The sequence below is a fragment of the Prionailurus viverrinus genome, chromosome D1 (genome assembly GCF_022837055.1).
Source record: "Prionailurus viverrinus isolate Anna chromosome D1, UM_Priviv_1.0, whole genome shotgun sequence".
Classification (NCBI taxonomy): Eukaryota; Metazoa; Chordata; class Mammalia; order Carnivora; family Felidae; genus Prionailurus; species Prionailurus viverrinus.
Genome location: NC_062570.1, coordinates 102,346,412 through 102,418,500, shown reverse-complemented (window position 1 = coordinate 102,418,500; position 72,089 = coordinate 102,346,412). Strand labels below are relative to the sequence as shown.

General features: G+C 39.6%; 1 protein-coding gene across 1 annotated transcript; it reads right to left on the bottom strand.

Moving 5' to 3' along the window:
• Window positions 1–14,749: 14,749 nt before the first annotated feature.
• On the bottom strand, window positions 14,750–52,183 carry LOC125176858 (fatty acid desaturase 2-like protein FADS2B). The gene is made up of 12 exons (XM_047878762.1): window positions 51,857–52,183; window positions 43,125–43,235; window positions 39,995–40,192; window positions 38,417–38,518; window positions 33,350–33,475; window positions 30,696–30,756; window positions 25,781–25,857; window positions 25,488–25,585; window positions 24,401–24,497; window positions 17,760–17,839; window positions 16,455–16,575; window positions 14,750–14,794 (listed from the first exon to the last, which is right to left on the bottom strand). The coding sequence occupies exons 1-12, from the start codon at window positions 52,181–52,183 to the stop codon at window positions 14,750–14,752; spliced, it is 1,443 nt and encodes a 480-aa protein (XP_047734718.1).
• Window positions 52,184–72,089: the final 19,906 nt, after the last annotated feature.

The following is a 72,089-nucleotide window of genomic DNA, read 5'->3' as shown; positions in this document are numbered from 1 at the left end:
CAGGAAACACCGGTATGACAGTTGGATTCTGGGCAGTAATTACTAAGAATGTTTGCAATGCTGGCCTTGAGCAGAAAGATCATTTACTGTTTTTGTCACTAGGCAGCAACATTTTGTGGCTTTGGTTGTTCTTGATTGGGCGATTTTGTTGATCACATTGAAATGGTCAAGCTCATCACTGAAGCCTAGAGTTTACATTTTATTTTGGATAAGATATTTCTCTTTTGCAAATAAATTTTTCAGGACATTGGAGAGGGCTTAAAAGGTCTGGAAAATTACTACCCATCCACCCACTCACCCACCTCCATTTTGGGCCAAATGGGGGTATGTGTGTCCTGGGAGAAGGGGTGGGGCATCAAGGAGAGGGGTTGGTAGGATTTAGGTAGAGAGTAGTGGCTGTTTACCAACTGACATGGCAGTGTCCTCAATGTTTTAATAAATGATAAAGGGGCTGTTTCCCATTTCTGTCTGTAGGACTAGCAATGAAATCCAGAAATGCCGCTTGAGGTGGTGTAGACCATAACTTTCCAGCTCATGTGATGGGCACTCTGATTTGTTGAAATGTTGATCCCCTCATCTCTCAGTTCAGATGCATGGAGCCCAGGGTACAGCATTTCCAGGTGGGTTCTCTTGGGCAATGTGCATCCTATCCACTTACCTTTGTGCTTTAGATGAACATTTTAATTTTGTGTCTGTGCCATTACAGAAAAATCTTTGGGTTTAATGCAAATATAAAATCCTTATGTCTAATTTTTATAAATGTTGACAAACTTGAAACGGCAAAATCTTCCCTTTAGAATACCGTTGGACGTGTTCAGGGCACATTCGTCAGCTTGGATATTTGGTTTCTTGAGATGAGCTGAACTCAACTTTGCAAACAAAACAAAGTTCCATGAAATGAAATGGGCTTCCCCTCTGATGCCTTCTCTGGGTATTGGACTTGTTTTCTAGCTGCTCTCCTAACCTTTCTTCTTTCCCACCCTCTGCCTCTGACATTCCCTTGTATTTCCTGCAAGGACTCAGTGTACATCTTTTATTTATTTATTTATTTATTTATTTATTTATTTATTTATTTATTCATTCATTCATTTATTTATTTGAGGGCCCATTTTTCTTCCTCCAACTTAACTGAAAACACCAATAAGATTCTCTGTCAAATCAAGTCTACCCCTCTGCTCTTTTTCTTGATGATCTCTCTGAGACTATGTCCAAGCTGGTATCTTTTGCCCTTATGCCTCTTCCAAGGTCTAAAAGGGCATTTTCTACAATTACCTGCTAGCCATTCACACTTAGATTTTCCTCCAATATCATTAACTCAAGATATTTAAAATCAGCACTTCACTTTTGCTCCATCTTCTACTTTTCGCCCCTTGGCTAATGTCACCTACAATGCAAAATTTGGGTCATCTTTACATGACCTTAATGCTTAATTATAGGCTATGTTTCATGGACCCAGACTTTACAATGTATCTCATTTATTCCTTTCCATTTCATTTTTTACACCACCAGCTGAATTCAGGTTCTCAATATCTCCCACTGAGGCTGTTGAATTAGTCACCTTGCTGGTCTCCCCTCATCTGTGCCACTCATCTTCCAATCTTCCCTTTGTGTGGTTCCAGAAGGGTCCTTCCAGAGCTCAGTTCCAATTATACTACTCTCCAGCTCAAAGATTCCCTGTGGACCCACATAGTCTACTAAACCAAGCATCTATTTTCCAGCCTGACATTTTAGACTTTTTTTCAGTGAGAACTCAATTTAACTTCCCAGGCTTATCTACATTAGCTCTAACTAACTAATTACTCATTAAAATATTTACTGAGCACCCACTCAATGCCAAACAATGGGTGGGTTGGTAATAAAACGATGAGTGACAGCTCCCATGGAGTTTTCAGTGTAGTGGGTGAACAGGAAGGAATAAGTTGTATCAGTGAGGTGCATAGGCATAGGAGCTTATCAAGGGAGACTTAACCTGGTGAGTGAAGTCTGGGAAAATGTCCCAGAGAATACCATACTTGTACAAACAACAGGAAATTATTTTTGGATGTTGTAGAAAAGACAAGGCAAACTAGACTCATGAAGAAATGAAGTGTAAGTGAGGGAAAAAGCTGGGACACTAGTTTGCAGTTCACACACCTCTAACTCTATTCTTTGAATAGAATATTAACTTTGAGTTAATAATTTTGCAGAAAGCTAACTATGTTATATTCCCTTATAGCAAATTCCTCTAAAATACCTTTAAAGATGAAACTTCTCCACAATTTACACCAATTCTTTATTGAAGAAGAGAAATATGCTTTTATGGTTGCATAATTTGAGGCTTATTTTTAAATGCAGGCTTCTGCAGGGGCACCTGGGTAGCTCGGTTGACTGAATATCTGACTCTTGATTTTAGCCCAGATCATGATGTCAGCGTCCTGGGATTGAGCCTCATGTTAGGCTTTCTGCTGGGTGTGGAGCCTGCTTAAGATTCTATCTCTGTCCTTCTGCCTCTCTCCATGTTCTCTCTCTCTCTCTCATTCAAGAAATAAAATAAAAAAAGTAAAAGTAAGCCCTTGGAAATTTACTTTGAAGCAATACAAAAATCAGACAGATTAATGGACAGATAGGTAGATGGATAAGCATGAAATGAGACATGTTTTATAAAATACTAATGTTGAATTTAGGTGAAGCTTACTCAGATGTTCACTGTAAGATTCTCTCAACATGCTATCTGCAATTTCCATAAATGCTGCTGGGAAAGAAAAAGTACCTAAATATAGTCTTGCCATCAAGAGGGTTTAAGTTCAGGATGGGGCCAAGATGACGCAGCAGCATGGAAGTTCTCAGCTTCTCTACTCCCTGAAATGCAGTTAGATCAGCACCAAACCATTTTGCACACCTAGGAAATTGATCTGAGGATTAACACGACAATCTGCATAACTTGAACCACAGAACTCATCAGGTACACAGTGCAGAGAGGTGAAGTGGGGAGAAAGAAGCTGCAGAGGGTAGGAAGCTGTTTTGGGGGAGAGAGGATGGGGCGGGGGATAGTATGTCACATAGGAAGAGTGCAGGAGAAGCACTCCCCCTGAAAGTAGCTGAAGAGAAAGAGTGGAAACACAAGGAACTGAATAAGAAATCTGCTCCCCAAAACCATTGACAGGGATCAAGGAGAAGCTTTCAATACCATTTGGACTCTATAAACAGGAGAGCACAGAGTAGGAAATTCTGGAGATCAATACCTTGCAGTGCTCTGGTGGGGAGGAAGGGGGAATCCCTAGGAGCAGGCAGAGAGGTCTGAGGGGTCCTGGGCCACACGGGAGAAGCAGTTCCCCCACCTGGAAAGCATTTGGTATAGGCCAGATAGCCTCCCCATAGGTACAAGTCCCAGTGGACCCCAGAGAACAGCCATGTTCGCTGGTATTGGAACAGAGTCGCCAAAGTGTGGTGAAACCTGGCCCCAGATCTGTGTTGTGATTTGCCATAATCTCTGAACCTTTGCTGCAGTGTGATTGCAAACTTTTTCTGGGGTAAGCCAGCACCTGGCCATGATCTCTGAACCTCTACTACAGTGCAATCACATGAATGTTTGTTGGGGCAAGTGGGCACCCGGTTATTGCTCAGTGAGACCCTCCCCCAGAGAGTTGGCGTGGGTCCAAGCCACAGGGTTCTCAGAAGTGAGGGGTGTGGAAACATAGCCCCATCTGAGATAAAATTTGGGAGGAAGGTACTGCCTGGCAGGTTGATGGCTTGTACACAGACAATGTAGAAGCAGTGAATGGACAGAAGCCTGAGACAAAGGAGGGGTGCTTGATTGGGAGTTGGTGAGAGTGCAGAGTTCCTGTGCCAGAAACCAGGATGCTGTGTGAGCCATTTTCACCTCTCCTGTGCATGTGCAACACACTGATCCACCCCAGTAGGCTAGTCAGTACCACCTAGAGGAGAATGGAGCCATTACACCAAGCCCCACCCACTGGGCCCTCCAAGCACATGCCTTAGAGGAGGACCACAAATCTCTCCACCTGCTTAGTGTACGGACTATAGAACGCTTCATAGTTTGACTTCTAGGGGAAACTGGATGTAACTTCATTCCATTTTCATTCTGTTTGCTGGTTCATCTACTCATTTTTCTCTATTTCTTTTTCTTTTTTTTTTTACTTATTTAAGTTTTTTTCTCTTTTTCTCTTTTTTTTTTCTTGGATACAGAAAGAAAAAGAATTATTTTTATTTTCCTTTTTTAAAAAAATAGTTTAGGGGCGCCTGGGTGGCGCAGTCGGTTAAGCGTCCGACTTCAGCCAGGTCCGATCTCGCGGTCCGTGAGTTCGAGCCCCGCGTCAGGCTCTGGACTGATGGCTCAGAGCCTGGAGCCTGTTTCCGATTCTGTGTCTCCCTCTCTCTCTGCCCCTCCCCCGTTCATGCTCTGTCTCTCTCTGTCCCAAAAATAAATAAACGTTGAAAAAAAAATTTTAAAAAATAGTTTATAAAAATTCTTTTTACTATGTTTTTTATTCTTTTTGTAATTTTTTAAAAATTCTATTTCAGTTTCTTCATTTCATTTTATTCTATTTTATTGTATACATTTTTTAAATTTTTAAAACTTTTTCTTACTTTTTTCTTTTTTGTTTTGTTTTCCTTTTTCCTCTATTCTATCAAGCTTCTTTCAACAACCAAACCAAAATGCACTTAGGATATAGCTTCCTTTATTTGATTTTTTTGTGTAGTTTTTAATTTTTAAGTTTAGTTTTTAATTTTCTTTTGTTAATTCTTTTTCTTCCTCTAAAATGACAAAATGAAGGAATTCACCCCAAAAGATAGAACAGGAAGAAATGACTGCCAGAGGCTTAATCAACACAGATATAAGCAAGATGTTTGGACTAGACTTTAGAACCACAATTATGAGAATACTAGTTGGGGTTGAAAAAAGGTATAGAGTCCCTTTCTGTGGAGATAAAATAAGTAAAATCTAGTCAGGACAAAATTAAAAATGCTATACCTGAGATGCAATCTTGAATGGATGCCATGGTGGCAAGGATGGACAAAGCAGAGTGGGGGATCAGTGCTATAGAAGACAAAATAGTGGAGAATAATGAAGCAGAAAAAAAGAGGAAAACTAAGGCAAAAGAGCATGATACAAGAATTAGAGAACTCAGTGACTTATTAAAAAGGTAACATCTGAATCATAAGAGCCCCAGGAGATGAAAAGAGAGAAAAAAGGGAAGAAGGTTTATATGAGCAAATCATAGTGGAAAACTTTCCTCATCTGGAGAAAGACCCAGACATGAGAATCCAAGAAGTACAAAGAACTCCCATTAGATTCAACCAAAACTAACCATCACCAAGGCATATGATAGTCAAATTCACAGAAAACACAGACAAGGAAAGAATTGTGAAAGCATCAAGGGAAAAAAAATGTCCTTAACCTACAAGGGAAGACAGAACAGGTTTACAGCAGACCTATCCACAGAAACTTGACAGGCCAGAAAGGAGTGGCAGGATATATTCGACATGCTGAATCAGAAAAATATGCAGCCAAGAATTCTTTATCCAGCAAGGCTGTCATTCAAAATAGGAGAGATGAAGAGTTTCCCAGACAAACAAAAACTAAAGGAGTTCATGACCACTAAACCAGCCCTCAAGAAATTTTAAGGGCAGGGGGGACTCTCTGAAGGAAGAAAAGATGAAACAAAACAAAAAAGACCCAAAACAACAAAGACTAGAGAGGACAAGAGAACATCACCAGAAACTGCAACTCTACAGGCAACACAATGGCAATAAATTCATAGTCTTCAGTACTCACTATAAATGTCAATGGACTAAATACTCCAATAAAAAGATATAGGGTATGAAAATGGATAAGAAAATAAGATACACAAGAGACCCATTTTAGACCTAAAGACATCTTCAGGTTGAAAGTAAGGGGATGGAGAACCATTTATCATGCTAATGGTCGCCAAAAGAAAGAGTAGCCATACTTATAGTCAGACAAACTAGATTTTAAAATAAGGACTGTAACAAGAGATGAAGAAGGGCATTATATCATAATTAAGGGGTCTAGCCACCAACACCTAACAATTGTAAACATTTATGCCCCCGATTTGAGTGGAAACACCCAAATATATAAATAAGTTAATCACAAACATACAGAAACTCATTGATAATAATACCATAATAGTAGGGGACTTCAACACTCCACTTACAATAGTGGACAGATAATCTAAGCAGAAAATCAATAAGGAAAAAATGGTTTTGAATGACACCTGGACCAGATGGACTTAACAGATATATTCAGAACATTTCATCTTAAAGCAGAAGAATTCAAATTCTTTTCAAGTGCCCATGGAACATTCTCCAGAATAGATCACATACAGGACATAAATCAGCCTTTGACAGTACAAAAGTTTGAGATGCATATTTTCAGACCACAATGCTATGAAATTCGAAATCAACCACAAGAAAAAATTTGGAAAGGCCACAAATTTCTGGAGATTAAAGAACATCTTACTAAATAATGAACGTGTTAACCAAGAAATTAAAGGGGAAATTAAAAAGTATATGGAAGCCAATGAAAATGATAACAGTCTCAAATCTCTGTGATGCAGCAAAGGCAGTCACAAGAGGGAAATATGTAGCAATTCAGGCCTAAAGAAAGAAGAAAGGTCTCAGATACACAACATAAACTTACATCTAAAGAGCTGGAAAAAGAACAGCAAATAAAACCCAAAACCAGCAGAAGACAGGAAAAAATAAATATTGGAGTAGAAATCAATGATATCGAAAACAAACAAACAAATAAACGATAGAGCACATCAGTGAAACCGGGAGCTGGTTCTTTGAAAGAATTAACAAAATTGATAAACCACTAGCCAGTTTGATCAAAAAGAAAAAGGAAAGGACCCAAATAAATAAAATCACAAATAGAGAGACCACAACCAACACTGCAGAAATACAAACAATAAAAGAATATTATGAGCAATTGTATGCCAATAAATTGGGCAGTCTGGAAGAAATGGACAAATTTCTAGAAACACACAAACTACCAAAACTGAAATAGGAAGAAATAGAAAATTTAAACAGACCCATAACCAGTAAAGAAATTGAATTAGTAATCAAAAATCTCCCAAAACACAAGAGTCCAGGGCCAGATGGCTTTCCAGGGCAATTCTACCAAACATTTATAGAAGAGTTAACACCTATTGTCTTGAAGCTGTTCCAAAAAATCGAGATGGAAAGAAAACTTCCAAACTCATTCTATGAGGCCAGCATTACTTTGATTCCAAAGCCAGACAAAGACCCCACTAAAAAGGAGAACTACAGACCAATTTCCATGATGAAAATGTATGCAAAAATCCTCAACAAGATACTTGCCAACCAGACCCAACAATATATTAAAGAAACTACTCACCATGATCAAGTGGAATTTAAATCTGGATGCAAGGCTGGTTCAATATCTGCAAATCAATGTGATACAGCACATTAATACATGAAAGAATAAGAACATGATCCTCTCAATAGATGCAGAGGAAGCATTTGACAAAATACAGCATCCTTTTTTTAAATAAAAACCTTAAAGAAAGAAAGACCATACCTCAAGATCATAAAAGCCATATATGAAGACCCTCTGGTAATATCATCCTCAATGGGGAAAATCTGAGATCTTTCCCCCTAAGGTCAGGAACACAACAAGGATGTCTACTCTCACCACTGTTATTCAAAATAGTGTTTGGAAGTCCAAGCCTCAGCAATCAGACAACACAAAGAAATAAAAGGCATCCAAATCAGCAAGGAGGAAGGCAATCTTTAACTCCTTGCAGACAACATGATACTCTATGTGGAAAACCCAAAGTTCCACCAAAAAAACCAGCTAGAACTGATCCATGGATTCAGCAAAGTCACAGGATACAAAATCAATGCACAGAAATTGGTTGCTGTTCTATACACCAATAACGAAACAACAGAAAGAGAAATCAAGGAATCAATCCCACTTGCAGTTGCACCAAAACCCATAAAATACCTGGGAATAAATCTAACTAAAGAGGTGAAAAATCTATACACTGAAAACTATAGAAAGCTTATGAAAAAAATGAAATAAGACCCAAAAAATGGAAAAATATTCCATGCTCACGGATTGGAAGAAGAAATATTGTTAAAATATCGATACTATCCAAACCAATCTACTATCACCAGTGTTCCTCACAGAGCTTGAAGAAACAGTCCTAAAATTTTTATGGAACAAGAAAAGACCCTGAATCGCCAAAGCAATCCTAAAAAAGAAAACCAGAGCTGGAGGCATCACAATTCCAGACTTCAGGATGTATTACAAAGCTGTAATAAGACAGTATGGTACTGGCACAAAAACAGACAAGTAGGTCAATGGAAGAGAATAGAGAACCCCAAAATAGACCACAAATGTATGGCCCACTCATCTTTGACAAAGCAAGAAAGAATATCCAATGGAATAAAGACAGTCTCTTCAGCAAATGGTGTTTGAAAAACTGGACAGCAACATGCAGAAGAATTAACCTAGATGACTTTCTTATACCATACACACAAAAAAACCCCTCAAAATGGATGGAAGACCTAAATGTAAGACAGGAATCCATCAAAATCATTGAGGAGAAAGCAGAAAAAAAAAACTCTTTGACCTTGGCTGCAACAACATCTTAACACATCTCCAGAGGCAAGGGAATAAAAGCAAAAATGAACTACTGGGACCTCATTAACATAAAGAGCTTTTGCACAGTGAAGGAAATAATCAACAAAACCAAAAGGCAACTGACAGAATGGGAGAAGATATTTTCAAATGACATATCAGATAAAGGGTTAGTATCCAAAAACTATAAAGAACTTATCAAACTCAACACCCCCCCAGAACAAATAATCTAGTGAAGACATGGGCAAAAGACATGAATATACACTTTTCCAAAGAAGACATCCAGAAAACTAACAGACACATGAAAAAAATGTTCAACATCACTCATCATCAGAACCAGATCAAAACCACAATGAGATACCACCTCACACCTGTCAGAATGGCTAACGTTTACAACTCAGGGAACAACAGATGTTGGCAAGGATGCTGAGAAAGTGGAACACTTTTGCGCTGCTCATGGGAATGCAAGCTTGTGCAGCCACTCTGGAAAACAGTATGGAGCTTCCTCAAAAAATTGAAAATAGAGTGGCACCCATGTGGCTCAGTCGGTTAAGTGTCCAACTTCAGCTCAGGGCATCTCACAGTTCTTGAGTTTGAGCCCTGCGTCAGCTGTGTGCTGACAGATCAGAGAGCCTGGAGCCTACTTTGGATTTTGTGTTTCCCTCTCTTGCTGCCCCTCCCCTGCTTGCACTCTGTCTCTCTCTCTCTCTCAAAAATAAATAAACATTAAACAAAAGAAGACTTTTCCTACTTCAAGGTTATAAATTAATTCTCCTGTAACTACCTCACAACCCAGCAATTGCACTACCAAGTATTTATCCAAAGGATACAGTTGTGCTGTTTCTAAGGGGCACATGTACCCCAATGCCTATAGCAGCACTATCAACAATAGCCAAAGTATGGAAAGAGCCCAAATGTCTACTGACTGATGAATGGATAAAGAAGAGGTGATATACATATACAATGGAATATTACTTGGCAATCAAAAAGAATGAAATCTTGCCATTTGTAACAACATGAATGGAACTAGAGTGTATTATGCTAAGCGAAATTAGAAAAAGACAAATATCATATGAATTCACTCGTGTGGAATTTAAGATTCAAAGCAGGTCAACATAAGGGAAGGGAAGCAAGAATAACATAAAAACAGGGTGACAAAACATAAGAGACTCTTAAATCCAGAGAACAAACTGAGGCTCGCTGGAGGGGTTTAAGGTGGGGGGATGGGCTATATGGCAAGGGGGACTAAGGAGGACACTTGTTGGGATGAGCCCTAGGTGTTGTAAGTAGGGGAAGCATCACTGGATTGTTCTCTTGAAATCATTATTGCACTATATGCTAACTAAATTGGATGTTAATTTAAAAAAAAGTTTAAGTTCAATCTTTTATGCTTTCTGTATCTTTCAGGTTGATGATTAGCATGGAAGTAGTCAAGAGATTCCTAAATAACATACTGATTAAGCAACAAATAGTATACTTATATTTGGTATGATTTTCAACAGTGAGGATTGTGCTCTCACACGATTAACCATAAATTGGTATAAGTAGAACCTCTGGTTCTCTACTTGCCCTTCAGCCTGAGATCTGGAGATTTCTGCTGGTTCCAGGGGATTTAATACAGCCAGATGTGGAAGGTGCCTCAAGGGTGTTACTTGTTGCAACGGGAGAAATCATTTTCTGTCTTGTGACTCATAAGCTTCTCACTTGGTGAAAAGTGCCACTGTCATTATAAAAATGATTAAGTGTCTGTCCATCTTGTGTTTCTGTGTGACTGACTCTATGGCCCTCTTGCTTCTGGTGGGTCTGGGATTGGAGGAACCTCATTATAACATAATAGCAATAATAAGCATCAGAATGGGTGTTCTCAGCTTATGAAACTATTCCGTTTGCCTTACTCCTTTGTCCCAGTCATGCTATGATATGGACGGGCCAGCTAATACTAGGCACACCTGTTACACAGATTGAGGTAGGAGGGTATAAATGACCTGGCCAATTTCGCTGTAGGGTGTTAAGGAGCTGAAATTAGGGTCTGGGTTCTGACTTCTATTCCAGTCACCCTTACTTAATGCCCAACTGATAGTGCGTGCAAGTTCTCACTGCCTCATTTTACCAAGAAGAATGGTGCTTTTGAGGAAATAGGGTTTCAGGGAAGACCATATGAAGACAGCCACAGGGAAGACGAATTTTCCTTTGGCTGAATTCATGTTAAATCACCACAGAATCTCAAATCCGTTTCTTCATCCTGTTCCTCTACAGCTGATGCAGTGTCTATCATTTCTGAAAGCTTACATCTCAGCTTGCCCACTCCCAAGTGAAATTTTTTATGAGCAGGATACTCTTTTAGGACTGGTGAGTAGAAGTGAGTCAACAGGAATCCTTTCTGAGTTAGTGCTGTTCCTGTCATATGCTTCTCCAGCCTTCCCTTCCCCTAGGCACCTGTCCCTGCTGGTGAAAAGATAACTACATTGGGGAGCCTGGGTGGCTCCATTGGTTGAGTGTCTGACTTCGGCTCAGGTCATGATCTTGCATTTCCTGAGTTTGAGCCCCGCATCAGGCTGTGCTGACAGCTCAGAGCCTGGAGCCTGCTTTGGATTCTGTGTCTCCCTCCCTCCCTCTCTCTCTCTGCCCCTCCACCACTTGTACCCTCTCTCTCTATTTCAAAAATAAATAAACTTAAAAAAATAAATACTGGGTGTATTTATAAAAAAAAAGATAACTACCTTAATGCCTATTCCATCAGCTCCTGGCAAGTGATTGAAGTTATTCCAGAAATGCCAACTGCCCGTGTCTATTAATATCACTTAATTCCCTCTTACTTTGAATTCCTTGGCATGGAAATTAATGAGCGTTGACTATGGAGTCAGACATTGCTGGGTCTGAAACTACTCCAGCATTTCCTATCTGTGACATCAGGCAAGTTGTTTGGCCTGCCTAAGCCCCAAGTTTTTCATCTGTAAAGTGATATTAATTATAGGTCTTGCCCCAAGGGGTTATTATGAGGACTAAATAGACTAATGCCTATGAAGGGGGTAGCTCAGTACTTACTGCTTGGTAGATGTTCTTATGTTTTGAAAATAATTTTGATAATTCAGAGTTAAAATATAGAAATTATTTTCATATATATGACAAATTTTTCCTTTCTATCAAATTAGAAAGAATTACATTCATATACTTGTTTCCCTCCCCTCCCTCCCTCTCTTCTTCCCTCCCTCCCTTCCACACATCTTTGTTGCCTGCCTCCAACAGATCAGGCAGTTCCTACTCTCATGGATATTGCAGGCTGGGGTAGAAGACAAACAAATTAATGAATCACACAAACGAATGTACAATTTTACCTGTAGTAATTGTTACAGAGTGTATAACAATAGGCCTTGACTTACAATAGGCCTTTAGTATGGAGGCTGCCCTGAGATCAGCAGGTGAGTGGCAGGTAACCAGGAGAGAAGAAGTGAGGGCAGGGAGGGTGACAGAGGGGTTCAGACACTGGGCTTAGGGGCAAAGACCCTGTAGCAGAGCAAGTGTCATGACTGGAAGAAGCCACTGGGGCCGAAACAGAGGGAACAAGGGCCAGTCTGGTACAAGGTAGGGGAGGGCAATGGGGAGGGGCCAATGCAGGCAAAGTCTGTAGGCCATATGAGGGTTGGCTCTTTATTCCAAGAGCCATGAAAACCCATTGAACAGTTTCAGGTAAGGCTGTAATTCAATTCTCAGGAGTCATTTAGTTTAAAGATGCAGAAGTCTGGCCTGGCTTCGTTCAACCGGCTATAGAGCAGAGAGGACAGAAATGAAATACCCTGAGGACTGACCATCTAGATTCTCCCTCAGTGCTCAGTGTTGTGGGAAGCTGTGAACGTGACAGGCCTTGGTTCTCCTCCAAGAGGCTTGTTGAACAGGTAATAAAATGTAGTCACATTCCTCACCAAGTGCAAATACCTGTCAGCACAGGGTGAGGAGAGAAATCAGTTGAGATAGTTCATGAAAATGACTACTATACTGACTTGGGACGCCTTAAGCAGGTTAAAGTTTACCCACCATAAATTTTTATTCTTACCTAGCAACTTGCTTGAGCTAATTTCACATGTTTTCCCTACAAAATGTGTCAAAATCTCCCAGATGTGTTCAGTCCCCCAGTAACCAACTCCATTCAGGCAACTGCCAAGTGGTCTGGTCTCAACACAGAGAGGGATGCCTTTGAGTTACTGAGTCTGTCCAGGGAGAAGTTGACTTGCTATTTCTAGTGACCAGGAGGAGAAACAAGACTTGAGCACCTCTGGGGGTTGGACCAGACGAGGCAGAGAAAACAACCACTGTCCCCCACACCCACTTGCAGCCCTGATTTCCGGCAGGAGAAATCACATAGATCCACCAGTAGGTGGAATATGGTTTATGGCCATATCCATTAGGATTTATATTACAAAGAATCATGAAACCAATAAAGCCTTTCTTCCTTTCTATCCTCTGCTTAACTTCCCTGTTCAATATTATTACCATTTCAATGCTCCTTCCCCCCCAACCAGTTCTTGCTTTCCTGGCTTTGACATACATGGTTAACTCCCCTGGACCTGTGAGTCACTTCACATACTGTCCTTCATTGCCCCATCTTGTACCTCTCTGGCCCCTGCTCCCTCTGCTTCAGCACCAGTGGCTTCTTTCAAGTCATAACACTCACTTCTGCCACAGGATCTGTGCTCCTGAACCTGGGGATTTAATTAAGAACAAAGAAAAAGAGTATTTTGCAGGGTTTGGAGTAAGGGAATGAAATGCTTCCTGGTAGCATTTCAGACAACAGATAAATCCCTAATGCTGACTTGCCTGGAGCTGCAGATGGAAGTTTATACTGTTTGCTTTCCCTCCTCACAGCTAGGGTGAGCTCCAACATGACCCCATGAACAGATGAGCAAAAGCACCAAAGCCAGACATCAGTATGGTCTTGAGAGTGTCCACTCATCCTTCTAGCATTGAAACTCTCTTATCTTAAGAAATGCATAACTCGGGGGGCGCCTGGGTGGCGCAGTCTGTTAAGCGTCAGACTTCAGCCAGGTCACGATCTCGCGGTCCCTGAGTTCGAGCCCCGCGTCAGGCTCTGGGCTGATGGCTCGGAGCCTGGAGCCTGTTTCCAATTCTGTGTCTCCCTCTCTCTCTGCCCCTCCCCCGTTCATGCTCTGTCTCTCTCTGTCCCAAAAATAAATAAAAACGTTGGAAAAAAAAATTAAAAAAAAAAAAGAAATGCATAACTCGGTGCTAAGCTTGGAAAATGCCTTGACACAGCCTGGGGCCTACATTACAGAAAACAAATCTCTTTCCTTCATCAGAGTTACTCAATAGCAAGGCACAGTATTTCCACTCTTGTGGGTAGGAATTAGGCAAATCAGTCTTATACTCAGGACCAGTTTATGCTTTAGCAGAAGGCCAGTAATGCTAAAATACGGAAGCTTAACCTCCTGTGTCAGTGGATATTGGGCCTGGATGTAGGGAGCTCCTTAAGAGATTTTATAAGTTGGAAGAAAAATACATACACACCATAATTACACATATGCCATTACAATAAGAAAAATCCAAAGTGAAGATTGAAACATTTAAGGAGACTTTAATGTTAATTATGTTTAATTTTTAGAGAAAAAAGAGGCTTACACATTTAAGTAAGGAATAAGCAAAAATTTGTATGGTCAGCAGAAATTTCTTAAATACACCATTCTCTTCTAAGGGCAACCATGCTGTTTTCCCAAGTGTCCATCAGAGGTCTCTCTTTTGTCCCACTTCTTCTTATACCCAGTTTCTCAGTAAGACTTTTGCCTGGTTCCCTTGCATATGCCCCAGTGATGGAGATGATCTGATTAGGTCTATTAGTAGGACTAAGTTCAAGATTCTATAGAAGAAATAAAGAAAATTGGCTCCCATTTCCCTTTTGGTACCCTAACCATCTTGTGTTTCCATTGCTTTGCAATTGCAGAGAAAACCTTCAGGGAAGGGGTTATCATGTGCCCTTGGGGTTCACACTCCTGGCACTGCACGTATGCCTATGGCACCAGCAGCTAAGAAGGAAAGAGCTCTTGCACATTCATTAACCCCCTTCAGAGACACAGCTACATGTGTGCCAAGGTTGATGCTCTGCTTCATGTTTCATAGTAAGCATCCATCCAGAGGGCTGCAGATTTCTTCAAGGCCCTGTGGGAGAGGTAAACAAAATCATCAGTAGGTGAGACTTTAATGTAAGAGGAGCTGCTCCATGGAACATGTGCACTTTTGCTTGGTTCAAGGCAATGTTTTCATTTTCAGCTATATCTGAAAGACGTCTTTTCTGTTGTCCAGTGGAGGGAATCAAATATACTGCATTGATTTTTAGCAGATGAATTCACCTTTTCTTTAGGGGGGAGGTTGAGTTTTTCTTTCATTTTATTCTCTTTTGTGTCCCAAACCATTAACTGTCCTCTTCTCTAGCATTAAAAAAAACTTCTCTGAGTCTCTCTATAAGATAACGCATATACCTCTCTACCAACTCATCCTGTGTTCTACCCACCATCATGCTTTATAATATGAAAGATGTTTTTCTAGGCTCTGGGGATACAGCAGTGAGTAGGAGAGACATGAGACTGACCTACATGGAGTTCCTGGTTTGGTTTGGGAGACATATATATCTAGATATACATATACACATGTGTATATGTATATCTAGATATATATGTCTATGTCTATGTATATATATATATTATAATTTATTGTCAAATTTGTTATCATACAATCTGTAAAATGTGCTCTTGGTTTTTGGGGTAGTTTCCTGTGGTTCATCGCTTACATTTAACACCTAGGGTTCATCCCAACGAGTGCCCTCCTCAATGCCCATCACCCATTTTCCCCTCTGGGGAGACATTTATTAAATAATTTATTACCAACAATGTTATTTAATCATTATTGTGATAAAGGTAAAGTGAAGAGAAGCAGGTGCTGCAAGAGCAGGTGACAGACTGAGTCCTGGGGTCAAGGGAAGACCAAGATGAGGAAAAGGCATTTATGAATCTTGGGGAGGGGATGGAAATTGACAAGGTGATGTGAGGGGAGGGGGCAGACTGGAAGAACATTCTAGGCAAAAGCCAAGGGGCAAAGGACAGAAAATGGCAAGGGGCAGGAAGTTCTGTAACAACTGAAGAGAGGTTAGTCCTCTGGAGGACAGAAAAGGAAGATGGGAGCGGTGGAGAGTCTGAAGCTGGAGAACCATTCCAGGGGCAGATCAGGCCAGATCTGATCTTGTTGGCATCATTCAAGACACTGGTATTTTTTTTCCTAATTCCAAAAGAAAGAGAAACTTATTAAACCCAGATCATGGGCTGTTAATGTTCTCTAGGGGGCTGTGAATGTACCACGATGAGCACAGATTTTCAGTTCCTGCAGGCTTCTCTCCTCTTGGTCGGTTCCCCTACCCCCCAACCCACACACTTATGTCCCTGGACCCTGTAGGCATCTAAGTTTGCAACTCTGGGCCAGATGATTTGAAAGTCCCTCCCCGCACATAAATTCTAAACCATGTCAAGGTTCTGTGGGGGATTCAGAGACAACACACAGTCCTGGTTTTAAGAAGCTTGAGATTTAGTAGGGTAGTGAGACATTTTCACTAAGAAGTATCTTGAAGGCAGTAGGTAAATGGTAAGAATTGTTTATTATCATTGCATTGTTGATGTTTCCTGAAGGGTCTCATGTCCATGCTGGACATACAGATGCCCCTTAACAAAGAGTTGTTGGGTAAATGATTCACAAGCCAGTGAATAGTCTGGGGATTAGCAGTGAGAGGGAAATGAGAGCTGTGAGCTGAGAGACTCTGTAATTACCTGACAATATCTCCAAATGCTTCCAACATGGGCTTATTCACATACTGTAATCCATGCTTCGCACACAGTGACCTCACCAGGGGTGCCACCTTGTGATAATTATGGCGTGGCATTGTGGGAAACAGACTAGGGAAAGAGAAACAGGAGATATAAAACTTAGATCAAAAGAAGAAGTTTTTGTTCCCCTATTACTAGATAAAACTCTATTAGCAATGTAGACATTGTACAATACTTCTCTAGGAAGCTCAAAGACTCTTGCCAAAGCATTCTAATCTTATCTCTGCATGCCCTGTGGGTGGCTAATGTTTGGGAAGACCAAAGAGACTTACCTCTATAAAATATATTTATTCTGAGACAGGTGAAATGAAAGTATGGGGTTTTCTACCATTTTGAATTACCTGGAGAGTTGGAGATAACTTCCCCAACCCCAATTCTGTCTCTGTCTCTTTCTGTATATACATATATCTCCTGCACAATGAATAGGTGAATATTAGTAAGTTTTAATCAAGGCATATGGGGAAAAGTTCTAGGAGAAAAGTAAGAAGAGAGGTGGGTTTTACCCAAGGCTTTCGCTAATTAGCCAGATGAACTTCTTGGGTTTTAACTTTCTCTTTGATGAAATATGAATAATAATCTTTCTTGTTTTGCTGAGATTTTAAAGGACTAACGAGAGAAAGGATAAGAAAATCCCATGAGTAGGTATAAGATCTTTTTCCTTCTCTGCCTATCATAGATTTGGCTTAGATGAAATGAATGTGGAAAGTCTCTTCCTTGAATATTCTGGAGAGATTGACTTTCAAAGTATTATCATTTCCTCTTTCTTTGGTGCCTATCTAACTGCCTCTTGGTAAAGTATTTCCAGATCTCACTTGGAAATTGCAGTAGGAACTGGATTTAATTGTTGATTATTTTAAACCTCAGCTCCAAAGATGTAGATACAGATTAATATTCAAATTAAATCTTAATTAAGTTTCAACACAACTCGGATACACAAATGTCATGATTTTTCTTGGGTTTTGCCAACAAACCACATGTAAAAAAACAATCACGAATTCCTAAGTCCTTAGGAATCCAGAAACTGAGTCTTTGGTATTTTTTCAAGATCTTCCTCCATTTACTCACAATTGTTACACCTCCTTTCTTTCTTCCTTTCCTTACCATTGATGTTAATAGAATTGAGAGAATTCTGATTCATTTTTTCCATCAGAAATCCTGAGTCTAAGGCTTGCTCTGGAGTGTATGGGGGTGGGGTGGGGACTGTTATAAGTTACAGCCTTTGCCTTTTATCATGAACTGTTTCCATCACTTACTGGTGCTCGATCTGAAAGTTCAGGTGCCCAGTGAACCAGTCATTGAAAATGGACTGTTCAACATTACAGGTGGTCAAGACCTGCAAAGAAAAAGGTTAAATTAGACGTAAGTAAGCCCAAGTGTCAAAGGAGATGTTTATTTATTCCCCAGGTGCCCGGGTGGTTCAGTCGTTAAGCATCTGGCTTTGGCTCAGGTCATGCTCTCACAGTTCATGAGTTGGAATCCCACATTATGTGAGCTTGAGCCCCACTTCGGGTGAGCATGAGTTCTGCTTGAGTGGCCCCCATTTCTCTCTCTCTTTCTCTCCCCCCCTCTCTCCTTCTCTTTCTTTCCCTCTGTCTCTCTCCCTCTGCCTCTCCTGGGATTCTGTCTCTTTCTGCCCCTCCCTCACTTGTGTGTGACCTCTCTCTCTTTCAAAAAAAAAAAAAGATGTATATTCCCTTAATAAGCTAATTGTTCAACAAGTTCCTATTTTGTGTAAGAAACTAAGAGGGATATAAAAGATACACAGTGCCAGGTCTCAAGGAAATTATAATTTAAAAAGGTGCTAAGATATTTTGCTAAGAAGTTTATACAAAGCAACAGATATAAAGAAGTATGTAGGATTTGAAGGGGCTAAGTCACCATCAGCCCTTGGATACAGAAGGCTAAAGTGTCATAAATGAGGACTCTGGCAGATGGGAAGTGGGATTATAGGATTTTGGTAGAGATTGTTGGGGTTAGAATACCATTTCCATAGAGTACATATGAAGGACTTCTAAATGGGAAGTGAGGCATTCAGTTGTTCCAGCCACAGATTCTGAGCATAGAAGTGCATTTCAGTTTAAGCAGTTTCCTTTACAATCTAATGTATTTTATTTTATGAACTTAAAACCATTATCCTGAGAAGGAGTTCATGGGCTTCTCAAGACTTTCAAAATTAAGAACCCTTATGAATATCATTTTGTTCAGTGCCTTTTTTTTATTATGAAATTTATTGTCAAATTGGTTTCCATACAACATCCAGTGCTCATCCCAACAGGTGCCTTCCTCAATACCCATCACCCCCCCACACCCCCCATCAACCCTTAGTTTGTTCTCAGTTTTTAGGAGTCTCTTATGTTTAGGCTGCCTCCCTCTCTAACCATTTTTTTTTCTTCCTCTACCCCATGGTCTTCTGTTAAGTTTCTCAGGATCCACATAGGAGTGAAAACATATGGAATCTGTCCTTCTCTGTGTGACTTTTTTCACTTAGCATAACACTCTCCAGTTCCATCCAAGTTGCTGCAAAAGGCCGTATTTCATTCTTTCTCATTGCCACGTAGTATTCCGTTGTGTATATAAACCACAATTTCTTTATCCATTTGTCAGTTGATGGACATTTAGGCTCTTTCCACAATTTGGCTATTGTTGAGCGTGCTGCTAAAAACATTGGGGTACAAGTGCCCCTATGCATCAGTACTTCTGTATCCCTTGGGTAAATTCCTAGCAGTGCTACTGCTGGGTCACAGGGTAGGTCTATTTTTAATTTTTTGAGGAACCTCCACACTGTTTTCCAGAGCGGCTGCACCAGTTTGCCTTCCTACCAACAGTGCTGGAGGGTTCCAGTTTCTCCACATCCTCTCCAGCATCTATAGTCTCCTGTTTTGTTCATTTTAGCCACTCTGACTGGCGTGAGGTGATATCTGAGTGTGGTTTTGATTTGTATTATCCTGATGAGGCATGACATTGAGCGTCTTTTCATATGCCTGTTGGCCATCCAGATGTCTCTTTTTTCACTGGGTCTCTGTCTGGTTTAGGAATAAAAGTAATGCTGACTTCATAGAATGAGTCTGGAAGTTTTCCTTCCCTTTCTATTTCTTGGAATAGCTTGAGAAGGATAGGTATTATCTCTGCTTTAAATGTCTGGTAGAATTCCCCAGGGAAGCCATCTGGTCCTGGACTCTTATTTGTTGGGAGATTTTTGATAACTGATTCAATTTCTTCGCTGGTTATGGCTGCTCAAGCTTTCTATTTCTTCCTGTTTGAGTTTGGAAGTGTGTGGGTGTTTAGGAATTTGTCTATTTCTTCCAGGTTGTCCAATTTGTTGGCATATAATTTTTCATAGTATTTCCTGATAATTGTTTGTATCTCTGAGGGATTGGTTGTAATAATTCCATTTTCATTCATGATTTTATCTATTTGGGTCATCTCCCTTTTCTTTTTGAGAAGCCTGGCTAGAGGTTTGTCAATTTTGTTTATTTTTTCAAAAAACCAACTCTTGGTTTTGTTGATCTGCTCTACAGTTTTTTTAGATTCTATATTGTTTATTTCTGCTCTGATCTTTATTATTTCTCTTCTTCTGCTGGATTTGGGGTGTCTTTGCTGTTCTGCTTCTATTTCCTTTAGGTGTGCTGTTAGATTTTGTATTTGGGATTTTTCTCGTTCCTTGAGATAGGCTTGGATTGCAATGTATTTTCCTCTCAGGACTGCCTTCACTGCATCCCAAAGCATTTGGATTGTTGTATTTTCATTTTCATTTGTTTCCATATATTTTTAAATTTCTTCTCTAATTGCCTGGTTGACCCATTCATTCTTTAGTAAGGTGTTCTTTAACCTCCATGCTTTTGGAGGTTTTCCAGACTTCTTCTTGTGGTTGATTTCAAGCTTCATCGGATTGTGGTCTGAAAGTATGCATGGTATGATCTCAATTCTTGTATACTTATGAAGGGCTGTTTTGTGACCCAGTATGTGATCTATCTTGGAGAAGGTTCCATGTGCACTCGAGAAGAAAATATATTCTGTTGCTTTGGGATGCAGAGTTCTAAATATATCTATCAAGTCCGTCTGATCCAGTGTATCATTCAAGGTCCTTGTTTCTTTATTGATCCTGTGTCTAGATGATCTATCCAATGTTGTAAGTGGAGCATTAAAGTCCCCTGCAATTACCACATTCTTATCAATAAGGTTGCATATGTTTGTGAATAATTGTTTTATATATTTAGGGGCTCCCATATTCGGCGCATAGACATTTATAATTGTTAGCTCTTCCTGATGGATAGACCCTGTAATTATTATATAATGGCCTTCTTCATCTCTTGTTACAGCCTTTAACTTAAAGTCTAGTTTGTCTGATATAAGTATGGCTACTCCAGCTTTCTTTTGACTTCCAGTAGCATGATAAATAGTTCTCCATCCCTTCACTTTCAATCTGAAGGTGTCCTCAGGTCTAAATTGAGTCTCTTGTAGACAGCAAATAGATGGGTCTTGTTTTTTTATCCACTCTGATACCCTATGTCTTTTGGTTGGAGCATTTAGTCCATTTACATTCAGTGTTATTATTGAAAGATATGGGTTTAGAGTCATTGTGATGTCTGTAGGTTTCATGCTTGCAATGATGTCTCTGGTACTTTGTCTCACAGGATCCCCCTTAGGATCTCTTGTAGGGCTGGTTCAGTGGTGATGAATTCCTTCAGTTTTTGTTTGTTTGGGAAGACCTTTATCTCTCCTTTTGTTCTAAATGACAGACTTGCTGGATAAAGGATTCTCGGCTGCATATTTTTTCTGTTCATCACATTGAAGATTTCCTGCCATTCCTTTCTGGCCTTCCAAGTCTCAGTGGACAGATCCGTCATGAGTCTTATCGGTCTCCCTTTATATGTTAGAGCCTGTTTATCCCTAGCTGCTTTCAGAATTTTCTCTTTATCCTTGTATTTTGCCAGTTTCACTATGATATGTTGTGCAGAAGATTGATTCAAGTTACATCTGCAGAAAGTTCTCTGTGCCTCTTGGATTTCAGTGCCTTTTTCCTTCCTCAGATCAGGGAAGTTCTCAGCTATGATTTCTTCCAATACACCTTCAGCACCTTTCCCTCTCTCTTCCTCCTCTGGAATCCCAATTATGCATATATTATTTCGTTTAATTACGTCACTTAGTTCTCTAAGTCTCCCCTCATACTCCTGGATTTTTTTATTTCTCTTTTTCTCAGCTTCTTCTTTTTCCATAATTTTATCTTCTAATTCACCTAGTCTCTCCTCTGTCTCTTCAATCTGATCTGTGGTTGCCTCCATTTTATTTTGCAGCTCATTTATTGCATTTTTTAGCTCCTCCTGACTGTTTCTTAGTCCCTTGATCTCTGTAGTAATAGATTCTCTTCTGTCCTCTATACTTTTTTCAGGCCCAGAGATTAATTTTATGACTATTATTTTAAATTCATTTTCTGCTATATTGCTGAAATTGTTTTTGATCAGTTTGTTAGCTGTCACTACTTCCTGGAGTTTCTTTTGAGGAGAATTCTTCCGTTTCATAATTTTGGATAGTCCCTGGAGTGGCAGGGAACTGCAGAGCTCTTCCTCTGTTCTGTCTGGAGTAACTTGCGTTGGTGGGCAGGGCTGCAGTCAGACCTGATGTTTGCCCCCAGACCACCGCTGGGGCCACAGTCAGACTGGTGTGTACCTTATCTTCCCCTCTCCCAGGGGCAGGACTCGCTATGGAGTGGTGTGGCCTCTGTCTGGGCTACTTGCACACTGTCAGGCTTGTAGTACTGCTTCGATGGGATCTGGTATATTAGCTGGGGTGGATCTGCAAGGTGCACAGGGGCGGGAGGGTCAGACTCAGCTTGCTTTGCCTTTGGTGGTCCACTGTGGGAGGGGCCCTGTGGCACCAGGAGGGAGGCAGACCTGTTGGAGGCATGGATCTGTAGAAGCACAGCGTTGGGTGTTTGCACGGTGCAAGCAAGTTCCGTGAGGGGAACTGGTTCCCTTTGGGATTTTGGCTGGGGGATGGGTTAGGGAGATGGCACTTCCCAGGACCTTTGTTCCCCACCAAGCTGAGCTGTGTCCTACAGGGCTCAACAACTCTCCCTCCCGCTTTCCACTCTCCGAGCAGAGCTGTTAGCTTATAACATTCCAGATGTTAAGTCCCACTGGCTGTCTGAACACACTCCGTCCAGCCCCTCTGCTTTTGCAAGCCATAGTCGGGGGCTCTGCTTAGCTGGTGGGCTGCCCCTCCACCCTGGCTCTCTCCCGCCAGTCTGCGTAGCGCTCACCATCTCTCCGCCCTTCTTACCCTCTTCCATGGGCCTCTTGTCTATGCTTGGCTCTGGAGAGTCTGTTCTGCTAGTCTTCTGGTGGTTATCGGGGTAAATTAAGCAGATGTGGGTGGAATCTAAGTGATCAGCAGGACGCAGTGAGCCCAGCGTCCTCCTATGCTGCCATCTTCCTCAGCAATCTATTCAATGCCTTTTTAATGTTTAATTCCAGTTGGGGTTGTTGCCATTTTGAATGTTATTTTCGTGGTTGTTTTATGTCAATGTTTCTCAAAGTGTATTTTGGAGCACCTTAGGGTTCTCTAAGATCCTTTCAGGGGATCTGCAAGTCAAAACTATTTCTAAGATAGCATTTGCCTTTTTAATTTCCAATCTCTCATGCTTGTACACTGGATTTTTTTCCAGAGGCTTCTAAACATGGGATGGTATCATCAGTCTGATGTTTAACATGTATTGGTTTTATTCTTGTTATTTTAGAGTTAATTAATAAATAGGTGTTTTAAAATTCTCAGTTTTAATTTCAAATATAGTAAATATAAATGGATATAACTTACATAGACAAAAGTTCTTTGAGGTTCTCAATAACTCTTAAGAGCATAAGGTGGTCTGTGACCAAAAAGTGAGAACCAATACTCTATGTCCAAAGGGAAAGTCCACTGAATTTGGGAATGAGTTTGGAAAAAGAAGTGGTATAATGACTGGATTTTCCAGTTAATCATGGCATGGCCACTGGAAGGCTTAGGAAGCAGGGGTATTCTGTACTGATCATAACTCTGCTAATCCTTAATAGCATGTTCAGAGAGCATACCATATCTTCTCTCTGGGGCTTTCTAGCTATACAATGAAATGGGGTGAATTTTAGGGTCCTTCTAGGTGTAAACTTAAATGTAATTCTAGGAGCTCAGATTCACTTGAAAGGTTGTGTTCTGTAGGGGACAGGTCAGCAAACATTTCTTATAATGTGATTCTCTCTGATAGTTACTCAGTTTTACTTTTGTAGCATGAAAGCAATCATAGATAATATGTAAATATAAAAGCATGACTGTTTCCAATAAAATTTAATTTACAAGAACAAACAGTGGGCTGGATTTGGCTCTTGGACTATAGTTTACTGATTCTTAAATATAAAAAATATTTATTTATTAATTTTGGGAAGGGGGAAGAGAGAGAGAGAGAGAGAGAGAGAGAGAGAGAGAGAGAGAGTAGGGGAGGGGCATAGAGAGAGGGAGAGAGAGAGCCTTAAGTCCAATGGGGGCTTGATCTCATGAACCATGAGATCATACACTGAGTCGAAACCAAGAATCATGTGTTCAACTGACTGAGCCACCCAGGAGCCCCTTTACTGACCCTTTAGAGCAAAGGAGTCTAAAATCAGACTGCCTAGGTTTAAAACCTGATTTATACCACTTATTAACTGTGATGTCATACAAGTGACTCAACTTCTTCATCCCTTAATTTTATCATCTGTAAAGTGGTAATAATCATAGCACCTGTGTTATGTAGTTATATGCAAAGCAGGGGACAGTGCCTGCCTGCTAGCAAGCATTATGTAAGTATAAATTATTATTATCTGAGGTAGCCAGACTCTAAATCAGTATAGTCTGCAGGATCTTTCCCCAGAAACTCCACCATTACCTGAGCGCTGAGCCAGTCCCGGTTCTCCTCTTTGCTCATTCTCATTGGTATGTGGCTCATCTGGGTAACATATGTTACCCAGGGACTTTCAAGAAACCTTTCAGAGAATAAAAGGAGAAAGTGATGACTTCTTGGGGTGTTTCAGTTCCCAACACTGGGCTGGCACAACTGCTGGAAGATCTGGCTGAGCAACTGAGGAAATGGAAGGGAATCAAAGATTCCGATAAAATGGTGGTCATTTGTTTTCCTCTTTGGAGGCCGTTTATATGTAGAGACGACACAGTAGACTTTCGGTCACATAACCAATCTTGCAGCCTTTTGGAAGCAGTGACCCCCAAGTTTGTTGCAGCATTTGTGCAAGGATCAAAATATACCTAGAGCATATGCAAAGTGATAGACAGCCTCAGCTTTGCCATCAGATAGAACTTGGCTCAAGTTCTGGTGTGGCACTGCCATTAGCCCTTACTTGCTCTATAACTTTGATAAATGATTTAATCTCTCTGAGATTAATGAAGATGATGCTACCTACATTACAGGGAGGTGCAAGGATTAAGTAATAAATAATGTAAATAAAGTAAGATAATGCAGGTAAATCCTTTATAAAAGTGCATGATGCATAGTAGCTGTCAATATCTTTGCTATTATGTAGGGTTTAGAATCATAACGTGAAAGAATGGGAGAGGAATAAATTGGAAGTTGAAGACAGCTATTTAGTTGAGGGCATTTTGGTTTGGGGAATATCTGTAGCCGTAAAATAACATTAAAACTTTTTGTCTTTCCATTATTTTTGGCAAGGATTATGGTATCCAGTCAGATTATAATCTAAAGAATTTGGGGATCAGATGGAATTCTGCAACTTGGAATTAAGCATATGGGAATAAAAGGACAAGACTGGGCGAGTTCTTTTTTCCAAAGAACTCTTCTTATTGAACTATTTCAACTTAAAAAAAAATTATTTTTGTGAAATGTCTCAGTTACAGAAAGGGCATGGTATCCCAATCTTCTGCTAATCAAAAATATCTCAGATAATGGAGGTAAGAGGATCATCTAGGTTACAGGAATAAAAAAAAATATTCTGGTTTCTTACTTGACCAAATATATGAGTAATATGGTTCCAAAGATTCCATAGAAAGGGCCAAATGTGATGAAATGGCGGATGTAAAAGCTGCTGACCCAGGCAATGTCCTGCAGAGAAAAGTGATTGACAGTTAAATGCCCTGGACACAATTTATTTTCCCCTTCACTGGTCTAGGGCCCTTTCATGAATTGGCTAAATCTTATGCCTTATTATTCAAGGAAGCTACATCTGGAAGGGGCCAAGCATTTTCATGCCCCCTTTTCTATCAGATCTATCTTCAGATGATAAATCAAATTACTCACCTCCCAATATCTTTGGAGGCACATCACTTTCATGGATTCCAGATTGAAATATACAGGCATGAGGAGGGGGAGCCCAACTGAAAAAGAATACAAAAAGACAGACAGCAAATGAGTAGAATGTGATCCCAATGCAAATAAGCAGGAGTCTATCTCCTTAACATGCTACTCCTGGAATGTTGCCCCTGAGAAGTGATGCAAAGTGGAGATCCACAACCACATCCTGGATTCCACGGGGCTCTTTGGGTCTCTGAGGTTGAACCAGGTTTTGGTTCAAGCTCTCAGGACACTAAGGAAGTGAAAGCTTTGAAGATTTGTGTCATTCTTATGGAGGCAACCCAGAAGAGCTTCTGCTGTGAATTTTCAAGCTTTCTCAAGGTCCATGGAATCTGTCAGTCCATCACAATCCTTACAATTGGGCCCTGTCACAATATGTCAGGGTAGCAGAAACACAGGAGCTGTACTCACTTACTGACCAGATGGTTATTTACCTGCTTCTTCTCCAGGACCAGGGAGGTTGCCTAGAGCACAAAGGAGTGTGTTGGAGTCCTTCTGAGTTTTGACGACTCTGTCCTTGACCAGACTTTAGTTGCATCCTCTTTCTCTGCTATGTCCAACGTTGGCCTCCAGACTCTCAAACTCTACATATTCTTAGCACAAATGATTTTGTTTATCCCTCACACTAAGATGCTTGAACAAACGTGAGCATAGTTTCTAACAGCTTAAGGCCATGCCTCTGGAATAACCCCGGCCTCCTTGCAGTTTTGCCTGAGAAAGTTCAACGTTGCCAAATGAATTAACTGTTTGTTCAAGCCAAAACTGACTAGAGACCTCAGATCTCCCTTTTTTTAGACTATTTCTGTTAGAAAACTTACAATTGTAAAATTCTTTCTCTGTCTTTGAGACGGATCTTCGACAACCCAGAAATGTCTTTCTCAAGGATCTGGGAGTCATTCCTTTCATTTTTTTTTCATGCTTAGTTATTTTTGAGAGAAAGAGGGACAGAGTGGGAGCGAGGGAGGGGCAGAGAGAGAGGGAGACACAGAATCCAAAGCAGGCTCCAGGCTTCAAGCTGTCAGCACAGAGCCCGATGTGATCACAAACTCACAAACTGCGAGATCATGACCTGACCAAAGTTGGCCGTTTAACCGACTGAGCCACCTGGGCACCCCTGGGAGTCATTCCTTTGAATGAAATCATCCAGGATGGGGCCTGTCTCAGTCTCTCCATATGGAGGGTGGGAACCTAACTTTCATAAGCACCAGGCAGCAGACACAGATGGCTTAATCACACTGACCAACTCTCCCTCCCACCAAGGTCTCTTGGAAATTTCTTTAACACACCCAGTGTTTAAAAGGTCTCCCACCTTTTGGTTCAGCAGAATTGAGCTGAGTTTATACTGAAACCTTTTCCCTTACTATGGAAACCTGAATATAATCTGTCTTGTCACTTTTAAAAAATTTCCAGTTCTGTTTCTCTTTGACAGTTTGAGCATGATTTACTTGTACCTGAGATGCTAAGTTGGCATTTGAAGGAAAAAGACATAATGAAACAGCTCCAAAAGGCAGAGAGTTTTGTGAAGTGGGCTTCGTGTAGCGAATCCACAGCATTCGTTCATTCCTCATTAGTTAAGGGCATATTGCAGCACTACAGACAGGGTAGAAAGTTCAGAAAAGCAATTCCAACAGCTTTTATTATGTGAACACACTGCTGGTTAGCCTGGAGATCAGCTACCTTTCAAAATAGGGCACTGATGTCTTCATTCCTCTTTTTGGTCATGCAGAAAAAGAGAGGGTGACTTTCATAGAATGAGGTTGCAGAATTCCAGCAGTGGAAAGGACAGCAGTGGGAATTCACCCCCTTACCTCAAAAATAAGCCCACAGGCCATCCTGGTCAAGCATGTTACAAATGACTACTGGTGCCCAACATTGAGCAAATCAGATAAACTGCAACCCCATAACCATTGGCATTTGGGGCTAATTTCTTTTTTTAAAATATATTTATTTATTTAATTAAGTTAATTAATTAATTATTTAATTAAGTTAATTAATTAATTAACTAACTTTGTGTAATGGAATGTAATTTTTACTTTGTGAATGGAGTGTAATTTTTAAAATATAATTTATTGTCAAGATGGTTTCCATACAACACCCAGTGCTCTTCCCAACAAGTGCCCTCCTCAGTGCCCATCACCCATTTCCCCTCTCCCCCACCCCCCATCAACCCTCAGTTTGTTCCCTGTCTCTTATGGTTTGCCTCCTTCACTCTCTGTTTGTAACTAACTTTTCCCCTTCCCCTCCCCCATGGTCTTCTGTTAAGTTTCTCAGGATCTACATAAGAGTGAAAACATACGGTATCTGTCTTTCTCTGTCTGGCTTATTTCACTTAGCATAACACTCTCCAGTTCCATCCACATTGCTACAAAAGGCCAGATTTCATTCTTTCTCATTGCCAAGTAGTTCTCCATTGTGTATATAAACCACAATTTCTTTATCCATTCATCAGTTGATGGACATTTGGGCTCTTTCCGTAATTTGGCTATTGTTGAAAGTGCAGGGCCAGATAATTTCTTGTTGTTAGGGGCTGTCTTGTGCATTGCAGGGCGTTTAACAGAACCACTGGCTCCCTGGGTGCCAGTATCATCTTTCCCTTCCACTGTGTTGTCCCAACAGGGCAGTATTGTTTTTGGTTGAGAGCTACTGATCTATAGGAAATGTTTGGGAACTTCTGATTTTGTCTTATGTCTCAAACTGTAAGCATATGTTTTAGGTGGGCATATTTTGGAGTTCCATGAAAACATTTTTTTTGAGCTGTCATGAATTTGATTTTGGTTAAGAGGAAAGCATTTTTGCTTATGATATTTTTTAAATCTTTTTTTTAAATTATTTGTTTACTTTTGAGAGAGAGAGAGTGAGAGAGAGAGAGACAGAGAGAGAGCACAATCAGGGGAGGGGCAGAGAGAGAGGGAGACACAGAAGCAGGCTCCAGGCTCAGAGCTGTCAGCACAGAGCCGGATGTCAGGCTCAAACTCACAAACTGTGAGATCATGACCTGAGCTGAAGTCGGATGCTTAACTGACTAAGCCACCCATTGATAGATTGCTATTTATCAATATCAGAATTATGTAGCTACACTATTTTCTTTCAGCTTGAACCCACATTCAGATCTATTTATATATATTCGTACATACATATGATTTTCACTACATTGGGTGCAACTATCATAAAAGATTTCCTGTGACTTGTGTTTATAAAGTGGGGAGTTTAAACATTTGCAGGTTTACTGAAATTCAGAAGTTGACTAGAAATACCACTGTACTCTCCAGGTAGAAACTGAACAGTGTTCTAGGTCTTAACAGTTATGCTCTTCTTGAAAGCTTTTTGGTATAAATGACAGCAGTTTAGAAATTAAAAACCCTTTATGTTACAAAATACACTTTGATTGATGGAAGGTTTCCTTTGTGTTTTAAAACATCTTTACACATGAAAAGATGCTCAACGTCACTCCTCATCAGGGAAATACAAATCAAAACCACACTCAGATATCACCTCACCCCAGTCAGAGTAGCTAAAATGAACAAATCAGGAGACTATAGATGCTGGAGAGGATGTGGAGAAACGGGAACCCTCTTGCACTGTTGGTGGGATTGCAAACTGGTGCAACTGCTCTGGAAAAGTGTGGAGATTCCTAAAAAAATTAAAAATAGATCTACCCTATGACAGAGCAATAGCACCGCTAGGAATTTACCCAAGGGATACAGGAGTGCTGATGCATAGGGGCACTTGTACCCCAATGTTTATAGCACTTTCAACAATAGCCAAATTAGGGAAAGAGCCTAAGTGTCCATCAACTGACAAATAGATAAAGAAATTGTGGTTTATGTATACAATGGAATACTACGTGGGAATGAGAAAGAATGAAATCTGGCCTTTTGTAGCAACGTGGATGGAACTGGAGAGTGTTATGCTAAGTGAAATAAGTCATACAGAGAAAAACAGATACCATATGTTTTCACTCTTATGTGGATCCTGAGAAACTTAACAGAAGAAGACCATGGGGAGGGGAAGCAGAAAAAAAAAAGAGAGGGAGGGAGGCAAACCATAAGAGACTCTTAAAAACAGAATAAACTGAGGGTTGATGGGGGGTGGGAGGGAGGGGAAAGTGGGTGATGAGCACTGAGGAGGGCACTTGTTGGGAAGAGCACTGGGTGTTGTATGGAAACGAATTGGACAATAAATTTCATATTAAAAAAACTAAACAAAACCCATCTTTACCGTTGATTGTTCAAATATTGGCTTTCTGTAAAAAAATTATGTTAAATTTAGACTGTACTACGGTATCAATAAATTTTTCTGCTTGGTCAGTTTTAATTACCTTAAAAACCAAAATATGCACATACATACATACATACATACATACATATATGTCTCTGTCCACTAAAATATCTTCTGCAACTTTATGTGGACCATTGGAGCAACCATCTTTCTCTCACACAGTAGCTCTCAGGTGCCTTTTATTCCTAAGTATCTACGTCTTATGACTTCATAATGTCAATGCTTTGGCATTCTTTTCCTGTTTCTCTTTCCTCCTTATCCAAATACCACTATTCTTTTATTCTGGACAGGTGTTTAGTTTTTCTATGATAGTCTCAGATGCAAGGCTCCTTGATTGACTTCCATCCCTCCTGAAGCATCTCATGAGGTGCACATTAAAATTAAACTGCCTATTTGCTTTCCAGTTTTTCCTTTTCAGATGTTTGTCCCCAGGAAGTCTGAAATACGACATGACGCTTTTCCAAGTCACAATAAGACATGGGCTGGTCTCTCTGTGAGAGCATTGCTGTTGTGCCGTCTGGCTTGACAACAGCTTGCTTCAGGGACATGGGATGATAAGGAAAGTGGCTCCAATGAGACTCACCCATGTAGAAATACAGGTGCTGCTTTTCATAGTCGATGTACTTGATTTTCATCTTGCCAAACTGAAAGGAGAGAGCATAAAACTAAAATAAGAGACAATACTTGTGGTCATTAATGCTCAAGAACATTGCTCTGTGTGTGTGTGTGTGTGTGTGTGTGTGTGTGTTTAAAATCTCTATGGAAAGAGCCATATGGTCAGAATTTGTTGGCTGTCACACTTGAGGCACTAGAAGAACCAGAACTGGAATAAGAGGAAATATTGCAGCATCATTTTGCTTTAATTAACTGTGGGTAATTCTTACATTTGACTATGGGGATTGTGATTTTTTAAAAAAATTCCCATGGAAGCCATTTTGAAAATTTTTTGTCCTTCTATGGAGTGGAGTGGTGACCAAAAGGGAATATTTCTGATGAGTTTTTCTAGCTTCTCTTAACTATGGTGTTTAGAATTCTGCTTGAAGCTCAGTCTCCATGTCCATTCATTCTTTCAACAGATCTTTATCAAATGGTAATATGATAAAAGACATAGACATTGTCCTTCTTATCTGTCGCATCTTTCCTCCTTTGTGTTCTCATTATGGATGTCACACTGTGATGAACTATTTCTAAGGTGTAATGATATTACATAAAATCTTAATGCTGGGAATTTGATTAATTTTCTAGGAATCTCCTTAGTTAATTTAGTCTGTGCTCAGTGCATAAGGACAGCAAATACTCTGAGGGGAGGCATAGAGGTAATGGTTATATATCCTAGTAAACATACAATGAATGTTTAGTTGAATGAGTGAAAATGAAGATTTATGTCTGCTCTATATTTTTACTGTATGTTCACTTGGACACAACACTATGGGCATTGTTTGATTTCTGCCTCTCCTCCATTTTGTTGATACCTCCCTTCCTGCATATAGACTTCTTTTCATACTTGGATAGTAGGGTTGATCTTTCCTTCTTTTAGTGTCATAGATAAAAAGAAATAGCATGTTGATGATGTAATAAGAGCTATTTGCAATTCCTCTCAAACCTCCAGATTTTTAAGTAGTGGGAAACATGGGGAAAAGAGCAGGTGGAAATTCCTGGGAGCTGGCACACCTAGATGGAGGACTGCTTTTGAGTCTCACTCCAAAGGAGGGCTGTAAGTCTTCTAGAACATGATCACAGGACCTGGAAAGTAGAATGTTTGAACAAAATGGTAGAAAAATTGGCAGTAAAGTGAGATGGAAGAAGTTCAGGGCTCACCAGAACTATTTTTTAAAAATGTAAACAACTGAATTTTAGAGTTTAAATAATTTCAAGCAATGCCTCAGACAGTAGCTCTGAAACTCTATTACACGGAACTCTAAGGTCTAGGGACATGTCCCAAGAGCAGCTATAAAACTTAGGAGGTGACCTCCATCATTTGTGAAGAGGCAGCATGTATACTGAACATAGCCTTAAGGAGGTACTTCTGGGGAGGGGAAGCCTGCTTCATAAAATTCAGTTAAGACAAATCCTTCTTGCTCTGTGGGGATGATTAGAGAAATCAAAGTATCACACTTTTGTTGATGAGCGTAGGAGTCCACAAACATCAGAGAAGTCCAACTTATTTGTGGAGCCATTGTCAAAAGCAACTGATTTGTGATCACAGCCAGAGATTTTTTTTAAGTCTAGTCAAGAGATTTGTTTCCTAATTCAACTGGAGAAGAAGGTACAGTCTTCTGAAGCTGGGAAAACTTATTTTTAAAAAGTTACACAATTTTTGGTTTATGTAGCCCAAAGTGCAGGCAGCAACTGACAGAACTGCATTCTCAATAAAACCCCTTAGTTGTTTTAGGAAATAGCAGCCTCTTTCTAAGCACCTGACTCTCAGGATCTACCATTTCTCTAGAGGGGGGAGACCTTTCTGTAGTTATCCTTGTACCTCCTTCTTTGAAGTAAGACTTTCTCCTAAAACATTTGGTAATAGTCCTTTACATGATGATTTTAAGTTGAGGTTAAAAAAATCAACTGACAAATTCCGGAGTTGATTTTTTCTCTCCTTTCTCTATTGTTTATCAAGTCCAAATGAGAGGTGAGATGTCTAAGTATCATACAAAGCCCTTGGGCTGTGGCTCATGTATAAATGAACCAAATGAACACAAACTAAAAAACACTAGTACAGCCTCTTCTCACTGAGCTAGAATTAGTTGAGATAACTAGTTATTCAGATACTTGTGATTTAGTGTTTATTGAATATACTGACATGTTTTTCTCTGAGAGAATGAATGTCTCCATATCCTCGTTAAATTTTGGAGAGTCATTGCCAGCTTCAGTCATCTGGTTTCACTACTTAACAGCAACTTATGTTGCCTCTGTTGTAGTGGTGACCACTGGGCAGGGATCTGTTTGTCTCCAGGATTGCTCAAGCAGGGTGATACAAGTTACCATATTTCCTTCCATAGGAGGTTGGCGGCGTGTCATTTAAGACCATAGAATCACATGCTCCACATTTCCTTCTATTTGTACAGCCTCAAATTCAGTTATTTCATGTGTATATCGTGGACTCAAAGAAGGAGACATGCTCTGAGAAGGTGCTTGAAGTGGGAACCCCCAGCTCCATATTTCTGGGACAAGACCATAGACATTTCCAGGAATCACTTTTGGGAACATTTCTTAAGTGCTCAGGAGTTCTAAACATACCTTGACAGGTTGCAATTCTCCGAGCAGGAAAAGTGCACCCATATCAATATCTGGGTCTTTGGGGTGGATGTTTGTCTTTACATGATGTTGGAAGTGTCGGTGATTCCACCAGGATGTTGACAGGCCCTGAGGAGAAGAGAGGGTTCGTTAGCTGCAAGATTTCTCTCCTGGGATGTCCTTCACTCTCAGAGTTTTCTGCATGCATCTCCAAAGTCAAAGTAAGATATCTGAGCTTCTGGAACTTGTTCCCTGACTGCTGGGTCACAAAATGGCCCATTGGACAGAGCCTTTCAAAGCCTGCAATCAAATAATCATGGGATTCAGGAAAATTCATAAAATTCACAAAAACCTGTTCAGATGAAATGTTTTTCCATCCTTTTTTTTCGGGGGGGGAATCCTCATTTTAAAAATTCTGAAGATAAGTAGGACAGAGAAAATCCTTATTTTACAAATAAAGAAAACTCATCTCTAAAACTTCAATTAGCTCTTGGGGTAAAATGGTCCTAGGAATCCTGCTTTCATGAATATTTAAATGAATCATGGATCTGAAATTATCTTGTAGGGGGCTTGGCTCACATTACTGCAAGTTCAGGCTTCCATGATCTCATATAAAGATAAATGAGAATAAAAATAATTCAATTGGCTCTGAGCTCAAATCATCTCTGATTAGGTTGTTTGTGATTTTCTCTCTCTCAATGACAGTGTGAAAGTTTTAATAGAGGAAGGATTTGGAAGCACATCAATATGGTTTCATATCCTGGATGTATAAATACTGCTTTGTGGTTTGGGTAAATTTCACCCTCTTTGAGCCTGTATTCCATCTGCAGTAAATATGATATAATGACATTTACTTCCATGGGTTGTTTGGGGGAGACAAGAGATGATGTATGTAAAATGTTGGCATATTGAGAAATTCAATTTCCTCTCCTTTCCCCTATTGCATAAATTACATAAGAATAAAGAGTATTTGTTTTTTATTGCATATTTGACATCTCTCAATAACTGGCCTAAACATGTTTTACATTTTCACAGTCCAATATGATAGCTACGAGCTACACGCTGGTTATTGAGCACTTGAAGTGTAACTAGTCAAATTAAGATGAGCAGTATGTGTGTAATATTGGATCTTGAGACTCGGGATGAAAAAAGGAGAGTAAAATATCATATTAAAATTTTTTATATTGATTACATGTAGAAATGATAATAATTTTGAACGTATATATATGTATATATATATATATATATATATGGTGATAAAGTTAACTTTTGAAATGTTGTTGTTAGATCATTTAAAATGATTTATGTCATTTTATTTTTTTTAATTTTTTTTGAACGTTTTTATTTATTTTTGAGACAGAGACAGAGCATGAACGGGGGAGGGGCAGAGAGAGAAGGAGACACAGAATAGGAAGGAGGCTCCAGGCTCTGAGCCATCAGCCCAGAGCCCGACACAGGGCTCGAACTCACGGACCGTGAGATCATCACCTGAGCCGAAGTCGGACGCTTAACCGATTGAGCCACCCAGGCACCCCGATTTATGTCATTTTAATGTGGCTTGCATTATATTTCTGTTGGACTATGCGGATCTGGACACTACCTCCATGGTTGAGGGGGATGGGCATGTTTGAAAATCTGCAAGTGTTAGTACTGCCTTCCATAGTCCTTGTTGTAGAGTCCTCTCTTAGCAAACCCCTGGTGACCCCATCTCTCAGGAGCAATAGTCTCTTTTCACCTCTAACACTCCCTACCATCCTTGTAATGGAATCTCTCTTCCTCCATCCCACATCTATCTGCTAAATCTCATGCGTGAAAGGAAAATCACTTTCCAAACACTTCCTTTGCATGTCTCATGATATGTCAAACTGAACTTGACTCATCAATTTTTACTCCCCCTATGGGGTCCTCATTGAACTCTGCTCTTGCATCTGACTGCATACCACCCACTCACTTTTACAGTTATGCACTTGCTCTTTTCATTATTTATTTTAAAGTATATCCCATGCATCAGACACTGAAACAAGCATTTGGAATATAGAGTTAGACATGATAAAATGGGGTTCCCATACTTATGAAACATACAACCTATGGGAGCAATAGACAAACAAGGACACTGCAATAAGCAGTGATTCACTTTGTTAATTAAATCCTCTGAGAGCCAACATTTTATCTGTACTCTTGCAGTCAATGACTATCTGTGGAAGTTGGTAATAGGAGAGACAAATTTTGATTTATGATAGGTCAGGGAGAAGATCTTGACAACTCAAGGTCCTGGAATTTAGAACAGTGATGGGAGTAATTGTGATCTAAAGCTGCTGGCTCTACCCTTACCCCTCGGTCTGGAAGCCACAATTACTGGCGGCAAGGGATAGAGTGATCCAGCTGGAAGTGAAGATTATCAGCTACATGCAAATAGGCTGCCCCTGTACCCAATTCCATACAGAAACCACCCTAGGTCGTTCCTCATTCCCAAGTTAGGTCCTTTCTTGGTGCATTATAAGAAATCCAAACTTTGGCCTGAAGCCATTTTTTTTTTTTTTTTTTTTTTTTTTGGCTTGAATTCAAAGCCCTGCTACTGGGTATGCGTGGCCTTGGGCAATTTCCTCATCTGTGGAATGGATGAGAAAAATAACATGCTTCACACCCCTCCCCCAAAATTATTTTAGGATGTAGTCCTGGAAAGAGGATAGGCCAGATTTTTAAGGCAGGTCTTAATATCAAATACTCTGTCTCTTTGTCCCTAGTATAATCCTTGATTCTTGATTCTTATAGTTTTCAAACTGTGCATGCTGCATCTTGGGAGAGGGCATTGAAAAATATGCTACAGGGAGCCCATTTTGATTTGAACATTGCACAAAAGTCCAAAATATGCGCAGAAATTTCATGGTATACTTTCAGAAGCACTCTTTTATTGCACAAACACTGCAAAGATCAGGCATACACAATTACTAGCACAGCTAGTGAGTGAAAATTCCAAAAAAAAACCTCCGCCCCAAAACCCCTCAGGGCAAGGGTAAAATGATAGTAAGTCAAGTTTTGAAATTTAAAATTGTGATGTATGTAGAAGGTGACGTTGTTGCTGTTTATATTACAATTTTCTTTGCTGCCTCCCTCCTGCCCACCTTTCCTTCCTACAGGTAGTTTGAAGCCTACACTCATTTTGCTCACAAATCACTGGTTTTATCTGCAAAAAGGTAGAGTATACTCAATTTGCTTTTAGAGCATTTCCTATTTGTTTACTCCGTTCATGAGTCATCAAGGTTATATTCATTTCAACTAGTGCAAAATTGTTTCTGGCAACATAATTTATATAGAGAGAGCTGTGTACAAATTTGGACAAGTGGGAAAGCAGTGATTTTTTTTTTAAAAGGACCAGCAAGGGTGGAGCTTGAAATATTACTTATACTGGCATCAAGTCAACTGTCAATTACCTCCAAGACACATGAGTCTTTCTTTTCCTCTGACTTCCTCAAAAGGAATTACCTTAATTCTCACCAGGACATAAGAAACTGTTTTTGCTTTTATTCTGTGGTAAACATTTCTGACTGGATACAGAAACACTTTGTCAATCAAGCATGAGTAGAAAGAGGGCAGAACTGTGTATCTATAGAAATTTTCGAGTTAAATGAAACTTATCACATAAAATGACTATTTTAATCATTCTAACCATTTTGAGGAACAGTCTTAATTCTAATATGAATCCAGATCCAACTCTGTGTTACTTAATCTACTTAAGCTTAGTTTGCCCAACTGGAAAGAGGGTTGATAAGACTTATTTTAAGTATCTTTCAGTTCAATATAAAACCACTGTGTTAAGGCAAAACAAGTAGGCTCTGAGTCAGTGCTTAGGAGTTTTTACTAAAATGAGCTGCCTTGAATGCAAGATTTGGCTTAATGGAAGGCTCAGAGGCATTTTCCCCCATCCGGACCAGAGTACATAGTCACTAAATCCTAGAATGTCATAGAAAAACAGACATCCTGTTTAACTCCTAATATTAAAGATGAGAACACTGAGAGTCAGAGATAGAATATGACTCAGTCAAGATCAAACAGGAAGCCTTGTCAAGTCAGAGCTAAAACCCACTCTTGGCAGTCCTGTATTGTTAACTTGGTTCATCCATCCATCTATCCATCCATCCACTCAATAAATGATATTGAAGACCTACTATGTGCCAGGTACTCTGCTAGGTGTTGCACTGCAGTGGCTCATAGAACAAAGCACCTGCCCTCCTGGAGTTTGGGCAGGGGGAGGCAAGACCAACTGCCGTCATCACCACTGCATTTTCCACCAGTCTGGGATTTACAGTCCTTGACTCTTGAACAGTGCTATCTGACCTTTCTTGTCCACTCTTTCTCTTTTTCTTCACTTTTATCTCTTATGCATCGTTCCCTTTATTTCATCATAGCCTTATCCTTCCAAGACTAATCAGGCTTGCTGAATTCCTGTTGCTTCCCAGCAGTAAATGTTTACACTTCTTCTAAGAACATTCCCATTCATGATTTTACAGAGCACCTCTTCATTTATAAAGGCACAATCCTCCTGTGTGGTGGTTTTTTAGTGGGATGCCAAGGATTGGCTAAAGAGTTGTTTTTTTTTAACGTTTATTTATTTTTGAGACAGAGAGAGACAGAGCATGAATGGGGGAGGGGCAGAGAGAGAGGGAGACACAGAATCGGAAGCAGGCTCCAGGCTCTGAGCCATCAGCCCAGAGCCCGACATGGGGCTCGAACTCACGGACCATGAGATCGTGACCTGAGCTGAAGTCCGACGCTCAACTGACCGAGCCACCCAGGCACCCCAGGCTAAAGAGTTTTTTAAGGTAAGAAAAACTGTTGGAACTTCCTAAATAAAAATAAACCTTTCCTTATAAAAAATTAAAATCTTAATTTTAGCATATATATTACAATGTCATATTGCATATTAGTATGTATGTAATATCTACATTGTTAGCATATTTGTGAATCTATTTGTGCACAAACATTTTTTACTAATACGACTGCACAAACAAACGTGGTAACCATTGTCTTAGGAGCATGAGAATCCCATCATGCTCCATGAACATCCTGTACCTTGCAATGACTCATCATAAGTTTTTGCATCAGGTGGTTCCATTTGGACTTCGTAAATATGGAAAGGTGTCCCAAGTCATGTTGCAGATATGAACTCTGACACTAGAAGAGATGAAATTGTTGTTAAAGAAGTTGAGGAGTCAAGAGGAAATTAATAAATGAGCTCACTCATAGATTCAAAGCCCATAGGAGAAGAATGGTGGGGGATCTTATCTGTCTCCAAGCCAAGTTCACTTTCTATTTCTTACACATTGTGTTCTTTCCCACTAGTGTGCCTTTGTGCATGGGGTTCTGTCAGTATAGAACATTTTCCTTGTCACTGTCAAAATCTTCCAGCGAAGAGTAGAAAGGGTATGGCCTGTGGAGTCAGGAAGATTTGGATTCTAAATCATTCTTCACCATGTATGTGTTGCACAGATCTTGGCAAATTACTCAGTAGCTCCAAACCTCAGCTCTTCACCTGCTAAGTAGGGATAATATTTTACTCATGGACTGTTGGGCAACTTAAATACCTACAAAGTGCTTGGCTTATGCTAAGTACCAAACAAATGTTTCCTTTCCAGTTTCCAAAAGAATTGCTTTTCAAGGAATAAAGCAAGTTGACTTTACAAAAAAAAAAATTAACATACATCCTGGAATTAACATTGACATTAATTTTCCATAAAACCTTCTGCACTTATTCCAATGAGAATTAAATGCCTCTTTCTGCTTCAACAGTACGTTTGTTCCTGTCCTTGGCATTAATGTCATTCTGTCATGTTGTATGTTTACAAGTTTGAACGTGAATCTCTCCCACTGAAAGACTCTTTACCCAAGAGCAGGAACCAGGTGCCTTTTCCTTCATGTCCGCAATGCAGTGTTGCACTCACAGAAAGCCATGTTTAGAGATTCACACATCATTCAACAAAGATCGATCAGATGTTCTGCTATGTCCCAGTAGTTGATTGGCATTTATGGTGGAATCCACACATTCTTTTTTTTAAGTGTTATTTAATTTCTAGTTAGCTAACATGCAATGTAATATTAGCTCCAGGTGTACAATATGGTGATTCAACATTTCCATACAACCCCTGGTGCTCATCATGACAAGTGCACTCCTTGTGCACTCACGTTTTTCACCCACCCCCCCCCCTCCCCTCTGGTAGCCATCAGTTCATTCTTTATAGTTAAGAGTTTGTTTCTTGGTTTGACTCCCTCTCTCTTTGTTGATTGAAAGATGAATAAAAGATAAAGGTGAGTGTTATATGGCTGGGAAATGACTTCAGTTACTGAACTGGTATGGGTACAATTGGGCAAAGACTAGCATCTGTCATAAATTAAATACTTCCTATGTGTCAGTCACTGTGCTAGGTGTTTTCACGTTAACTTGGTTAGTAGATAACATTTCCACAAAAATTATCCTTATTTTACAGACAAGAGACTGGGGTCTGGCAAGGTGTGGCAACTTGCTGGTGTCAGACACTGATGAGGAGCTTGCTAGGAGGTGTCAGACAGCAGCTGGTGCAGGTCTAAAGGGAGAAGGAAACAATTCTGAATCGTCCCCTAAAGCCACTGCTTGGTTTTAGGGTATGTGCTTACCTGGGAAATTGTGAGAAGGCAGGAGATGAATATTGTCACAGCCCAGCCACTGCCAAAATGCCACACTATTAGCCAAGCCAGAGTTTCTAAAATCAAGACCTGGATGAAGTGAAGGAAGAAGAACGCTGGGTTGGCCTTGAACATGTTCATGGCCTCTAATGTTCTCCGCAATTCTCGGAAATCTTCCACCAACTGGGACTGAGAAATAAATGTTCAAGGAAGGAATTAGTTCCCTCAGGGAACACAAATGAACACAATAATCCATTATATTACCTTATTAGTACCTTAATTTTATGAATACAAATTTAATTATATTAATAAATTTAATTGGGCAAAATTAAAAACATAAAACTATGAACAAACAAAACTTTTTTGAAAAGTTATGATAACATTTTTTTCCCTGGAGAATAGAAAGAGGAGTAGTAGTTTGTAAACTGTCCTCAAACTATTTTGGAGCTCAGAATTTGTGGGGTTTTTTTTTGGCAGGGGGGCTGTGAAGATGGTTATTGTGTCTAACTGTTGCCTTTCAAACCATCAGTATTGCTTCAGGTATTGATTGATTGATCTCCAATAATGCTTTGGAGAACTGTGTTGTCTATATGGATCTGTGTTACTGTAGTTAGTGGTACAGTTTACATAGAATTTTCTACATCATCAGCAGTTCAGTATGTGCAAAGGACCCTTTCATTAAAATGATGAACACAGAAAAATGCAGGGGCATTGAGGAGGGCACTTTTTGGGATGAGCACTGGGTGTTGTATGGAAGCCAACTTGACAATAAATTATATTAAAAAAACTAAAATAAAAATGGACAAAAAAATGCTGTTCACTTGGATTAGCTCAAAGGATGACTTTCTTGTGAGCTGATTGATGGATCCTTAGAAACAGGGCAGGATCTCTGGTGGCATTAGTGTGTGTCTGCTGATATGTGTTGTGGGGGGTGGGGGTTTCCTGGTTCTGTGTTTATGTAACATGCATATGTGCATGTGGGTGCATGAGCAAGGCTAGTATTGGTTTATAAGCTTGCCAGTCAGACTGTAGAGTCAGTGCAAGGGCTGGAAAGAAATATCTCTTTGTTTAATGACTAATGAATGGGTTTGAAACCAGGACAGGTGACATAATGACCAGAGCATAAGAAAGAGAGCATGATTGTTCAGATACATGAAAGGAGAGAATTTATATATATATATATATATATATATATATATATATATATATGAACATAATTCTAGAAGCAAATTCTATGAACATAATTCTAGAAGCAAAAAAAAAAATTCACTGATTCAACTTTTAAAAGATCTGTTTCCTGGGTTCATCTCTCAAGCTTCCATCAACTTTGGAATTTTGGTGACCATGGATAACTTTAAGAGGCATCTCTAGAGTGCTTGCCAACCTGGTCATATTTTCCAACTCATCTAGTGTACAGAGTAAGGGGTCAGCAAGCCCGGATGAGCACTGGTCTGAAATCATCAGCAAGTAGGTGATAGAGGCAGGAATTCAACTTATGCTTTCTGACACAAGTGTTGTGCTCATATTAATTGTCTATAGACATATATCTGAGTATATATGTATTATTTTGCACACATACATAGTATCTACATAGATGCACTAAAGAAAAATTTCAGCAGAACTTTACCCCCCAGAAACCAATACTCTTAGATAATGAATGGTTGTCTTATAGTTATCAACCATTAGTGGATTTTCTTTTCCTTCAAGAAAATTTTAGCAGAAACAATTAAGCTTTGCATCAGTTTCTTTTGTTTACCCTAGAGTCTCCTGCCCTAAATGATGGGGACATATCTGGAGGTTTGTCAATTGCTGTTGCCACAAGTGAGTTCATGATGATAGTATCTAAAATTTATTGAGCATTTACTACATTCCAGACACTGTTCTAAGCACTTGAAGCGCTTTTAACTCTTTCCATAATTCCCCAATATCTTCTAGAAAGTTGGTGCAACTGTCGTCGCTCTTTTACAGAGAGAGAAATTGAGCCATGGAGAGGTTTGGGAAGTGGCCTGAACCCATACAACCTGTGGCAGAGTTGGGCTGTGAATCTAAGCTGTGCAGCCTCAGAGCCCTCGCTGCCAAATACAGGACTGGGTTTCCTGACACACAGCTGTGTGGGATGCATGTGGGCCTGAGGGATGAGCCTAAGTGTTTGTCTGAGGTCTACACAAAATGAGTTATGCGTCTTCAGAATCTGCCTGTTCCTCAGTGAGTTTGTTTCCTCATTTCCTGAAGCAGAAGTATAATGCTAATTCTATTCTCCTCACAGTGATATATGGGTCAATATTGGGTACAAATTATTTCAGAAGAATTACACAGAATGTAAGCAGCTTTAACAAAACAGATTGCAAAAAAAAAAAAAAATGAAATGCTCAATATTAGTCAAAATCCTTTTAAGCCTTATGTAAAATCATCCTAGTGAATGTCTAATCTTATAAAGACCCTGTCCTTTGGAAGACAGTATTTCAGGTGGCCAAAGTAGTAGAGAAAGAAAGAGTGGCACCCTTCCTTGGGGTCAGAAAGAAGTGACTTGGAATCCTGGTTCCTTGATACACCAACTATGGGACTTTCAGAAAGTAACTTATTTTCCCTGGACTATAATTTCACCAAATGTAAAAAGGGCTGCTGTTAGGATATATTCACAACTTTCATTTGGTAGCTATTTATGGAGTCCCTACTACATGTCTGATCCTGTGCAGGTGGGTTCTTGAGGACACAGAGATAAGCAAAATATACATACATCTATACTCCTTTCATGAAACTTACTTTAGCAGTGAGTATAGGCACAGACATCAAGCAATTGTAAGCAGTCACTGGACAAAAGTTGTATCTGGTAGGTGCCTGACATAAAGGAGGTACTTAGAGACACAGAGCTTCTGGGGTACTGTAGGACCAAACAATTCATTCCTTTCTTACACAGAGGTTTAAGAGTTCTGAATGTCTAAGGAGGATGACATTGTTTTGTAATATGTAGAAACTACTCATTTATGCTATTACAGGCTCACCTAGGCATAATGGTCAGTTTCTCACAAAAAAGGATCAATTCTTGGATATGTCAGGAATTGCTCAACTGGCCTTTGTCCCCATCCCTCCATATGTTCAAGGGTCCTGAGACCCCACTCACACTTTTGTTTCTCTCCTGGCTGGGCTCTTCTGGGGCAAGCTCTCCAATGAGCAGTGGCTTAAGGTACAATTTTACAATGTCAAGGTCCAGGTGCATGGCTCTGAAGACATCCTGTAAATCACAGAGAATTGATAGAGGCTTAGCAGACACATGCTTATCTACAGAATAGTCCCCTTCCTTACCTCATCCTGTGCCCATCTTGGGAATCAGCAGACTCTATTACAGAGGATTTCTTCTAACCCCAGGTTGATGCTTCAAGTTAAACAATCAAAATTACCTTTGGAGATACTGTATGAAAGCTTAATGCTGGAGATCTACCTACCTGAGGCACTGCTTCATTAGGCAAGCCCAACACAGCCAGGATATTCCTGAGCATTGGGAGAGATCACTGTTTACTTTACTGAGCACCAGAAGAATTAGTTTGCTTGAGTTAGTGAGCCATGATGAATCTTCAAAGCCCAACATCAGGGTGGTAAAAGTTGCTCACATAGAAGCACGCAGCAACCATGACTAGCTGTGAAAAGCACATCTCCCATCAAATATCCCTCTTGGTTCCTGGCCAAAGCCAAGAGGAATGAAACATTTGAATTAAGTTCTTAAAAAAAAAACTGGTTAAAGTTGACATTGATAGTGTAGGATTAATTCACAGGAGAGAAAGGGAGCACAGCCCCTGAGGTCTGAGCTGTCTAAAGTACACGCTCTTCACAAGTTTTTCACTGGAGGGGTCTCATCATTCTTTCTAAAAAGTACTAGGCCAACCTCTGCAAGGGTTGTGACAGCCAGGAACATAGAGGTGACCAACTGTTTTTCCCCGTCTCAGGTCCATGTTAAGTAGGACCTCAAACAGGCTGTGACAAACAGTGGTGGTTCCTATATCCTGCTTGTATTTGAAAGTAAGAGATATTCTCTTCCTTCCCAAAGAATTAAACAGATTTTGGGGAAGGAGAATTCTCCAAGAGGTAGATATTAGACTTTCTGCTATTGCAGCTTTGAGAACAGGAGTGATCAAAAATGAGGAAATATAACTAAGATCATAACTTGAATATGTGGAAGCCACACACATGACTCTAAAGTGCTGTTGTTCCATAGTACTGACTAAGACAGTGGACCCTGGAGTGGTCTTTCTGTACCTAAATTCTGGTTTCTACTTACTAGCTGTGTAATTGTGGACAAGTTTCTTGAACTTGTCTGTGCTTCTGTTTTCTCTAATGTAAGGGTGATGGTAATAGCCAACCAATTCATAAAGTGATTGTAGGGATTAAGCAAATCAACATATTAGCCATCTTTCTTGTATATATACTTCAAGTGCTAATAACTTACTACCTACATTCTCTTCAATATAACAACTCAGAGATTTTCTTCCTATACTCCAAAGCCTAATGTGGTATGAACTCTAAATTGTTTTAGTGAATATAATGAACCTTCCATCTTCAAAGTGTAAAGCAACCTTGGATACATCTAAGAACTACATAGAAGCCTACTTTATAAGAGGGTGTTTATATAATGAATAACATTAATTAAAAGGGTGCAGTATCAGCTCTTTAGACTTACTTCTTCTAAGGGTCTCTAGATTAAATGATGGAAAAAGGATTTTGTATTTGCTAGAACCAGTCCAGTCTCTACTGCTCATTCTGTTTCTGCATACTTCCTCTGACCCACCCTGGGAAATTCTGCACTATATAATTTCAAAAGTTTTTCTTAACTATCACATTCTGTGGGTCTAAAACTTAGTTTCCCAAACCAGGAAGAGAGCCTTTCTGTGATTAAGAAAGAAATTAAAGTATTTCAGAATGATCCATAGTGGCAAATCATATTCTACTTGTTTAAAAGCAGATTAGGATGGAAAACATTCTCATGGATCAAGTTAAGAGTGTAGAAGAAAGGTAAGCCATTGAAATTTTGTTTTACTCTGAGCAGTCATACAGAGTCCTGGAACAGTATGCTGATGATAATGTTCTTCTGGGTTCATCATTTTTTCTGATTCCCAGCAAGATTTGCAGGCAATGCTGTAATCACATAGCCTAAAGACCAACAGAATTTTCCAGCATAGTAGGCATTGCCCTGCTATGTGGACCTCTTTTCATTGTACTGATGAGCAGCATAACAAAGGAGTTTGGGTAGTCTTAGATATTTGATGTAAAAGCATTTCCTAATAGAGTCTGGATATCGTGGAAGTCGTGAAATCCTTTTTTTTTTTTTTTTTTTGAAAGACTTGTAAAAACAGGCTATGTTATCAACACTCTTGGGCAAGTATATTCCTGCTGAAGGAAGGAGAGTGGGTAAACTGAAAGGAAGAGGGGATAGTTCTAACATCTGTTGTGTATATCCTGTGTACAAGAGACTCTATGGGCCAATTCATAACCATCACCTTGGATCTATGAGATTCCATTGCTTCTTCTGTAAAGATAAAGATACCAAGTCTCAGAGGAGAGAACGTCTCGTCCAAAATGCCACAATAATTAGGTAGATAGTAAGCTAGGATTTGAACTAAAGGCTATGTGATTTTACAGCCATGAAGCTGTAAAGGTTTATTCCAGTCATAACATGTATAATTACTATTCTGAAAGGCCTCTTAAGAGAGAAGTGATGCCAGATTGGGATGATGCTAAAATCAGCATGTATCTGCTGGGCGGATAGTAATATCTTCCCACATTAGGTTTTAATCCCCTCACATTGCCTCTGGCTCCAACCTACCTCTCCAGGCTCACCTTTCACCATTACCTTTCATGAACCATCTTGTTTACCAGACCTGACCTCTCTCCATTCAATAAATATTCCATGCCTGTCTATTGTTCTGAAACTTTGAACATACTGTTTCCTTTGTCTTGACTGACTTCCTCCATTTTCTTTCTATAAAAATTCCTTTTCATCCTTTAAGATTCAGATTACAAATTGTCTCCCCTAACTCAGTAAAGTTATTTATGATTTCTCTGGGCTCCTCTAGCTTCTATAACTTTTCAAATTATATTTTAATGAAGCTGTGTACTTGCCCCTTCTCAGGTGGTCTTTTTGTGTTTCTTTTAAAATTTAGTATAATTGACATTACCTTGGCTTCAGGTGTACAACAGAATGATTTGATATTCGTGTGCATTGCAAAGTAATCACCACAATGAGTCTGGTTAACATCTGTCACCTTACATAATCCCCAATTTTTTTTTCACTTGTGATAACTTTTAAAATTTAATCTCTCAGCAATTTTCAAATATGTAATACAGTATTACTAACTATAGTCATCATGCTGTACATTATATCCCCGTGATTTTTTTTAATGTAACTGGAAGCTTGTACTTTTGAGCTTCTTCACAGGAGAAACCTCCTGCCTCTGGTAGCCACCAATTTATTCTGTATCTATGAGCTTGGTTTTTTGTTTTCTTTTTTAGGTTCCACATATAAATAACATCATATGGCATTTGTCTTTCTCTAACATATTTCACTTAGCATAATGCTTTATGGGTCCATCCATGTTGGGGCCAATGACAAGACTTCATTCTTTTTTATGGATGAATTGTATTCCACTGTGTTTGTGTGTATTTATGTGTGTGTGTGTGTGTGTGTGTGTGTGTGTGTGTGTGTGTGTGTGCGTGCATGCATAGGTATCACATTTTCTTTATCCATTCATCTGTAGCTTTGTAGCATGTACTGAAATCCAGGTTTGTTCTTTCTCAAGATTGCTAATTGTTGCTTTGGCTGTTTGGGGTCTTTTATGGTTCTGTACACACTTTAGGATTGTTTATTCTATTTCTATGAAAAATACCATTGGAATTCTGACAAGGATTGCATTGAACCTGTAGATTGTTTAGGGTAGTATGGACATTTTAGCAATATTAATTCTTCCAATCCATAAGCATAGAATATCTTTCCATTTATTTATATCTTCCTCAGTTTCTCTCATTTATGTCTTATATTTTCTAGTATGTGGGTCTTTAACCTTCTTGGATAAATTTGTTCCTAGGTATTTAAGAGTTTTTGAAGACTAAGGCCATGTGTTATTGATTAAATTATGCCTACTGTCTCACTCTGCCTGGAATATGGCATATTATCAGTGAATGCCTGATGAATACAGGAAAGGAAGAATGAAGAGATGAGTATAGGATTTCTCTAACAAGGAAAAAGCTGGAAGCATTCAAATGTGTTGAGTTCAGAGGACATAGGTCTTAACAACCAGCCTCTCTTCCCTACCCAGCATCTCCCATTTCATCTGGCAGTCTTTTGATTGATTACCTTCTCAACCATAATCCTGCTCCTCAATCTATTCATAAATTTGTACCAACACTCATCCAAAACTGATTATTTCCAAAACAATATCAACACAGGAAAGATGTGACCATTTTGCTTTTACAAATAGCTTAGAAATCCTGCTAACTTTCTGCTGTTATTGAATGGGAGATGGGGAGATGTGCTTTATTGTAGAAGCATGATCCCTACAGGAAGAGAAAAATATGGAAAGTCCTTCTGACTTTCCCTGCCTTTACAAAAGCCTGCCTTTACAACTTAAGTACTGTTGAGAGGTTATGCCCTTCACAAAGGCACCCAACCAGGAGGGTGTGTATGGTCTAAAATCCAGCAATCATTCCATTTGGAAAATCTTGTGTTACAACCACCCAAGGAGTGTGCCTTTCCTGTTCACATTAAGGCACAGTGCAGTAGGAGTAAGCTGGTTTATATTGGGCAAATTACTTTATTTCTCAAACCTCGGTTTTTTTCTAAATATGGATAATAATGGCACCCACTCTGCCCAGTGGGTTTATTAATTCTTCCATTAATTTATTCAGTCACTGTTAAAACTTATTGAGGATCTAGCCTAGTGGCTAAGAGCTTAGACTTTGGAAATCAGACCAAATAAATAAATCAATAAATGATTGCATTTTTATATTATATTTAGTTCGTCTGGGGTGGGTTGAAATTTCCCAAATTCAGGAAATAAAACACCAATGGCAAATGTTTATACACACCCCCCCCCACACCCACACCCACCCCACCCCCCCACACAGAGTTACAAAACATGATAACTAGATCATGGATTTTGATTTACTCACCTCACAAAAGCTCACCAGAGTAGTCAACACCCAACCACATATGCATTCCCACATCTCTGAGTAATTTCTCTTATGCTTACCCGTCTCTGGTCTCATGTGCTCCAAGGCAAAGGCTAGAACAAGTCCCCTCATATTTTGGGTAGTACATGAATTATGAATAGGTCAGTTTGTAAGGAAAATGCCGTCTTTGCCCTTTATCTGGGAGAAAGCCTTTTTGGAATGGAGAATGTTCACTTAAAGTCACCCAGATTCCCCTTCACCCACAGGAATAAGCAAAGGGTTATTTTCCACTGCAACTCATTTCATTGTTTGAGAACTTTCATTATTTGAAAGCTCGTCCCTATACCGAGATTTTTTTCTGTGATACTTTCTGCTGAGCTCCAGCCCCAGTTCTCTCTCTCTCTCTGCTCTCCCTCCCAAACCTGCTCATCCTCCTGGCTTCCCTATTCTGTCATGGATATAGTCACCTAGTTCACTATGTCACATATGCACAAGGCAGACAGACTGTTTCTCAACAATTAACCAGTCGCTCATCACATTTTATAAATTATGTCTCTTAGACATCTTTTGCAGCCACCCCCTCCTTTACATTCCTGTGGTCAATGCCTTGTTCCCCTATTAGCACCTCAGTACCCCCCTCTTTCTCTACTTCTCCACCTATTTTCTACTTGAATCATTGTTCCAGTGAGAACCAGATAATTTAAGAAATGTTGACAACCTAGAGAAGATACAACTATTATTACTTATTATTACTTTCCTTCATTAATACTTAGAAATCCTGGTTGGTTTTGTTGTGCTGATTGGGGATGAGGAGGGATGCTGACCAGAGAAGTGTCATTATGTGTGGTGGAAAAAGAGGAAGAAGGGGAAGACATGGCTCAGACTTCAACTCCCTTCCTCTCCTTCCCCTTTCTCTTTCTCTACCCCTCCTCTCCCTTCGTCCTCTCCTCCTCATGCTCCTCATACTGACACTAAGTGAGCACTTACTACATGCCAATATTGTCCTAAAAAGAAAGCGGCTAAGCTGAGATGCCCATTTTGCCTGGGTGTTTACTCCTGACGTGAATCCTATTTTCACTCCACCTCTGTGCACATCCTCTCTTCTTCTGCCCTAGCCTCACCTCCATTGGCTCCATGCCATCCTTTTGGAATTGCACACAACTCTCCTGTCTTCCACATGGTAGTCCTCCAAATAGCTAGATGGACTTTTCTGTATTTCCTCTAAGTTTTTTTCATCATTTCCCTCTCATATTGTCCTTTGATCCTCAGGAGAAAGAACTCAAGTTTCTCAGTGTCCTACTTAGAGTGTGGTGTCCGGAGATAAGAAGTGGGTTGACCAGCACACAAGATACTTAACTTGCTTTCTTTGTCCTGGACATGCTGCTCATGTACATGCGTCACAAGATTGTGTTTATTCCTTTCATGGTCCTGGAACATACTGTTGCCTTACATGAAACTTGTGGCCAAATATTGTTTCACTTGCATGTCTTGTCCTCAAATGCTTTGTCATCCTCATTTAATAATTGCAAAACAGCCCATCATATGTTATCATATTGATAACTATATAATCAATTCTTCTTGGATTTACAGTTTGTTTCTGGCTTTTCCCCAGCAAACTCTCAACAGATTAGAAGACTGGGCCTAGTCTGTGATAATTAGCACTGTGCCATTAGTTTTAAATAGTATAGTTTGAAAAAAATCAGACAACTCAGATGGGAAATAACAGGAGTAGATATACTGATTTTGTTTTATGGAATCTTTTCTTTGGAGAAAACTAGAACCCATCTCAGAAGAACTAAGCAATAATAAAACAAAAACATTGCCATTTTTTCAGTATCTAATCTGTGCCAAACACCATAAGTACTACTGACTATCACAAGGCTAAGATGAAAGTGTTGTTATTCCCACTTTCTAGATAAAAGAGCTGGGGCTCCAAGAGCTTCAGCAACCTCCTCAAGACATTCTTAGTAAGTAGTTGAGCTCAGATACAAGCCAGGCCTTTTTCATTCCCAAACCTGTACTCTTAATCATTATGCTCGGCCTTAAACAAGGGTTTTAGAATGGATGACTAAATGAATGAGTAAATTAATGATCTTGTGGGAAAGACTATCATTATTACCCTTTTATCAGGAGGGTGGAAGCTTGGAGGAGAGTTTCCATGAAAATAAAAGAATGGTTCTCTCATCTGGGCCAGTGCAGCCATGCGTTGAGGGTCAGCTCACAGAGATTATAGTTTCTTTAGTCCACAGTTGCCTTTCAGGGCACAACCTGCAAATACGTCTTAGGTTGTAGAGTAAGTCTCTGATTGTAGGTCCTTTATGTCCTTCCCTCCTTCACTAGAGAGAATGATGCTTCTCCACCATGGGCTCCTCTGTTCCCAATCAGATGACACCAAATATAATCAAGATTTCTAAGCTGGTGGTAAACAGGAAATAATAATCACACCTCTGAGGCTATGGATGCCAGTGAGATAAATCATAATAGTTAAAATTTAATGAAACTTAATATTAAGTGTTTGGCATTGTGCTAAACACTTTACAAGCATTAGTCCCATTTACCATAAACCAGTTAGATTGGTAAGGTCATTTCCATTTTACAAATGATGAAGCAGAGGCTGCGAGCATTTTAACAACTTTCCCACGTTCATATATCCAGTTGCCAAGCTCAGGCTCCCTGAATTCTGAGTAGCTATGGGGTATTATATTTGTCAGAACTCCTCTGGAGCCTCCCATTCTTCTTGAAGCATCTTTCTTTGCAAGAATCTTTTCTCCAAACATTTTTGGATTTACTTACATGAAGTCTAGGGTACATGGCTGGCCACGCTCAGGATTTTCATTCTTAAGATATGAATCCCAAGGTGGCATGGGTATTTTATCCTAAAGTCCTGATGGTTTTATTTTATTAATTAATTCCACCTTGTTGGCTAGAATTGGATGTGGAATCATGTTTTTTTCCCTAACTTCTTAGAGATAAACATCATCAGAAAATTAAAGATTCATCAGCTCAGCTGTCTCAAGCTGAGTGAGTTTATCAGTTATTTCCAAGGTGGTTGAAGGCCTGCATCTTTGCCAGCACATCATCTGAACTGATCCTGTGACTTGGGTTAGAAAAGCACTATCCATAATTGTAGGTTTGTGTTATTGTTATTAACATTTTGATGCCTATCATGTGAATTGCTGTCTTCCTTTTACACACCCCATTTATAAGAGTCTGAGAAATTTCTAGATGGGCACAGACGTGATTTTTCCCAAATTTTACTTTGGGAAAAGACAGTGTACTTTCTTCTTAAAAGACAGTGACAGATGGTAGCCACACTTGTGGTGAGCATAGCCTAGTGTATAGAGTTGTTGAATCACTATATTGTACACTTGAACTAATGAAATGTTGTGTGTCAACTATACTAAACCAGGAAGCAAACAGTGACTCCAATTCAAAACACAACGCCAAGAGAAAACAAGATCCAAAATACACAAACAGTATCCACTGTCAGCATCTGAGCCCATCCCAAAATAGGAGCTAGTCCTTGAGGCTTATTTGGTTTCAGGTTCTTGCAGGATAGGAATCCTGAAAAATTGGTTTGGGAGGAGATGAGCAATTGTGGAGTTTGAGCACGTACTCAAAATGCTTTGGGAAAGAGAGCCAAGTCCCAGCCACCCACCAGTTGGAAGGGAGAAGGCAGAGCTTTGAGTTCCTTACCGTGGCATCTTCCCCAGCATAGTGGTTGAGGACTCGGCTCCCCCCTGGATGCTTGTTGGCCCAGCCAGTAACATCGTAGACCTTGCGATTGATCACCAGCCACTGATCAGCCTTCTGATTGTGTTTCTGGATCTCCTGCCAGCTGTACGTGTTGAGACTTTTTCTGGGCACGCCACACGTTCCATTTGCCTCCTGCTTTACAGAGATCTCACCTCTCCCATTTTCTACTGGTTTCCCATTCGCTTGATACTTCTCACCCAGGTATGGCTGACCCTCTCCTACAAGGTCCCCATTACCTGTATGGTTGTCTTCAAGCTTCGTCGTCATTGTACCCCTCTGATTTCTGGGTTGGCTCCTGAAATTTCTAATATTTGCCTCTGATTAGACCATAAAATGACACTTTTCCTTCCTTCTTCTTCTACTGCAGTGTGATGCCTGCACAGAAAACTTTTTAACCTAGTTATCTCTTCACCATCCTGACAGTGAGCTCATCCCCAGCCTCACACTTCTCTGACTGTCCTGATTTTCTCTGCCCTGCTAGAGTCTTGGTCACCTTCCTTCTCTCTGCGGGCTGATGTCTTAGCAGCATCCTCTTTCATCATTAAATGTCCCCTGGTAAAGAGCTTGGACCAATCACAGTTGTTCTGAAAGTTGTGGCCCGCCCCATGGCCGCGGGGCAAGACTCAAGTCACAGGGCTGTCCTACACTGCCACTCCATGGAGTTGGGTTCCCCAGTTCTCTGGCGTGCCTGTGGATAGAGACATTTAGGTTTGTTAATTCCACGTGTGAACAAAAGGTATCAAAATCTCCAGGATGACACGAATGCTTGGGGGACTTGGGAGATATTCTGTATGACAGCTGTTATTTCTCCCTAGGGTTTTCATTTTTTTAAGCAATATTTTTTGAAAGCAAGGTTTAAATGTATCAAAAACAGCAATGAGTGGGAAGCTAGTTTTTCTCTTTATTCTTTGAAAGCCGTCTAAATCTGTCACACGTCTAAAGGTAATAGCAACAGATGTTTGCCAGATTGCATGATGATTTACGAAGCCGTTGTCACATCTGATTTAATCTGATAAAGCTGTTGCTTTATCTGATTTAATCCTCACATCAGTCTTTTGAGGGAGGTACTATTAGTAGTACCTGGTAGAAAACTATTCTCGTTTTCCAGGTGAGGTAACATGGGCTGAAGGCCTCAGGTAATATGTCAGAATCACTTTGGTAACAAGTGAATTGGTGCATTGATCCAGACTTCCCGATTCCAGATATCTGACTTTTCCCCCTTGCATTCTCCAAACCTAGGGTCTAGACATATATAACAATAACTTGACTCAGTGGTTTAGAAATGAGTCAGAGGAGAGATTTTGGGGTAGTGTAGTGGATGTTGTGGGGAGGGTGTTAATTAAAAATAAAGCAGCAGCACGAAATAATAGAAAATGTCCATTTTCATACTTGGAAATCAGTCCTAAGTAAATCATCAGTAATTCAGCCCCAGATTTATATACTAAGGGTTTTGTTCTTGTACTTTTTATAATGGTTAAAATCAGAGATGGCCTAAATGACCAGCAATAAGGAAGAAGGCTGATAAACTATGTACATATTGATATTATATATATATTAAAAGTTAGTTTTTATAGAATTTTTAATTGCATGGACTCATGTTTACAATATAAAAAGTGAAAAAATAGCAAAATTCTATTTACTGAATAGTATGTGATTGGAAATAAAAATGTCAAAGTGTTGGCATTAGCTTAGATTATAGTGATATTGAAACACTTTTTCATTTTTATTTTTAATACTTTTTCCCAGATTTTCTACAAATAAATACATGTTACTTTATAGTTCAGAGAGAGCAGGTTTTTGTTTAAAAAAATAGGGACCCCATAAAAAAATAAAGAACATGAAGTTTGGAACTAGATGAACCTATGGTCATATTTCTGTCTATCATGTATTAGCTATAGAGCGTCATGCAAATCACCTTACTTCTCTGGGCTTTAGTTTTCCCATCTGTAAAATGAAAGAAGCACTATTCTCAGGATTTCATTAAATTAACATAAACACTGTGATATTTACAGAAACCCTCAGTAGTTTCCATGATTTCTGTGTGGAAGTTTCATATACCTGACATAGAGACATTTCATATTTGTAGGTTATACACATACATTCAGGTTACCTGCAGAATTTCAATAAAATTGAAGTTTGAAGACAATATTCTGATTGTAAATTTGTCTAGGGCAGGTATGGGGCTTGTCCGGGGGGTTGGCTGGCCCTTTATGTAAGCTTGAGATAATGTCCTTTTGCTATATTACACAATGCAAATACACTGGTGGGAAGTGTGTGTGTGTGTGTGTGTGTGTGTGTGTGTGTTGGGGGAGATAACCAAAGAATTTCACATCCTCCCATTGGTGTTGGCATTGAAAACACTCAGTGCACAGCAGGGCCTCTGTAATCATTCATTTCCTGTCTGTACTTGCTTGGATATCAAGTTGACTATAAAGATAGCTACTCATTCCTTTAAAGCTTTTGTGCTTGTTTGTTTTGGAGTGTGGGAGACTTTATAATACTAGAAACAAGAAACTGGATCCAGAAATATCTAAGCTGAGTATTGTTACACAAAATTCTTACTGTCTCTGTGCATCAGGTTTTTTATTCTACAAAATGGGGTGAACAAATGTGTACTTATGAATTTGTAAAGAGGATTAAATTATATTATATATTGGAAGAAGCTAGTTTAGTGCCTAATACCTGGAAATGTTTAATAGATGAAGCTGCTGTTATTATTTTTATTGTACATGTTTTATTCTTGCTTTGGAATGTAGTTACCTGTGTCTGGCCCTCACTTCATTTTATTTGTTTTTTAAAAAATGTTTTCATTAAAAAGAACATCGTTACTAAGGCCCAGGAGAAGAGACTGGGGGTGTTTGAGACTGGGGAAAGTGAGTCTTTCTTGATTCTTCCCTTTTCACCTCCAAAACAAAGGGTCCGACATCTGGGACTTTCTAGGCTAGGAGTTCTGTTCTACCTTCTTTCAGGAGGGACTGGTTCCCAGTGGACTCCATTTTTGTTTTACTCAATTCTGTGGAAGAAAGCGGGGGGAGAAGAAGAGCAGCAAAGAGAGAGCAGGAAATGAGACAAAAAATAAAGGGAGTAGATAAGAAAGAAGGAAGTGGTATGGAGTTGAGAAAGAAAGTACATCTGACATCAGTGACCAAGTCCCAGCTTGGTCCCCAACTACTGCAAGTCTTGCTCATTCACTGGGACTGTTTCCTCATCTATAACATGAGATGTTGAAACTGATGGACTCTGGCAACCCTTCAAGTTTTTCAGTCTATGGAAAGGGACAGAAACTGTCCTTACTTCATTTCACAGGGAGGTGTAACAATTGCTTTCTGAGCAGTTTGTGCGTAAACAGCTCTAGGACTATTGCTGGCCAACTGGCATGCACATGTCCTTACCAGAGGGATCTCTTGTGGGTCAGGGGACAGTTTAGAATGATTTCTTATGCTGGCCTTGTCACAGATGGAGAGCACACGAGCCTTTGCTAGTTGGGACCAGAATCTCTTTGAATAAAGTAATTGGCATGGCTTTGCTCCTGCTTTATGTGCAAGGTGTTTGTAAGGCTCAGAAAGTATTGGTAATGGAGGTTTTTCCCAACAAAAGCCCTCAGCACACTCAGTTCTCAGCACACACTCCTTTTCAGAATGGATGCAAGTCTGTCAGATAATGGGTGTATGTGACTGTGTCCAAATCTTCCCCAAAGTTGGAGGGGCTTGTCCCAGACTCATAGAGAGCAGATGGATTGCTCCTTAGTGACTATCTTCCTCATCATATTCTAAGTCTTCCTTGTGGAAAAAGAGGTAAACACCTCATATCGGTGGGAATGTTCAAGATTGTTTTGATTACAAGAAGATAATCCTTTAAGTATATGATTCAACATTTGAGATGTCAATCCCACAATGAATTTTTTTGAAATACTAGCATCTTTTACCAGGGGAGGGTCAGTCATTCGTGTATTTACAGATCTATCCATTCAGCCTGTGGAGCTTCTGTGGGCTGGCATTATGTCTCCCGACCCTTCTGGCATCTTTAAAAACGATGTGAGTCTTTCTTTAATTTTATTTTTTAATGTTTATTTATATTTTTGAGAGAGAGAGAAGAGAAAGCACAAGCAGAGAAAGGGCAGAGAGGGGCCGACACTAAATCAGAAGCAGGCTTCAGGCTCCCAGCTGTCAGCACAGAGCTGGACGCGGGTCTTGAACCTATGAACTGTGAGATAATGACCTGAGTGAAGTCAGATGCTTAACCAACTGAGCCACCCGGGCACCCCAAGATAATATGAGTCTTTTTGATATCATTACTCCATAGGAGGTCAGAATAGGGGTTACTGTGACTTGAATGTCAGCATTCAGTTACTTGGGAGACTCAAGGTGGCATCCTGGGTCAGGCAGGTTAGACCAATGCAGGCCCTTCAGAATCCAGGGCCCCCACCTCTCAGCCTGGAACTTGTCAGAAGCTGGTACAAGTTCTTTTGAGGTCTTTCTTGCCTTTACACAATTCATTGAAGATTTGCAGAGAATTTAATTACTTTCTGCTTGCCATGGTAGACAACCTGGAGATAAGGAGATGATGCTTCCTTTTCTCTGCCCGGACAGGTGCTAAAATCAAAACAAGGGAAGGGAATGCACCTCCCCTACTCTCAACCCTTGAGCATTTAGTTTCTTTGTAGTGTTAGACTTCCCCCCAGGATTCAAAATCCAGGACTATTATTTCTAGTGCTGTGAACATGGACCAATGCCTTAATTTTCCCAAGACTCTGTTTCCCCATTTGTAAAATAGGTCTTATGGTAATAACACTGAAAACTTCATAGATTTTCTTTTGTGAAGATTACTTGTGCTAATTCATATAAAGTGCTTAAGACAATGCTTGGCATGTATGAAATTCTCTATAAATGTTAGCCACTGGTGTTATTCTCTTTGTCTGAGTCAGCACGTTATTCAGCCATAGCAAGTATTTGATGAACACTTGTGAGTGACAGATAGGGCTCCTTTACAGAAATATTCTTTTCTTAGAGGAAGTGGGAAGATAGGTAAATAGGCAAGAGCAAGAGACAAGGATGTATCAGTTCAGCAACTGAAGTAGTGAAAAGAAATACCAAAGTATAAATTACAGACTGAAGAAGCAGGTTGAATGTTCTTCCTCAAACTCTCACCAGCTTGGTTGTCTGAACCACCTTGTAGCACGTGGAATCTCTTCTCCAGGCTACTGGCCTCTGTTTAAGTCAATCAGAGAACATTCTCCAGCTCTGCAATGTCATAAATTAACACAAAAGGGCTGTCATATGCACAATCCTATAGTAATGTCCTCAAAACGAAAGCATTGTCTTTTTAGGAAAAAGATGAAAATCATCTATTTTTAAAGTTTATTTTACTTATTTTGAAAGACAGAGAGAGAGAGAGAGAGAGAGAGCACATGGGGGTGGGGGGGACAGAGAGGGAGGGAGAGAGAGAGAAAATCCCAAGCAGGCTCTGCACTGTCAGCAGCACAGCCTGAAGCAGGGCTCGAAGTTAGGAACTGTGAGATCATGACCTGAGCCAAAATCTAGAGTTGGATGCTTAACTGACTGAGCCAACTAGAGGCCCCTAGTGTGAAACCATTCTTATTAACCGCAGAATCACACAGCATGTAGGACTGAGTACAGGGGAGTCGATTCTTCTGCGGACTTGCTATGATTAGTTGCTATCTACCTACCTGTTTATAAAGTGCTTTGAGCTCCTGGAGGACTGACATTATATAAGTGCATGTGAGTGTAGCTACTCTTATCACCTGCGATCTGCTTTCCAGAAGGGTTCATTTGGCTTGGGGCACACCCTGGCTGTGTGTGAATGGAGCGACTGCATGAAACACACACCCATTTTCCCAGGACAGCTGTTCTCAAGTTCTTTATCATTTCAACAGTTTGTTTGAAAGTCATCTCAATTAGCTACTGGTGCTTTGGCTTTGACGAGTCTCATTGTCTGAAAGCCAACATTCAGGAAGGACTGCGTCAGTCACAGACACTCCCAGCACCCAGCCGGTCCCTGTCAGCTGGCGTTTGGCTGGCTCTGCTCCTGCCAGGGACCCAATTCTACAGGGGCAGCGTGGCCTCCTCTTCTCACAGACTCTCGCGTGGTCTCAACTGCTGCTTGCTCTCACAGGGAGAAAGGAGAAAGGAGACGGGTTCTTGAGAAAGAAAACATGAACACCCAAGAATCCATGTTCTACCGGCCAAGGAAGAGAACAGGGAAGCCAGGGGAGAGAGCTGGGGATTAAATTCTAAGGTCCAGGGGATGGGGAAGGGCTTTTGCCTGTTTGGTTCATCACCCTGTGTATAGAGTCCAGCCTAGTATTAGGTCCTCATGAAACATTTGTTCAGCACATAGATAAACGCATGAATGAATGATCAGGAGAATGAACTGAGTTTCAGGATTGCCAGGGGCCTTTAGCTGGCCTCCCAGGTACATTGTGGAGAGAACACATGACAAAAAAGAGACATTTGTGAAGCATTTGCACGTATCCATCAGATTTACTTACCTCACTTTACCTACTTCTTAGCAGAGTAGAATGTGACAATGCTACTGGCTCTATTCCTCAGGCAGGAGAAATCAGATTCAGAGAGGTTGGATATATTAAATACTGTGCCAAGGATTACGAGACTCAAAAGTGGTGATGAGGATGGAGACGGTTTGCATCTACTCTCTAATATTAAAGAGTAAATGCATGCCCTGGCGGTCGTGCTTCAAGTGGCTTCACCTCACTGGTCACCACAGTTTTACTAACACTTCCCGGCAGCTTTGCTTCCCACTCAGTAATATCCACTGCAGTCTCATCTCAGTGTTGCAAGATTCTGTGAGTTTACCATGTGGTTTCATGAGACCCTGGGCCATGGTCCCCAGGTTTGGTGAACCTCCTGTAATGTCATTTGGCCACCATTGTAGGTACTTACACAGTCTTCCTAAGTACTCCCCACCCCGTGCATGCGTAGGATCAAGTTTGTGGGCATATGTTATTGTAACGCGCTGATTTATTAAAACAAATGCCGTCCCACATCTGTTGTCTTGATGTTTCTTCTCTCCTTTTCCTTTTCTCCTTCATCTCGGCCTATACCCTTCTTTTTCTCCTTCTCTGCTTTCTCCATTCTTTCCCCCCGGTCCTTTCTGCAGACCTTTCAGAGATTAATAAAGTATGTCTCTTCAGGTGAAGAAAAAACTAGCATTGTGCTTCTCAAGATCTTGATGCTGCTTCCCCCAAGTCCATGTGTATGACTTGTGTGTGTGTGTGTATGTGTGTGTTTGCACACGTTTGAGTGTGACTCACAGTGAAGAAGGAAGATTTGACCTGCCAGAGCAAGTTCCTCTGCAGGCAAAATCTAGACTGGTCTTCCTGCATGGAAACAGGAATTCACTATGGTGGTTTCTATGATATGTGATTATGGAAGCTCTGGAGGTATTCTGAAAATATATATTGAAAGAAATTTATTGGTCATTTTTGAGTTCAAGCATTTTTTCCCCTTATTTTCAGCACCACTATTATGTAAGCCTTGACCATAGTATTAGGAACTTAGTAGTAGAGATACATACTTTGCATCATATCAAAATAATTTACCTTTTATAGGAATTAAGGTGGAAAAATTTAACATTGTGACAAAATGGAACAGGACAGCTGTCTGTGAAAGAGTTAATTAAATTTCAAAAATGACGTGAATGATCAGGGTGGGATTTAATCCATCAGTGACTATTGCATCCCTTGGTTTTAAACAGAGATAAAATCTTCTTATTTTCAGAGACTATTTGAAGTCCATAGTTGACAGTCATTCAAGAACAAACTCACTTGGTTCAGTTCCTCCCTTAAATGAAAAAAAATTCAGATTTTTAAACAATCTGAAGCCTACATAGAATTTGCAAGAATAGAGAAAAAATACTTATCTACCTATCATTGAGATCCCCCAACTGTCAACATTTTATTACAGTTGCTTTATCTCTTTCATGCATGTATAAAGACATTATCTATCTATCTATCTATCTATCTATCTATCATCTATTATCTATCATCATCATCATCATCCATCAGTCGTCTATCATCTTTATATGAATAAGTACTCATTTTTTTAAAAAAAACAACTGTAATTAATTTTGTAAATTTTACCAATTATGGCTAAAGAAAGCTGATGTCTTGTCCTTTTGATATATTTCCATCAACATTTTTTAAATTTAAATTTTAGTTAACCAACACAGTGCAACATTGGTCTCATGAGTAGAATTCAGTGGTTCATCATTTACATACAACACCCAGGGCTCATTGTTACAAGTCCCCTCCTTAATACCCCTCACCCATCTAGCCCATCTCCCACCCTCTTCCCTCCATCAGCCCTTAGTTTGTTCTCCATCATTAAGAGTCTCTTGTGGCTTGTTTCCCTGTCTCCTTTCCTCCCCCTTTCATATGTTCATCTGTTTTGTTTCTTAAATTCCACATATGAGTGAAATCATGTGGTACTTGTTTTTCTCTGACTTATTTCACGTAGATTAATACATTCTAGCTCCATTCACATTATTGCAAACGGCAAGATTTCATTCTTTTTGATGGCTGAGTAATATTCCATTGTGTATATAGATCACATCTTTATCCATTCATCAGTTGATAGACATTTGGGTTCTCTCCATAGTTTGGCTATTGTTGATAATGCTGCTATATACATTGGGATACATGTACCCCTTCAAATCTGTATTTTTGTATCCTTTGGGTAAATATCTAATAGTGTAATTGCTGGATAATGGAATAGTTCTATTTGAAATTTTTTTAAAACGTTTATTTATTTTTGAAGACAGAGACAGAGCACAAGTGGGAGAGACACAGAGAGAGGAGGAGACAAAGAATCTGAAGCAGGCTCCAGGCTCTAAGCAAGCTTTCAGTGTAGAGTCCAACACAGGGCTTGAACCCACAAACTGGGAGATCATGACCTGAGCTGAAGTTGGACGCTTAACTGACTGAGCCACCCAGGCATCCCAGGTAGTTCTATTTTTAGTGTTTTGAGGAACTTCCATACTGTTCTCAAGAGTGGCTGCACCAGTTTGCATTCTTACCAACAATGCAAGAGTGTTCCTCTTTCTCCACATCCTCACCAACACCTCTTGTTTCTTGTGTTGTTAATTTTAGCTATTCTGACAGGTGTGAGGTGGTAGCTTATCGTGGTTTTGATTTGTATTTCCCTGATGATGAGTGGTGTTGAGCATCTTTTTATGTGTCTGTTAGCCATCTGGATGTCTTCATTGGAAAAGTATCTATTTGTGTCTTTTGCCCCTTTCTTAACTGCATTATTTGTTTTTTGGGGGTGTCAAGTTTGATAAGTTCTTTATAGATTTTGGATACTATCCATGTATCTGATATGTCATTTGCAAATATCTTTTCCCATTCCATAGGCTGCCTTTTATTTTTGCTGATTGTTTCTTTCACTGGGCAGAAGCTTTTTATCTCTAATGAAGCCCAATAGTTTATGTTTGCTTTTTTTCCCTTGCCTTTGGCAATGTGTCTAATAAGAAGTTGCTTTGGCCGAGGTCAAAGAGGTTGTTGCCTCTCTATGTTTTTCTCTAGGATTTTGACAGTTTCCTGTCTCACATTTAAGTATTTCACCCATTTTGAATTTATTTTTGTGTATGAAAGTGGTCCAGGTTCATTCTTCTGCATGTTGCTGTCCAGTTTTCCCAATGCCATTTGTTGAAGAGACTTTTTCCATTGGATATTCTTTCCTGCTTTGTCAAAGATGAGTTGACCATAGGGTTGTGGGTCCATTTCTGGGTTTTCTATTCTGCCCCATTGATTTATATGTCTGTTTTTGGGCCAGTACTATCCTGTCTTGGTGACTATAGCTTTGGAATATAGCTTGAAATCCAGAATCATGATGTCTCCAGTTTTGTTTTTCTTTTTCAGAATTGCTTTGGCTGTTCAGGTTCTTTTGTAGTTCTATACAAATTTAAGATTGTTTGTTATAGCTCTGTGAAGAATGCTAGTGGTATTTTGATAGGGATTGCATTAAATGTGTAGACTGCATTAAATGTGTAGATCATTTTAAGACTGTTTATTCTTTCAATCCATAAGCATGGAATGCTTTTCCATTTCTTTGTGTCCTCTTAAACCTGTTTCTTCAACTTCTATAGTTTTCCAGGTACACATCCTTTACCCCTGTAGTTAGGTTTATTCCTAGGTATCTTAATGTGTTTGGTACAATTGCAAATGGGATAAATTCCTTATTTCTTTTTCTCCTGCTTCATCATTGTTGTATTGAAATGCAACAGATTTCTGCACGTTCATTTTATGTCTTGTGACTTTGCTGAATTCATGTATTAGTTCTAGCAATTTTTTGGTGGAGTCTTTGGGTTTTCTATATAGAGTATCATGTCATTTGCAAATAGTGAAAGTTTGACTTGTTCCTTGCCAATTTGGATGAATTTCATTTCTTTTTGTTGTCTGATTGCTGAGGCTAAGACTTCCAGTACTATATTAAATAGTAATGGTGAGAGTGGGAATTCTTGTCTTTTTCCTGACTTTAGGGTAAATGTTCTCAGTTTTTCCCCATTGAGGATGATATTAACTTTGGGTCTTTTGTATTTGGCCTTTATGATGTTGAGGTATGTTCCATCTATCCTTAATTTGTTGAGGGTTTTTTTTTTTTATCAAGAATGGATGCTGTATTTTGTCAAATGCCTTTTCTGCATCTATTGACAGGATCATACAGTTCTTATCTTTTCTTTTATTAATGTGGTGCATATGTTTATTGACTTGTGAATATTGAACCAGACTTGCAGCCCAGGAATAAATCCTACTTGGTCATAGTGAATAATTATTTTAATGTACTATTTAATTCAATTTGCTAATATCTTGTTGAGAATTTTTGCATCTATGTTCTTCAGGAATATCAGCCTATAATTTTCCTTTTTAGTGGGTTCTTTATCTAGTTTTGGCATCAAAGTAATGCTGGCTTCATAGATGAGCTTGTAAGTTTTCCTTCCATTTCTATTTTTTGGAACAGTTTGAGAAGAATAGGTATTAACTCTTCTTTAAATGTATGGTAGAATTCCCCTGGGAAGCCATCTTGCCCAGGACTCTTGTTTGTTGAGAGATTCTTTTTTTTTTTTTTCAGAGAGAGAGAGAGAGAGAGAGAGAGAGAGAGAGAGGGAGAGAGACAGCAGGGGAGAAGGGCAGAGAGACAGAAAGAGAGAATCTTAAGCAGGCTCCATGCTCTGCCTGACACAGGTCTCCATCCCATGACCCTGGGATAATAACCTGAGCTGAAATCAAGAGTTAGATTGTCAACTGACTGAGCCATCCAGGCAGACCTGTTGGAATATTTTTGATTACTGATTCAATTTCTTTGTGGTAATGGATGTTTTCAAATTTTCCATTTCTTCCTTATTCAGTTTCGTTAGTTTCTGAGTTTCTAGGAATTTTTCTATTTCTTCCAGACTGCGCAGTTTGTTGGCGTATAATTTTTCATAATATTGTCTTATAATTGTATTTCTGTTGTGTTATTAGTTATGATTTTTCCTATTTCATTCATGATTTTTATCTATTTGGGTCATTTCTCTTTTCTTTTTGGTAAGTCTGGCTAGGGGTTTATCAATTTTGTTAATACTTTCAAAGAACCAGCTCTTAGTTTTGTTGATCTTTTCTACTAGTTTTTTTTTTTTGTTGTTGTTGTTGTTGTTGTTTCTGTATCATTTTTCTCCATTCTAATCTTTATTATTTCCCTTCTTCTGTTGGTGCTAGACTTTATTTGTTCTTTCTTTTCTAGCTACTTTAGGTGAAAGCTTAGGTTGTGTATTTGGGACCTTTCTTGCTTCTTGAGATAGGTCTGAATTGCAATGTACTTTCCTCCTAGGACAACCTTTGCTGCATCCTAAAGGTTTTGGACCATCATGTTTTCATTTTCATTTGCTTCCATGTATTTTTTAATTTCTTCATTAATTTCCTGGTTAACCCATTTATTCTTTAGTAGGAAGTTTTTTAACCTCCATATATTTGAGGGCCTTTCAAATTTTTTCTTGTGATTTACTTCAAATTTCATAGCGTTGTGATTTGAAAATATGCATGATATGATCTTGATCTTTTTGTACCTGTGAGGACTTATTCATGACCCAGTATGTGATCTCTTCTGGAGAATGTTTCATGTGCACTCTAAAAGAATGGGTATTCTGCTGCCTTAGGATGAAATGTTCTATCTGTGAAGTCCATCTGGTCCAGTGTGTCATTCAAAGCCATTGTTTCCTTGTTGACTTTCTGCTTAGATGATTTGTCCATTGTTGTAAGTGGTGTGTTAAATTCCTTACTATTATTGTATTATTATCAGTGGGTTTGTTTTTGTTTGTTATTAAATGATTATATATTTGGCTGCTTCCAAGTTGGGGCATAAATATTTATAATTAGTAGATCTTGATGGATAGACCCCTTAATTATGATATAGTGCCCTTCTCCATCTCTTGTTACAGTCTTTCTTTTAATATGTATTTTGTCTGATATATGTATGGCTACTCTGGGTTTCTTTTGGTTTCCATTAGCATGATAGATGGTTCTCCATCCCCTCACTTTCAATTTGCAGGTGACTTTAGGTCTAAAATGAGCCTCTTGTAGGCAGTGTGTGTGTGTGTGTGTGTATATATATATATATATATATATATATATATATCCATTCTGATATCCCATGTCTTTTTATTGGAGCATTTAGTTCATTTACATTCAGAGTGATTATTGAAAGATAAGAATTTAGTGCCATTGTGTTACCTGTAGAGTTAGTGTTTCTGATGATGTTCTCTAGTCCTTTCTTGTCTTTGTTGCTTTGGTAGTTTTTTTTTTCTTCCACTCAAAGGGTCTCCTTTAAAATTTCTTGCAGGGCTGGTTTAGTGGTCATGAACTACTTTAGTTTTTGTTTGTCTGAGAAACTCTCTCTTCTATTCTGAATGACAGTCTTGCTGGATAAAGAATTCTTGGCTATATATTTTTCCCATTTAGCATACTGAATATTTCTTGCCACTCCCTTCTGGCCTGCCAAGTTTCTGTGAACAGATGTGCTGCAAACCTGATCTGTTTTCCCTTGTAGATTAAGGACTTTTTTCCTCTTGCTGCTTTCAGGATTCTTTCCATGTCTGTGTATTTTGTGAATTTGATTATGATATGCCTTGGTGATGAACAGCTTTTTAAAAATTTTTTTAAGTTTATTTATTTTGAGAGAGAGAGAAACAGAGAGAGAGAGAGAGAGAGAGAGAGAGAGAGAGAGAGAGAGAGAATGAGTGAGGAAGGGGCAGAGAGAGAGGGAGAGAGAATTCCATGTAGGCTCTGTGCTGACACAGCAAAGAGCTTGACTTGGGACTTGAACCCACAAACTGTGAGATCATGACCTGAGCCAAAATTGAGAGTCAGATGCCCAACTGACTGAGCCACCTAGATGTCAAGATGATTGGCTTTTGTTGAATTTAATGGGAGCTCTCTGTGCTTGTTGGATTTTGATGTCTGTGTCCTTCCCCAGATTAGGGAAGTTTTCAGCTGTAATTTGTTCAAATAAACCTTCTGCCCCATTTCCTCTCTCTCTGTCTTCTGGGACTCCTATGATATGAATGTTGTTACATTTTAATTGGTCTCAGAGTTTCCTAAGTCTGCCTTTGTGGTCCATGACTTGCCCTTCCCTCTTCTTTTCAGCTTCATTATTTTCTATAATTTTATCTTCTATATCACTGATTTGCTCCTCTGCTTTGTGCAGCCTTGTTTTTATGGTCTCCATTTGGGATTGCATCTCAGTCATAGAATTTTTATATTCAGACTGACTCGATTATAGTTTTTTTATCTCTGCAATAAGAGATTCTCTAGTGTCTTCTATGCGTTTTTCAAGGCAGCTAGTATTGTTATAATTGCTATTTTAAATCCTAATTCAGACATCTGACTTATATCTGCATTAATTAAATCTCTAGCTGTTATTTCTTCCTATTCTTTATTTTTGGGTAAAATCCTCCATTTGTCATTTTGGAGAGAAAGAAAAATAAATGCAAAATAAGGCAAATTAAAAATTAAAAAATCAAAGAAAAAATAAAAAAATAAGATAAAATACATAAAGGAAGCTAGATACTGGATGTGTTTTGGTCTGCTTGTCACAAGAAGCTTAACAGAAAAAAAAGGTAGAAAGAAAGGAAAGAAAAAAAAAGGAAAAAAAATTAAAAATTAAAAAAATATAAAATAAGAAATAATAAAAATATAAAAATTTAAACAAATAAAAATTTGCTTTCTGTATCAAACAAAACAAACAAAAAGAAGCACAAAAACAAAAGCAAAAAAACCAAAAAGAAACTAACCAACCAACCAACCAACCAACCAACAAAAAACCCCCAAAAGACGCTAGATCTTTTTTACCCTAGAGCTGAAGCTTTGTAGCACTCTATGATCCTTTGACTTGGTGTGGACAAGGGGTTTGTACTGGTCTACTGGGGAAAGGCCTGCTGCTCTGTTTCTCAGGTGAAATTGCCCATGTGGGGATGTGCCTGCAGGGCACAGGTGGCGGGGCTTGGTGTAGCAGTAACCTTCTTCACTTGGTGGCTCTGTTTAGTTCATTGTGGTGGATTGAGCTGGTGGGTGAGATAATGGCTTCACCCCATTCTTTCCTCTTGGAGCAGGAAACGTGCGCCACTCTTCTTCAGTAAGCCCTGGCAGATGCGCAGTTACCCTGCCCGTGTCCCTGGTTTCCATCTGATCCCCACCTTCATCTTGTCTGTGTTGGAGCTGTTTGCCTCCCAAACAGGCTAGCACTCCTGTATTTTACCTCAGGGGCAGCTTTGTTTCAAAACCCCACACTTCAGAGACACCCAAGGTGTGGACGGCACTGATCCTCTGGGAGAAGATCTCCCTGTATTGTGACTGGTGCAGCTTGTTGCAGAATACAGCCATGCGATAGCACAGTGGATTAGAGTTTATATGGTAAATCACAACACAAGGCCAGCACTGGGAATTGCTGCCCTCAGTCGATGTCTCTGTTCCTGTACTGGAGAGGGGGACAGCTGGATGGTGCCTGCAAGGTCCTTTGACTGTGGAGAGGTGGTATCACCTCTCTCAAATGTACTTCCAGCTGTGACTGGTGCTAGCTTGTCCCAGAAAACCGCTGTGTGATCATGTAGTGTATCAGAGTTTATGGTAAATTGCAACACACATCCAGTGTCCGGGTTTGTAGACCTCTGCCAGTGTCTTTGTTCCCTATGCTCTTAAGTGGGACAGCTCAAAGGGACTTCCAGGGTCCTTTGCCTGTGGAGAGGCTGTATCACCTCTACCAAATGCACTCTAAGCAGGGGAACTGCTTCTCCCCATGTGACCCTGGGGATCCTCAGACTTCCTGCTGCTGGGGCTCAGCTCTTGTCTCCCACTGGTGCACAGCTCACCTTCCCAGGCATGATCACGGTCATGTCGCAGACCTCTGAACTTTGGAATCTGTGTTCCCTTGTTTATAGGAAATTGGTGGTATTGTAACCCTCTCCTTTTTCCACATGGAAGGTTTTGGGGAATGGTTTTCTTGTGTAGCCCTCTGTGTGTGTTTTCACTCTTTCTTTTTCTGCACCTTCTCTCTCTTCCTTTTCTCTCTCACTAATTCCACCATGGTCAGGGCTCCATTCCCTGGGAAGTGCCCGTGACCTTTTTCTCCCATGAACTCTACACAGACCCCTTCCACTGGGTCATTTTTTCTAGTATGTACAGCTTTGTTCTCTAAGACTTCCATTTAATTTATTGGGTGTTCAGAGTGATTTGATATTTATCTAGCTGTGTTTGAGGGAGGAGGCAAGCTTAGGGTCACCCTACTTCTCTGTCATTTTATGTCCAACCCCCACCCATCAACTTCTGATGGTAATATTTACTTCCTGGCACACAATGTCCCAATCTCACTTTTCCTGCCCCAGCCTTGGAAGTAGATACTTGGTTCATGTTAATAAGACATTGTGTTCAGAAACTAAGATCTTGCAGTGATCAGGAAGTCTCCAAGAATTTGACTGTGTCTATTTATCTAGAGGATTTCTCATGGTCCCAATGTGTCCCAAGATCACACAGTATGGTGAACAAGAAATAAAGTTTCTTTTGGCCGGTAAATGACCTAAATACATGGTCAGTTCAGAAAAACAGGGCCAATTTACACAATGGAATCCTTCTCCCTCCTTTATTACAGTCCCTCTCTCTCTTTTTTTTTTTTTTTAACATTTTTATATGTAGTAAAGAAGGAGAAAAATAAAATGTCAGAGTTGGGATTTCATCTTGCTTCATAAGAGAAAGCTGATCATCAAAAAAGGCATGTGACTCCTAAGTTATACTGCAAGCGAGTGATAAATGGGGATACTGGCCACCTTTGTTAGGAGGTTGTTGTGATAAGTAAGAAAATGCATTTAGCTCATTGCATGGCACAGTGGAAGAATCAATAAATATTGACCAGTGAAAATGGTTTTTGTGTAGCAGAAGTAATGAGTGTGCTGCTATGCTTGAAAAAGGGGCATCTTCTATCATTTCATTTTCCTCAGTACCAAGTAAACCCTGAGGCTCTTGTACCACAAGGGGCAAGGGGAACACTAACAATGCTTAATTTGAGGCATTCTTACTAATGTTTGGGATCTTGAACTAGATTCAATATGAGTTCAAAAAATAATGTTCAAAAAGTTCAAAAATAAAGTTCAATGAGTTCAAAAAATAAAATATGAGTTCAAAAAATATATTCAGTTAGGCTGGTGGCAAAAGGTGAAATTTTATGGGAAATTAGAATAAAAAGATGTGGGGACAGCAGAAGGATCCAGAAGATGGGGGATCAAGACAGAGTAGGGATGTGTCAGAGAGTTATTGCCTACAATTCAAGAGACCCAAGTAAAGAACTTGAATTCAATCATAAGCTATTATATATCCTGCTTTTAGTTATTTAACATGTTTTTCCCTAACATTTCCTCTTTGTAAAGTATTTTTTGAAAAACACAACTTCAAATGGCTAAGTGACTTTCCACATTATGGAGGTACCACCCTTTACTTAGCAATATCCCTAACATTGGTTAGGTAATTATCAATTTTTTTCCACTATTAATAACATAATAACAAAATCCCTTTAAGTAAGTATTTATCTGCATTATGTCTATAGGGAAAATGCCTTGAATGGAAAATACAGGGTCAAAGGGTGGACTATTTTATAGTTCTTGACAACTGCTATCAAACTGACTTTGAGAATTTATGCTTATCAGTTTCATTAAAAGTGTAATAATTACAAAGGCAAAGGAATATATGAGAACTTTTCTAAGAGCTTGGATTCACAATGCCATAAATCTGCTGCTAGGTTACTTTCCAGAATTTTCCATCTTACTGGAAGATTAACTGGCTGATGACTATACCCTTTCCCAGAGTTTGGGGTGGTGCAGAGCTTCTAGTAGGTGCTCATGGGATGCCTGTGGATTTATTTCTGTTGACACTGCACACATTGCTTGAACCAGAGCAGATATTAAAGAAAGAAAGAAAGAAAGAAAGAAAGAAAGAAAGAAAGAAAGAAGGCTTGTCTTTTTGCTGTGTAGGAAGATATCTCCTGAGCAACACGACTCAAGATACACATAATGATTTTATATTTATTTATTTATTTATTTATTTATTTATTTATTTATTTATTTAAATGTTTATTTATTTTGAGAAAGAGAAAGAGAGAGCAAGCACACAATTGGGGGAGGGGCCGAGAGAGAGGGAGACAGAGGATCCCAAGCAGGTTCCATGCTGTCAGTGCAGAGCCCTACAGGGGCTCAAACTCACAAACTGTGAGGTCATGACCTGAGGTGAAATTAAGAGTCAGACACTTAACTGAATGAGCTACCCAGGTGCCTCAATACATAATAATTTTAGGCAAATATGTAAGAAAATGTGAATGCCTCTTAAGTGTCTATGGGGGACACCTTTACTTTCCACTCTCTGAGTTATTTTACCTTTTGAAAATTTTGCCACTAGCAAGTGTTACTTTTTTACCAGAAGCAATGACGACAAAAAGCTAGAAGAGCATGATGTTCTAGTCTATCTGTACTCTTCAGGCACTGCTTCCATTCCTAAACACCCACTTACTTCCAAGTAAACTGGTTACCACCCCACCATCCACAGAAACTTCTCCTAGAGTTACCACAGCTACTTAACTGCTCAACCCAAGAGTTCTTGCTCAGTATTCACCTCCTTGGATTTCATGCAGCATCTGACCCTGTTATGCAGCTCACTCTACTTACCTGGCTTGGATGCAGGAAGCCTTGCCTTTTCCAGTCGCTCATTAGCATCTTCTCCCATCGGGTAAGAACTTCCTGATGTTCTGCCTCCTTTATGTGTACCTTTTCTCTTTGTGCAATAGTACTGACTCTCGTGACTACACCACAAGGGTGTCTTAGGGTCTCTACCTCTACTTCTGATCTTTTACTGTGGCTTCAAATCGTATTTGGAAATTTGGTGAAGGCTATAAAACACTCTTTGGAAAGACATTGTAAACACACAAAACAAGATACACAGTGTTACCGAAAGCTCAACTATTTAAATCTATGACCAAGGGTATGAGGATCTGTCTTCTGTGTTCAGTAGAACTTTCTACCTCTTTGGAGGTCTTCTACATCTGTGCCCTCCAATACCTGTGGGTGTTGAGGACTTGAAATGTGGTTAGTGCTGAAATGAGGTTACTGAGACGGAATTTTTAATTTCATTTAATTAATTAAAATGTAATTATAAGTAGCCTCATGTGACTAGGGGCTAGTGCATTAGATAAGTACTGATCTAAATATTTATTTCCCCATACCTGCTAGAAAACTCTGAGCAAAGTACCTTCAATCTGCCTCAAAAATAATTGAACCCTATTTTAAAGCATCCCCTTATCCTGACATCTCTTTTAATATTAATGCATTATCAGTCACCAGTAATCAAAACTTCTATCATCTTTTATTCCACCCTATCTTATGCCATGAACAGTGAGAGTTTATTAAGTTTTCACTAGGTCTCAGGCATTGCTTTAAGTGATTTACATACATTATCAAATTGCATAAGAAGTGAAATGTAGAAATTGTTGTTTGCTAAAATTTGCAGTAGGTTGGAAAGATAAAGTAATTTTAATTATATATCCATATCATGAATTGGCAGCTCCATTGCTTCCAAGTTCACTAAAAGGATTTTCATTTAAGATCAAGAAGACTCACTGAAAGGTTCTTTGTACGTGGCTGGAATTTATTTATCTCACATGGTGATCAGAAGCTTTAAGTGGTAGTTAACCTATGTGCTGAGACACAAACCCTGGGAATAGAAATGGCCTTTCAGAGAAAATAATATTTGCTGACATGATGTTTGATTGAAGACTCTCTACGTGTTGAGATACAAAGATAAAGATTGTATTTTCTTTAATAACTGCCACCTGCTCTGCTCTTTGGACACCCCCCCCCCCCCCTTTCCAGGTGGGCAGGGAGACCCATTAATACGATTGCAGTCAGATGCCTTAGCTGTGCAATCATTTTAGTTATTAAAAGTCTTATTATGGTTGTAAAGATATAGCACTTTCCATTTTAAAACTTCAGTCTCATGAATGAATCTCATGTGCATTGCTGAGGGGAATGTAAAATGGCACAGATCCAAATGCAAGACAATTTGGTAGTTTCTTATAAAGGTAAATACACACTTATCATCTGAATTATACAGCAATTGTGCTCCTGAGTATTAAAACTTATGTTCACACAAAAACTTAACACAAATTTTATGGCAGCTTTATTTAGCAGAGCTCCAAACTCGTAACAACCCAGATGTCCTTCAATAAGTAAAGGGTTAAACAAACCGGGGTATATCCATGAAAAGGAAGACTCTTCATCAGTAAGAAGGAAAAAAATGATACATGCAATAACTTGGATGACATTCAAGGACATTATGCTAAGTGAAAAGAAGGGCTATATACTGTATGATTTCATTTTCATGACGTTGTTGAAGTGACAAAATTATAGTGATGGAGAACCAACCAGTGGCTATCAGATTAGTGCTGAGGGGAAGAGGTGACTGTCAAGGGGTAACACAAGGGAATTTTGTTGCAATGGAACAATTGTCTATCTTGATTATGGTGATGCTTCCTGAGTCTGCACATGTGATACCATTTTACAAAATTGTATACCCAAAAAAAAAAAAGAAACAAAAAGTTCATGTAAATACTGGTGAAATCCAATTAATGTC

Excerpts from the sequence above, each read along its gene's own strand:
- LOC125176858 (XM_047878762.1), bottom strand. The coding sequence starts at position 52,183 with ATGACGACGAAGCTTGAAGACAACCATACAGGTAATGGGGACCTTGTA. Across the intron at positions 38,519-39,994 it reads GCCTTCTCACAATTTCCCAG|TGTCAGAGTTCATATCTGCA; the intron begins GTAAGCACATAC and ends CATCTCTTCTAG. Across the intron at positions 16,576-17,759 it reads AACTTTCAGATCGAGCACCA|TCTGTTTCCCACAATGCCAC; the intron begins GTAAGTGATGGA and ends CTCTTTCCCTAG.